This window comes from Anomalospiza imberbis, chromosome 4, assembly GCF_031753505.1.
Source record: "Anomalospiza imberbis isolate Cuckoo-Finch-1a 21T00152 chromosome 4, ASM3175350v1, whole genome shotgun sequence".
Taxonomy (NCBI): Eukaryota; Metazoa; Chordata; class Aves; order Passeriformes; family Viduidae; genus Anomalospiza; species Anomalospiza imberbis.
In genome coordinates this window covers 50,102,344-50,163,291 of record NC_089684.1, presented here as the reverse complement: position 1 = coordinate 50,163,291, position 60,948 = coordinate 50,102,344, and the positions used below count along the sequence as shown (strand labels likewise).

Sequence of the window (60,948 nt, the reverse complement as noted above, 5' to 3'; positions counted from 1 at the left end):
AGGGTTGGAGAAGGACTTTTGACAAGGCCATGGCATGATGGGACAAGCAGGAATGGCTTTAAACTGAACAGGAGTAGGTTCAGATTAGAGGCAGGGGAAGAAATTCTTTACTACGAGGGTGGTAAGGTACTGGCAGAGGTTGACCAGAGAAGCTGTGCATGCCCCATCCCTGGAAGGGATCCTGTTCCAGGCCAGGCTGGATGGGGCTCTGAGCATCCTGCTCTAGGGGAAGGTGTCCCTGCCCATGACAGGGGAGTTGTGAGGAGATGGTCTTCAGGGTCCCTTCCAACCCAAACCATTCTGTGGTTTTGTGAAACTAGCTAGCCTGCAGCTAAGTATCATTCCAGTCAGGATAACCTCAGTAGTTAAAGTTCAGAGTGCCTTTCTTAAGAAATGCTTGTTGACTTTGAGCTATTTAAGGAACTGAGAAATGAATATTCGAGCAAGTTATCTTTAAGGTCCTTTTCAAGCCAAACTGTTCTGTGATTCCATTAATGGTATGAAATGTGGGACACATTCCTGTAGCGTATGGTTGCCACCAAGCCCTCACTACGTCTAGGAGAAAAATTACTTGTCCCAAAACGAACTCTTGGCTATTGCGTGAGGTAACTCCGTGATGTGGGAGCTGGGTTTTGCCTGCATTTGCGAGTGGCCCGGGGGATGCAGCCGGGGGAAGATGGCGTGAGGGCAATGGTGCCCTCGGTGTGAGGGGAAGCTGCGCCCGGGCCCTCACAGAGGCGCAGGACGCTTTTCTGTCCCCTAGTCAGACTGAGCCGCATTCCCTCACCAACAGAGCCCGCCCGGGCTCTCCGGGCCGCGCCTGCGCTCCCCGCGGGAGGACGGGCCGCGCCTGCGCTGCCGCCGCGGCCGGGCCGGGCCGGGCCGGGGCCGCGTTCGGCCGGGCCGCCGCCCGCCTCAGCCATGTCCGGCGGGCCGCGCCGGCTGCGCAGGTGGGAGCGGCCGCGGGGGGACGGGCAGCGGAGCGGGCAGCGCCCCGCTGGGCGGGCGGGGTGCGGCGCTGCCTGTCCCGGGGCGGCTCCGGAGGCAGGTGCCGGCTGTGCAGCCCATGGTCCTCCGGCAAACGGCCCCTTCTCCTTCGGCCTCGCCCCCCGTGCGGGGGCTCCTTCGGCCTCCTCTGTCGGTGGCGAGTGAGGGACTAGCAGATCCGGACAGGCCGTGTGGGCTCGGCGAGATGCCTCAGCCCGGCTGGGAGCGCTGGGGCTTGGTATCAGGCTCGGGTGGGCGGGCTGTGCAAAGTAAATACTAGAATGCTTCTAAAAGACATAATATTGGGTTATCATTTCCCCTTAGAAACAGTGTCGGACTTAAGGCACGTGTTGTAGTCTAGCTAAGCTGGTTTAAAAACTGTTTTCTTTCAAGTCGTTAAGCCGAGGAATTGTTTAAGGTAGTTAGGGAAGGGTTTGATCATTCATTGCGGGTTTGGAAGCGAACCATTTGTCTGGGTCTGTGATTCTGAGAGAGCTGTTTGTGCTGTTTGTGCCGTGTGGTGTTGGTAACTTGGAGCCGTCTGGGAGCAGGAAACTCCCAAAGCCAGGCAGGGTGGAGGAGGAAGGGAAAGAAAACATGGGCGGTTAAGACAAGAGTAAAACATCAAAAATTATTTCTTCTCCCGTGTTGAGCCAAGGGCAGAGACCTGGCCCGTACACAGCAGTGTGTTTGCTGTTGCTTGCACAGACAAAAACGTGTAACAGAGGCTGCAGTGCCAGATGGTTCTCTCGGGCAGGTGTGGCAGTGGATCTGCAGCTGCCCTCCTTAGCCCAGAAGCCAGGTCTGGTGTTGGTAGATGCTGTGGTTGTGTTTTGTGTAGTAAGGTGTCATTTAAAAAGTCAAAACCACCAGAACCGAGGAGGAGAAAGTAGAGAACTCAACCCTTAAGCAATCCCTGGCTGACCCACCAGTGTGCCCTGAGCACTACAGGCAGCTCCCTGTCCCTGACCTCCTTGTGGGGGCTCCACAGCTGCTTCTGGTCAAGAATTTCCTGTGTAAAAGTGTTTCCTCATAAACATTTGACCTACTTCTCCCTAGCCATTGTGTTGAAGTGTAGTTTCTGGACTTGTCTTTTCTGTGAGTTTACTACTGGACGGGGCAGTAAATAAATGCCAGATAATGTACTGCTGACAGAAGATGGACATGCCCGCATGTCCATAATTGCTGGTGGCAGTCCTCAATTAGGTTTTTCTTCCCTGCCAATTTGTTTGCAAAAAGAGTATATTTTTGATTATCAAAATATTAAGGGTTTATTTGAAAATTTAGATGTCTTAATTGCATTAGTCAGAGATATTTTCTCAGCAGTTGCACGAACACTAGTGTTAAGTATGTGTTGCCTGAGTAAGTTGGTATGAATCACATATCCATATGCCAAATCAAATGGTCCATCTTTGATTTTTATAGGCCATGTTCAGTGACTACCAGTGACTTGATTTCAGATGAAAATTCTTCTTTTCTAGTTCTGTGCAACATCCACACTGCTGGCATCAAGAGCAGGAACGTAGAAGCTGCAAATATTCCGATTCTCTGGTGTTTGAGGAATATCAGTGTGGCCATGCAGACCACTGGCTGGAGAGGTAAGGAGTAAGTGTAAATTTTTTGTTTAAATCTCCACTTTGCTGCGCTCTTCTTTAGGACTCCAAGAAAAGCTTGGACCTGTTTAGGTTGGGTGTTTTCCTCTAATAGAGTAGCACAAAGTTCTTTGGGCATTCATCATGCCTAAAGAAGACCATCCAGTTTGTCTCCTTGAAATACGTGCCACAGTATTAGCAAGTATTCAAAATGAAAGGGAGAAGGGCTATGTAGCGAAGCAGTAGTTTAAGCCCTTTGTTGCTGAAGTCTTCAGTATTAGTATAAAACTCCCATTTGCTGTGACTTTCATACTTTGCTTATGCATCTTTATGTGTAAATGTGGGCAGACCATCTTTGTCTCTTCACAGTCCACGTGGTATATTCAGCTGTACTGCAGTTTTTAGTGGGCACCTATTTTTTTCCCTGTAGTCCATTCCTGAGGACAATTTGAGATGAGATAGAATTTTATACTTGGGTAATTCTATGAATATTTTGCTTGGCTTTTGGATATTCTCAACTAAACACCCAAGATGGAGGAAGTGGTTGAGACTGGTTGAGACTTACAGTCTGATAGCAAGGGTGAAACGTGGTGGGTGCTGAGATATGTGCAGAAAACTGAACAGAATGTAAGAGGAAATGTTTTACTAAGGGTACGTGAAAACATTTTAATGTATGTGGTACATTTCTGAGCATTCCACTGTATGAAGGTGATTTTAATTCTTGATGGCATGTTTAATATTGCTTCATTAACGAATGAATGTTTTGAAGAGCTTAGGAAAGGCCTCGTATTCAGGAGTGTTTTCTATGTCTTTGGTGTGGTCATAAAAAATACTAAGAGTAGGGTATGAGTGTGAGACGTTAGTGGATGTGCCAGCAGTGTTTTGTGTTTTTCTTTGCTGAGTGGATTTGTTCCTATTCAGTGTGGAATCTTTGGCGTGTGTTAAAATGACATTGTCAGCTTCCATGGCAATTTCATCTGTTGATGTGAAACCATTTAGGGAAGGTAAGACTGTCAGCTAAATCTACTTCTGGATTACATACATGACTTGTTAAATGTTGAGGCGATAAAATTGACAGAAGAGGGCAGGCTGGAGGTGACTAAGCACTGAAACAGAGAAGGAACATGCCCATGCTTTTACTGTTGTGGAGCTGGTTTTGTCTATTATTGATGTTTCTGTTGAGTAAATGTGTTACAAGCAGCAAACATTCCTCTTGAATTCCCACTGTTTTCTAGCTCTACAACATCAGAACATTCTAGGCCTCTTTCCAGTTGCCCCAGCTGGGAGGGTAGAACTGAAGAAGGCAAGACAATGAGAGCATCGAATAAAAAAATGACAAAGTAGGTATTGATCTATTACTGCTTATTGTTTTTAGCATTGGTTTTAGCAACAACCATGTGATGATCTCTGGCTCATTCACATGCAGTAATGAAGATTTGAAACCACAGACAGGCTGTTTCACATCAAGCCTGAAGGAACCCTGAAGGAGGGAGTAGCATTGGAAAGCTTTATCTCAAAAGCTCCTTGTGTGATTGTCTGAGATTGAGATTTGATTAGCACAGCTTTCATTTCTGTGAACTAGTGAGTTAAGAGTTGTGCTCCCTGTCTATCATTAAGAATACAGGGCAGTCCTGGAATATGTGCTTGTGTAACTTCGTAGAAATCTATTCAGGTTCTTTTCAACTTCATTTTTATTTTTATTTTCAAGTTCTGTTTCAAGCAACTCTAGCAATCCAGCTGAAAGGGAAACTGATGAGGTGGTCCTGAGGAGAAGACAAAAACAGATCAATTTTGGCAAGAATACCCTTGCATATGACAGATACATTAAAGAAGTTCCAAAGTAAGTTGCCCCGTGTTGCAGATTTCAGGATGAATTCTTAGTTGTTCCTGGGGGGTGTGTGTGTGTGGAATAGCACACAACCTTGGTTCTCCTGAAATTCTTCCTGTGGTTTTTACTGCTGAGTGTGACATGGTATGATGTGGGATATATCTCTGGGTAATTGGAGTCAGCTGTGCCAGCACTTTTCCCTCTCAGCTTAGTGTTCACTCTCACCTTAGTGTCTGTGGGTGGGGAAAGGAGAAGGCCTTGAAGCTGTGCAAGCACTGTTCAGTAATGCCCAAAAGCCAGTGTGTTTATCAGCACTGTTTTAGCAATCAGTGCAAAACACAGCACTCCAGGGACTGCTGGGGAGGAAGGTAGCTCCATCCTTGGCAGACTGAGTACAATACCAAAGAAAAGAGGCTGCACTTGACTGAGGAAAAGTGAAGTAGAAGGAGCTGGAGGTTAGGATCATATTGAAGCAGTATGAGTTATGCTTCTGTCTCATCTTTGTTCATGGGCAGCAGGGCTCTGCTGTTGGCAGCTGTCAGAGTGCTGGACTGGATGAGCCTCCAGTCTGACTCAGCACATTATGGTTGGTTGTTGCTTTTGGGATTGATTTTTGGTAGCATCTTATAATAGACACATTTCAGTAAGTGTTTAAAAATACGAATGTTTTATTTATTAGACCACTGATGCTTGTGTGACCTGATGGATGAGGGATTCTTATTAAGGGAAACACTCCTTCTGCTCTGGAATAACAAATGTCACTGTGTGTTTCCAGGAGCCAGCGACTTCCAGGAGTTCACCCTACAACTCCCAACAAGTTTAAGAAGTACAGCCGTAGGTCCTGGGACCAGCAGATCAAGCTGTGGAAGATAGCACTGCATGCCTGGGATCCTCCTGCTGAAGAAACCTGGGATCTGCAGCCCGTGTATGTTACATGGGTGAATTAAGTCAGGGCTTAAGGAATTGAAGGAGGGCTCTGTCGTTCCTTTAGAGCATTCCTGACTGGGGGAAAGAAGATCAGACTTGGCAATGGGAGTCTTCTTGAATGCGTTGTTTTCCATTTGAATTCTGTTAGTCTTCAAGATATTGCAGTTATTTAGTCTCAGTTAATCTGCAGTCAGGGTATGGGGTGTTCTGGGGAGAAAGGCATTAGGTCTGCCTGCAGTAGTACATTCCCTTCCCCTTTGTATTTACACTGGTGGGCACAATGTAAGGTGACTTTTCTGGAAAGTGAGAGTTAATTTGGAGGAGAAGAGCGAATGGAATTCTCTTAGCTGTGTTACTGCGCTGTGTGAATAGTTTTACCTGTGTTGTAATTGACCTGTAGTAGAACTTGCAGTTTTTATACCATTTGGGTGTCAGATGAAGTGCTAATTCTTACTGCAGCTGAACTGTTTTCTGTTTGGAGCAGTAAGACAGATGGGTAGTTTTTTAAAGCTTTTTTTTTTTTTTTTGTGCTGTATTTAGTAGTACTGAACCTTCAGGGAGTTCCCAGGAATGGTTCTGCAAAGATGAGGATTTTCCTGGCTCCTTTGTGTTTGACGAAAAGCAGACAAGAAACGAGTGTGGAGACGAATGCAGACAGACTGCCCACAGACCTGAGAGGTATGAGAGCAAACTTCTGTGCTTAACTTAGGGAAAGAATTCAGTACATGTCAGTGCTGTCAGGTTTTTGTAGGAAATGTTTAGTGTGGAAGGGCAGTCCATACTCAGCTTTGGAGTTTGACACTTCTGCTGTTGAATGTGATCCCTCAGTGGTACAGAGCACAGAATATGGAAAAATTGCCAGCATTGCTGAATGACATGATTTAACAGAAGGAAATGCAGTGTTTTTTCAGCTTCTCAGTTTATACAGCAGAGTAGTGAGGCTGCTTTGACCATTGCTGGCATGTTGTGAAAGTAGGGGTGCTTTTTCAGAAGCAGGAGTCCCCATCCTTCATAGCGTTGTGCCTGTCTGCAGCACAGCAGGGAGGCTGACTGTGACATGCATTTCCCTGTGGAGTGAAATATCTTGTCCTGGGGGGATGTGTGTGAAGCTCAAAATGGTTTTGCTTCTAAACTGTGAGCGATTTGCTCCGTGTTCCTGTGTGTGACTGAAGAATCATACCCCAAAAGAAAACTTCCTCAGCAGCATATGCTGCTACTTAGCAGAACACGGATAAACGTTTAAACATAGATAAAAAATGTTACGTGTGTAAAATCTATTTTTGTAGTTCCTGTTCTCCCAATTCTTCTCCAGTATGGAAACGCAGAAGAAGAAACAATTCTGACTCCTCTGTGGTTTCAGAGAGCAAAAACCCTTATCTGCAGATGTACCACACACTGGAAAGGTATGAAATGATTCTCCACGTGATGTGGGAATTCATTGATACTTTGCACTGATTTTTGGAACATGACTGGTATTTTCCCCTCCCTTTGTTAATAGCTTTAATTTGATCTAAATGTGTGCAATTTAATGAGGAAGGGAAATCATGTCAGAATAATTGTGCTGTGTGAGAGCAAATATTTACAGTGCTCCGTTGCAAAGTGTCAGAAGACACCGCACAGGTTGTATTTTGAGTGTAGATTTAGGCAGCACTAAAGGTTTTGACAGTTTAATAGATGCTTCACACTAACCTTAGTAAAAATGTTCATGCAGGTATGGTTTCTTCTCTCTGCTTAGCCCCCCTTCTGAAAAATGAAGAGGAACTGTGTTAGCACAGTGCGTGGATTCAGACTTGTTCATTTTCTTTCCAGCCTTACTGACTCAGGACATCAGGACGCTTTTTCAAAGTGCTCAGGGTGGGAAGCCTTTGGTGAAAAAGATGAAGTAATGACAGTACAACAAAGTATAGAAATAACAAGGTAAATACCCCAGTGATTATGTTGTTATTTCTGTTTGTTGCTTATGCTGTCAAGGTGTCCTTTTCTTTTTCATCTTTTCCTTCACTGGTTGCTACTATGTTGTTTTTTTTTTTTTGCCTTCTTACATTTCCTCCAGCACGTGGTTTGTTTGGTTGTTATTTCTGTTCTTTGAGTTTACTTGGCTTTTCCAGTCTGACTCTCCATCTGTTGCTTTCTGCTGCCTCGACCACCCCAGGTAATGCTGGGAAATGATGAGTCCCTTTCACACTCTCTCTTGTGGAAAGAATTGGAAGTTTGCCTCTCACTTGCTCAGCCTAAGAGCTGGAAGCTTCCTCTCTGTCTCCCTGTAGATTAAGTTGTTTTGTAGTGACAACAAACGGGCAAAAGAACAAAACAAATAGAAAACAAAAAACCCCTTAGGTAATGCAAGTGACCAAAATATTTGCTGAAAGAATTTTCTTTTTTATTATTGTGTGTGAATCACTAATATTTATTTATTTTTGCATTTCTAGCTGTGTGTATGCTTTTGCACAACACTGATTTGGTTGGCAATGTTGTAATCTGTAATTTATTATATAAATATGATGTCATAAAACCAAAGCCAGTCTGTGGGTGGACTTTGTCCGTACAAATACCCCATATGAATGTATCATGTATTGCCCAAATTTCCCAGCATGCTGTGACTCCACAGGTCTTTCTCAAAACATAGCTCATGGCTATATTATTTACTTCCAAAGTTTGTAATGTTTCAGAGCATATTGGGAAAACATGTTACCTGTTGTTTTTTTAGGTTAACTTAATTTGTCAACCCAAAAAACATTTTTTTTTCCAAGCAGAAGATATTTTTAATCAATTATTTGAGTACAGTTTTTCTATCATGAGGTTTGGCATAGCTTGAACCCAAGATACCAAGTTATCATGGGATCTCTTCAGTATGAGTATTTTTATTGTATCTGTGTAAACTGGACTAAATTGACCAGAGAAGTTGTGGCTGCCCCATTCTTGGACGTGCTAAAGGGATTGAACAGGACTTTGAGCAGCCAGTTCTAGTGGAAGGTGTCCCTTCCCTTAGCAGAGGGTTGGAACTGGGTGATCTTGAAGGTCCCTTCCAACTCAAACCTTTCTCTGATACTGTAAAACTTGCTTGACTGCAGCTAAGCACCATTCCATTCAGGACAAAGCTCAGTAAGACTGAGGTTCTCAGTGCCATTTTTAAAGAAGTGTTTGTGGACTTGGAGCTGTTGAAGGAGTTGAGATATAAATACTCAAGCTCTTACATGGATTACAAGACATTTTCTTCCAAAGACTTACTGCAGGATTTCTCATTTGTGGTTTTTGGGGTTGATGGGTTTTTTTGCTAGATAGCTTGACTGTTTAAAATGAACAGTGTTATTTGGATGGCCCTTAGGCAAAAGGCTTAATGAATACATGCATTTAACCTTAAAAGCCTCTGAAGAGTTTAATAAAAATACAGTCAATTCTTTGTAAGACTTCTGGTTTTAATTTTAAAGTTATTTTTACCAGGTAAAACTTTATATGGGTGGAAATCAGTCTGGCTTATCTGTATGCAGTGTCTTACCTGAGAACATGGGAATAAATGCAAATAGGGCTTAAATTCTCCTGAAGGTGTACATGGTAAGTCTTCCTTGGATGGATTTTCCTGCTACAGCCTGAATGCAGAGGGTTGCATAAATGGAAGAAGGTGTGTATGAAATCCCTATAAGAACCTCAGGGGGAAAAAAGCCTCCAAATACTTTTCACAACTACCAGATGGGAAGGGGTGACACTGGATGTCATGAAATCAGCAGGGGCAATGACTAAAAATTTGTTCTTCCAAGGAAGCACTGGCATGTACCAATAGTATGTCCTATACAAAACTTTTATCTAATTGTGTGCGTAACACAGCTCACTATTTAAAATTTGTATAAAAATTTATTAAGCCATAAATGGGATAAAATCCAGTGCTGGGGTACATGGCTATTTGCCAAAAGCACACCTTTAACTTAAACCAAGTTCTCTATATTCTGTTACATTACAGGTGGTACATGCATTTTCATAGGAGTTTATACGTATTCAAATATTGTTTTGACTTTAGATGTTCTTTTGCTTGGTTTTAACCTTTGCCTTGTCTTCATCTTGTAGATTAAACTAATGTATGTTATTTCTTCTCGTGGTTCCATCCTGTTGTATTTTCACTGCATGATAATGAGATTTAATAAATTCATCCTTCTTTTGGTGCTCTGATTTCTGTATATGTTATCTTGTCTTTTTGATAAGATAGACCCCAAATGTGGGGGTCTTGTCTTTTTGATAAGATAGACCCCAAATGAAAATCACCTAATTATTTTAAACCATTTTCTAAGTTAGTTACATGAAAAATCACTTCAGCATTTCACAGTCTCTATTATGCCGTGGTCTAAAATAGTATATATTACACTACTTTTATAAAAGCTATACAGTGCATATATAAACTGACAGATTATACTATATCAAAAGCAGTAATTACAAATTGTAATATATCAGGATTTTTGTGATCAATAATACCTTGCAAAACAAAAGTTAATACCTAAATGCAGAAGCCAATAACTGTATTTATTGTTTATAACTCACACATACAGAAACACCATGTATTTACAGTGCAGAGGCTGCAGTGCCAGGTGGTTCTCTCGGGCAGGTGTGGCAGTGGATCTGCAGCTGCCCTCCTTAGCCCAGAAGCCAGGTCTGGTGTTGGTAGATGCTGTGGTTGTGTTTTGTGTAGTAAGGTGTCATTTAAAAAGTCAAAACCACCAGAACCGAGGAGGAGAAAGTAGAGAACTCAACCCTTAAGCAATCCCTGGCTGACCCACCAGTGTGCCCTGAGCACTACAGGCAGCTCCCTGTCCCTGACCTCCTTGTAGGGGCTCCACAGCTGCTTCTGGTCAAGAATTTCCTGTGTAAAAGTGTTTCCACATAAACATTTGACCTACTTCTCCCTAGCCATTGTGTTGAAGTGTAGTTTCTGGACTTGTCTTTTCTGTGAGTTTACTACTGGACGGAGCAGTAAATAAATGCCAGATAATGTACTGCTGACAGAAGATGGACATGCCCGCATGTCCATAATTGCTGGTGGCAGTCCTCAATTAGGTTTTTCTTCCCTGCCAATTTGTTTGCAAAAAGAGTATATTTTTGATTATCAAAATATTAAGGGTTTATTTGAAAATTTAGATGTCTTAATTGCATTAGTCAGAGATATTTTCTCAGCAGTTGCACTAACACTAGTGTTAAATATGTGTTGCCTGAGTAAGTTGGTATGAATCACATATCCATATGCCAAATCAAATGGTCCATCTTTGATTTTTATAGGCCATGTTCAGTGACTACCAGTGACTTGATTTCAGATGAAAATTCTTCTTTTCTAGTTCTGTGCAACATCCACACTGCTGGCATCAAGAGCAGGAACGTAGAAGCTGCAAATATTCCGATTCTCTGGTGTTTGAGGAATATCAGTGTGGCCATGCAGACCACTGGCTGGAGAGGTAAGGAGTAAGTGTAAATTTTTTGTTTAAATCTCCACTTTGCTGTGCTCTTCTTTAGGACTCCAGGAAAAGCTTGGACCTGTTTAGGTTGGGTGTTTTCCTCTAATAGAGTAGCACAAAGTTCTTTGGGCATTCATCATGCCTAAAGAAGACCATCCAGTTTGTCTCCTTGAAATACGTGCCACAGTATTAGCAAGTATTCAAAATGAAAGGGAGAAGGGCTATGTAGCGAAGCAGTAGTTTAAGCCCTTTGTTGCTGAAGTCTTCAGTATTAGTATAAAACTCCCATTTGCTGTGACTTTCATACTTTGCTTATGCATCTTTATGTGTAAATGTGGGCAGACCATCTTTGTCTCTTCACAGTCCACGTGGTATATTCAGCTGTACTGCAGTTTTTAGTGGGCACCTATTTTTTTCCCTGTAGTCCATTCCTGAGGACAATTTGAGATGAGATAGAATTTTATACTTGGGTAATTCTATGAATATTTTGCTTGGCTTTTGGATATTCTCAACTAAACACCCAAGATGGAGGAAGTGGTTGAGACTGGTTGAGACTTACAGTCTGATAGCAAGGGTGAAACGTGGTGGGTGCTGAGATATGTGCAGAAAACTGAACAGAATGTAAGAGGAAATGTTTTACTAAGGGTACGTGAAAACATTTTAATGTATGTGGTACATTTCTGAGCATTCCACTGTATGAAGGTGATTTTAATTCTTGATGGCATGTTTAATATTGCTTCATTAAGGAATGAATGTTTTGAAGAGCTTAGGAAAGGCCTTGTATTCAGGAGTGTTTTCTATGTCTTTGGTGTGGTCATAAAAAATACTAAGAGTAGGGTATGAGTGTGAGACGTTAGTGGATGTGCCAGCAGTGTTTTGTGTTTTTCTTTGCTGAGTGGATTTGTTCCTATTCAGTGTGGAATCTTTGGCGTGTGTTAAAATGACATTGTCAGCTTTCATGGCAATTTCATCTGTTGATGTGAAACCATTTAGGGAAGGTAAGACTGTCAGCTAAATCTACTTCTGGATTACATACATGACTTGTTAAATGTTGAGGCGATAAAATTGACAGAAGAGGGCAGGCTGGAGGTGACTAAGCACTGAAACAGAGAAGGAACATGCCCATGCTTTTACTGTTGTGGAGCTGGTTTTGTCTATTATTGATGTTTCTGTTGAGTAAATGTGTTACAAGCAGCAAACATTCCTCTTGAATTCCCACTGTTTTCTAGCTCTACAACATCAGAACATTCTAGGCCTCTTTCCAGTTGCCCCAGCTGGGAGGGTAGAACTGAAGAAGGCAAGACAATGAGAGCATCGAATAAAAAAATGACAAAGTAGGTATTGATCTATTACTGCTTATTGTTTTTAGCATTGGTTTTAGCAACAACCATGTGATGATCTCTGGCTCATTCACATGCAGTAATGAAGATTTGAAACCACAGACAGGCTGTTTCACATCAAGCCTGAAGGAACCCTGAAGGAGGGAGTAGCATTGGAAAGCTTTATCTCAAAAGCTCCTTGTGTGATTGTCTGAGATTGAGATTTGATTAGCACAGCTTTCATTTCTGTGAACTAGTGAGTTAAGAGTTGTGCTCCCTGTCTATCATTAAGAATACAGGGCAGTCCTGGAATATGTGCTTGTGTAACTTCGTAGAAATCTATTCAGGTTCTTTTCAACTTCATTTTTATTTTTATTTTCAAGTTCTGTTTCAAGCAACTCTAGCAATCCAGCTGAAAGGGAAACTGATGAGGTGGTCCTGAGGAGAAGACAAAAACAGATCAATTTTGGCAAGAATACCCTTGCATATGACAGATACATTAAAGAAGTTCCAAAGTAAGTTGCCCCGTGTTGCAGATTTCAGGATGAATTCTTAGTTGTTCCTGGGGGGTGTGTGTGTGTGGAATAGCACACAACCTTGGTTCTCCTGAAATTCTTCCTGTGGTTTTTACTGCTGAGTGTGACATGGTATGATGTGGGATATATCTCTGGGTAATTGGAGTCAGCTGTGCCAGCACTTTTCCCTCTCAGCTTAGTGTTCACTCTCACCTTAGTGTCTGTGGGTGGGGAAAGGAGAAGGCCTTGAAGCTGTGCAAGCACTGTTCAGTAATGCCCAAAAGCCAGTGTGTTTGTCAGCACTGTTTTAGCAATCAGTGCAAAACACAGCACTCCAGGGACTGCTGGGGAGGAAGGTAGCTCCATCCTTGGCAGACTGAGTACAATACCAAAGAAAAGAGGCTGCACTTGACTGAGGAAAAGTGAAGTAGAAGGAGCTGGAGGTTAGGATCATATTGAAGCAGTATGAGTTATGCTTCTGTCTCATCTTTGTTCATGGGCAGCAGGGCTCTGCTGTTGGCAGCTGTCAGAGTGCTGGACTGGATGAGCCTCCAGTCTGACTCAGCACATTATGGTTGGTTGTTGCTTTTGGGATTGATTTTTGGTAGCATCTTATAATAGACACATTTCAGTAAGTGTTTAAAAATACGAATGTTTTATTTATTAGACCACTGATGCTTGTGTGACCTGATGGATGAGGGATTCTTATTAAGGGAAACACTCCTTCTGCTCTGGAATAACAAATGTCACTGTGTGTTTCCAGGAGCCAGCGACTTCCAGGAGTTCACCCTACAACTCCCAACAAGTTTAAGAAGTACAGCCGTAGGTCCTGGGACCAGCAGATCAAGCTGTGGAAGATAGCACTGCATGCCTGGGATCCTCCTGCTGAAGAAACCTGGGATCTGCAGCCCGTGTATGTTACATGGGTGAATTAAGTCAGGGCTTAAGGAATTGAAGGAGGGCTCTGTCGTTCCTTTAGAGCATTCCTGACTGGGGGAAAGAAGATCAGACTTGGCAATGGGAGTCTTCTTGAATGCGTTGTTTTCCATTTGAATTCTGTTAGTCTTCAAGATATTGCAGTTATTTAGTCTCAGTTAATCTGCAGTCAGGGTATGGGGTGTTCTGGGGAGAAAGGCATTAGGTCTGCCTGCAGTAGTACATTCCCTTCCCCTTTGTATTTACACTGGTGGGCACAATGTAAGGTGACTTTTCTGGAAAGTGAGAGTTAATTTGGAGGAGAAGAGCGAATGGAATTCTCTTAGCTGTGTTACTGCGCTGTGTGAATAGTTTTACCTGTGTTGTAATTGACCTGTAGTAGAACTTGCAGTTTTTATACCATTTGGGTGTCAGATGAAGTGCTAATTCTTACTGCAGCTGAACTGTTTTCTGTTTGGAGCAGTAAGACAGATGGGTAGTTTTTTAAAGCTTTTTTTTTTTTTTGTGCTGTATTTAGTAGTACTGAACCTTCAGGGAGTTCCCAGGAATGGTTCTGCAAAGATGAGGATTTTCCTGGCTCCTTTGTGTTTGACGAAAAGCAGACAAGAAACGAGTGTGGAGATGAATGCAGACAGACTGCCCACAGACCTGAGAGGTATGAGAGCAAACTTCTGTGCTTAACTTAGGGAAAGAATTCAGTACATGTCAGTGCTGTCAGGTTTTTGTAGGAAATGTTTAGTGTGGAAGGGCAGTCCATACTCAGCTTTGGAGTTTGACACTTCTGCTGTTGAATGTGATCCCTCAGTGGTACAGAGCACAGAATATGGAAAAATTGCCAGCATTGCTGAATGACATGATTTAACAGAAGGAAATGCAGTGTTTTTTCAGCTTCTCAGTTTATACAGCAGAGTAGTGAGGCTGCTTTGACCATTGCTGGCATGTTGTGAAAGTAGGGGTGCTTTTTCAGAAGCAGGAGTCCCCATCCTTCATAGCGTTGTGCCTGTCTGCAGCACAGCAGGGAGGCTGACTGTGACATGCATTTCCCTGTGGAGTGAAATATCTTGTCCTGGGGGGATGTGTGTGAAGCTCAAAATGGTTTTGCTTCTAAACTGTGAGCGATTTGCTCCGTGTTCCTGTGTGTGACTGAAGAATCATACCCCAAAAGAAAACTTCCTCAGCAGCATATGCTGCTACTTAGCAGAACACGGATAAACGTTTAAACATAGATAAAAAATGTTACGTGTGTAAAATCTATTTTTGTAGTTCCTGTTCTCCCAATTCTTCTCCAGTATGGAAACGCAGAAGAAGAAACAATTCTGACTCCTCTGTGGCTTCAGAGAGCAAAAACCCTTATCTGCAGATGTACCACACACTGGAAAGGTATGAAATGATTCTCCACGTGATGTGGGAATTCATTGATACTTTGCACTGATTTTTGGAACATGACTGGTATTTTCCCCTCCCTTTGTTAATAGCTTTAATTTGATCTAAATGTGTGCAATTTAATGAGGAAGGGAAATCATGTCAGAATAATTGTGCTGTGTGAGAGCAAATATTTACAGTGCTCCGTTGCAAAGTGTCAGAAGACACCGCACAGGTTGTATTTTGAGTGTAGATTTAGGCAGCACTAAAGGTTTTGACAGTTTAGTAGATGCTTCACACTAACCTTAGTAAAAATGTTCATGCAGGTATGGTTTCTTCTCTCTGCTTAGCCCCCCTTCTGAAAAATGAAGAGGAACTGTGTTAGCACAGTGCGTGGATTCAGACTTGTTCATTTTCTTTCCAGCCTTACTGACTCAGGACATCAGGACGCTTTTTCAAAGTGCTCAGGGTGGGAAGCCTTTGGTGAAAAAGATGAAGTAATGACAGTACAACAAAGTATAGAAATAACAAGGTAAATACCCCAGTGATTATGTTGTTATTTCTGTTTGTTGCTTATGCTGTCAAGGTGTCCTTTTCTTTTTCATCTTTTCCTTCACTGGTTGCTACTATGTTTTTTTTTTTGGTTTTTTTTTTTTGCCTTCTTACATTTCCTCCAGCACGTGGTTTGTTTGGTTGTTATTTCTGTTCTTTGAGTTTACTTGGCTTTTTCCAGTCTGACTCTCCATCTGTTGCTTTCTGCTGCCTCGACCATCCCAGGTAATGCTGGGAAATGATGAGTCCCTTTCACACTCTGTCTTGTGGAAAGAATTGGAAGTTTGCCTCTCGCTTGCTCAGCCTAAGAGCTGGAAGCTTCCTCTCTGTCTCCCTCCAGATTGTTTTGTAGTGATGACCCTGATAGTTGTTTCTTTTTATGCAGTGACTCAATTCTGCCCAGTTGTTCTTCAGGATGGAACAATCCAAAACAGAAGAAATCCAGCTGCTTTCTGCCTGACAGCAAGACTTGCAGAGATACAGACTTCAAGCTGGAGAGGTATCAAATGCAGCTCATCAGTTGGGGTTTGAGAGGCATTTTTGCATAATATTTTAGTAGCTTTGTTGCTTTCTTGCTGTAATTCATTCCAAGCATTTATTATAAATATTTGATTTTAGCTTTTTTTTGACTATTTATCTTAGGAATGTCTTGATCAGTATTTATATGTTGTGTGGTAAATTCTGGCCTTATGTTTTCCTGTTATAGTCTGTGTTAATGTAAATGGATTGTAGCTGTATTTAGTATTTAAAGTTGCCATAATAAAGCCATTTAATCCTTGGTTTTTGGTTTCTTTATTTGTAGCCTTAAACTTTGTAGCAGTTTATTGGATGGACATCAGTCAGAATACCCTGTCAGAGGATGGGAAAGTGCAAATGCTGAAGATACAATACTGTAGAAAAAAATCTAAATACCAAGGTGAGTTTGTGCTGACTGCTTACTTGATCTGTTCTGTTTCAGTCGCCCATCCACAGTATCATTCTACAGATTGAACTGTTCAGTTCAGGCAGATCATTTTTTCTTTTATTTTATTAGTGTTTTATCCCATCAATAGCACCTTTTCTGTCTCTTAATATTTTTGTGATGAAATAACAACTTGGCATTTGCAGCGGTAGATTTTAGTGAAAATTTTCTCTTGGACTGTAGATTCCTGTGGTGCATTAATAGGGTGGGTGGTAATCTGGGTTAAACAGATTTTATTAGAAGTTAATATTTGTGTAATTAGGTTGTCTTTGATCTACATTTGATGCAGGCTATTAAACATGGACTAGGATATAAATGTCTGTTAATCAGTGATCTTTGAAAATTTTGCCTTATAAAACTCATTAAGAATATGGCCAAAATTAGTTTTACACTTAGATTTTGGATTATAGAAATGTGAGGAAAAGGTATCTAGGGCTTTTAAAAAATATGCTAATGACATTTTTCTTTTGACTTTATTGTTTTTCAATTTAAATTCTTGGAGCATGAATAAGATTTAACATGCTTTCACTTGCTAAAGTGCTAATTCAATATTTGAAAATATCTAGTCTCTCCTTGTATATAGAAGTATTGAAGAAGCAATTTCTCCTGTGATGGAAAAAGACTTGAAGAATAGGGATGTAGTCTGAGATCAGCAGATCAAGTCTTGGAAAACTGGTGCTGTCGTGTAGGATCTGCACTGAAAGAGGAAGAGATTTGCAGTCGGCATACATGCAATCAACATAAGGTGAAATTATTCAGGTAAAAGAAGCATCTCTACATCACAGTTAATAGCCTTTCTGGTTTCCACATAGTTGATATTTAGCTTTTTTTGCAGTGGTCTTTGTTGTAAATAAGGCTGTATTAAGGAGTGTATGTATTCATTGGGTTTGTAATCAAATGTTGTAAGTGAAAAAAGGGCTCTGTTAGATGTAGAATATATAAAGTGAATACCTTCTCTGTGGAGCAATACATCGGTTTTCTGGGATGGAAAGATCAGTATTTAGAGAAACACTGCCTTTAACCTTGGCTTTTAGGTGTGATGAGCTCTAATTCTCAAGCATCAGGAACTTTATCTGTGGAAGTTTAATCTTGCTTGAAAACTAGATAGTGGTTTACATGGTAGAATTCCACACTACCTTCCCTTTTGCTAAAAGAAACATTCACATTTATTCCTGTTTAAGACAGAAATTATCTGGTTGATTTCTAGGGAAAAACCTTAGCCAATAGGATACTTAAGATATGTCAGAAATTTGTTAATTAGAATTGAGATAAAAGTGTGTTTTATGAATTAATAATGACATTTAGGTGAAAATGATGCAAGGGGTTGGTAAAAATAGGCTCAACTTCTTCCTTTTCTCTCTGACAAATACTTCAGGAATGTAGGGCATCTCAAAATGTTCATACTAGCTGTAATACTTTCTTTAGTATGGACAGTATGAGTTTCTCCTTTATACTCTGCTATAAGCTCACCATATGCAGTGCTCTCTTTCATTTACTACTACTGTAACACTACAGCTTAAAAGAGGAAAATGTTTTGCTGTAAAGGCCTGGATATAGCACGTTTATAAAATGCTGTTACCTGCTTTTTTGTTTAGGTTTCTCCAGATCTTTATAAGGATAGATTGTTTTCTGCAAGCTGTGCCTCAAGTGTAAAACTCCAGATTTTGTGAAGCCTGTGCTGCAATGACAATGGATGTTCCTTAAAGCTTTTGTGAGGACGTTTTTGTTCTGCCTGCATTGGCAGGTGACATGTGCATTATTTTTCAAAGGCTGCTTCAGGTGATGGATCCTGCCATTCCCTCTGGAGGTCTTGTTCCTCGAGGTGTGCTGATGTTTTACCAGTGAATTGGTCCAGTGTCAAATCAGACTGAAATCCACCCCCTCCAACCAAGGAACCTCCTCTGCTCCACTGGACCAGAACTGGACATCCAGCCTGAAGAACTGCATCAAAAGAATGTAGATAATTTCAGCCTTCCTCCAGTCATTAAAGACAAGCTGTTCATAACTTTTGGGTTGGGTGATCACCCTTTTGGCCTATTTATTGTTCTCTGAGATGTATTAAGGTGGCATTTGCGTAAGCCAGGTGAGAGAAGAGAAAGGAAAGGTATATGGTTTATCAAAATCAGATGCTTTCCTTGAAGGGGTTGAGTGACTGTTAGAACAGAAGCACAGCTTAAATACCTGGATTTTGCTTTTATGTGTGTTGCAGCCTGACCCAAAGAGCCAGTCTACAGTTAGAGTAGGAGAGGATGCATTCAGTGCCTGCTGTTCCTACAACTGTTGGAGACAAATAGCAGTATTTGCAGGTGTGGAGCTGCTCTTGTCCAGGCTAAGGGTTGTGATGGTGTTGGGACAGGCTCTCCTTTTTTTATTCTGCTAGCACTGTGTGCAGAAGTTTGAAGCGAGAGCCGTGGCTACAGTGGCTTGGACTAAATTCACGTGCCAGTTACAAGAATTTTACAATTCTTGTGTAGCATGTACTGGGATACCAGTGGCTGCTAGAGCTGGGAGTTGTTTCTGCAGTTTGGTTTTCCTTTCCCTTGCTATGGGGCTGGCAGTACCCAGGGCCAAGAGCCCATTGTGCTGCTGATTTTGAAGTAAGCTGCTTTCTCAGAAACTACTCTCCCTCCCGAAATGTTATTTCCAGGCATGCTCAGGCATTTTTCCCAACACAAGGGTGTATCAGTCACACACCACAGAGCACGGAGCATGTGTGTACAAGGGACACATCTGTACAGCACTTTTCCAAGAGGTAATATTTAGAACCTTGTTGTTCCAGTGTGCATGTTTCCCTGTGATTTATGATGCTTGTAAATAAAGGGAATGTGTTACATTTTTGGCAATTTGCCTTTATACAGAAGAATTAAAGACTTGAACTTTAAAAATCCTTGTTAGTCTGTTTTTGCAGTTGTGTTGTCAGTTTGATTATAAAAGGAATATCTGGGTTCAGTAGTTCTTTCTTGTTTGTTTTAGGGTGTTTGCTTGGTTTGGGTAGTGATTTTGGATTTTTAGTCCTTGCTAAAAGGGGAAAAGAGGAGTCTTCAGAGATTAAAATTAGACTCTTGAAGGCAGTTTACAATTCTGGTTTTGTCCAGCCCCTCAGTTTTAATGCATTTGAACTTAGTGGGAGGGAGCAGCTGAAGTCCCAGCACCCATTCTGCTGTGGAAATGGGTCCTGCTGGAGAAGGTGGAACTGCTAGGTGAGAGTAATAGGCTGTTGAGAAATATTTAAACTCATTTTAAGTATTTTATGAGAATTAAGAGCCCTTAAGCTCTTGCCTATGATGGACAGAGCCTGCAATGGATTTAGGGACACTTCCATAGGATTTTGCAATTCAGCAGTCCTTAAAAGATCTTTGTATTTCTTGGTTGAAGGTATTAGACTAGACATAGCATAACCAGTCTGCCTGTGGCAGTTGAATTTTGGGCAGATTTATTCCCTAATCCAGATTCTGGGTGCTTGAACAAGCTATGTTAGCATAAGGGAAGGAATGAAACAGCAGATGAAGTTTGAGGTCTGCTAAAGTAATGTCATGTAGTGCTGCCACTGGATGTGGAATCATCCTGTGTTCTAATTAGTAACCTCGTTAGTCTAAATAGAGCAGTCAAAACTGAAATGCTGCCTGTCCATGCACTTGTTTACCTACCCAAGGCTGTCTGACACAGTTTGCAACTGAGGTAAGCGAAGCAGAAGTCTGGCACTCCACCCCCAGTTTTTCCTTAATTTTACCCAACTTAATTAAATCTCTGCATAAATCTGTGCTCAGTTTATAATTAAACCAAAATATACCCTGAACTTCAGCAGACAGGTTTCAATTTCTCCCTAGAAATGACGAGTTGGCATGCTTCCACTGGGAGAATCTCCTTATGTGCTTGTGGGAACCATCCTTCACAGCCAGTTCTGAAATGCCACGGGTTGTATGTACTTTATTTTGTTTCTAGAACTCCTTTGAGGTCACATCTGAGGATATCTCCTCCCCTTAAGTTCCCACTATGGTGTGAAACTGCTTTTCTGAAGGACTTTAGTTGCTGACTAGGACAGAAAGATGTGGTGCAGCTGTAATCCCTGAGCTATGTCCCAGCAGATAGTTCTGGATAAACTGAATTTAATTTGCAGATAGTGTTGTGCTAAAAGCACAGTGTGGCTTCCAGGCTGTAGCTGTTCTGTTTGCCTTGCTTGGGTGTGTTCAGGTAAACATGCTGGTCTAGCTTGTCAGAGCCAGGCTGAAGGGAAGGAAGGGGAGTTTGTGCATGTTTTGAATCTGCTGTATTTCAAGCATGACCTTGGTTCAAGAACACAGTTCTGTTTTCCATAGAAGTGTGCGGGAAAGGAGAGGTGCCAGCAGAGCAGACTTTTCTGCAGGAATGTGGATGTTCATGCAGATGCCACACAGAAGATGTGTGAGTTTGTACAAAATTTAACACGGTAAGGCCAGGCAACAGGAATGGAATTTTCAAAGTAAATCAAAACCAAACACCACCTGTTACTGTGTGCTCAGAAAGTTTCTCCAAAACCATTGCTGCACTTTGATAGTTGCTTTAGTGTTTTAAGCTGATTAGAAAAACCCACCAAACAATTTTTTGTTTGCTGCTTCTGCCGTCTGTTTTACCAGATGTGGTACCTGGGGACGTGGTTTAGTGATGGACTTAGCAGTGCCTCGTTAATCGTGGTTGTACTTGGTGATCGTAGAGGACTCTTCCACCTTAATGAACCTGTTTTTGTAAGGCTTTTTCAACCTTTGTAATCCTGCAGTTGTAAGGCCAGAAGAAAACCATCTCTCTGGAGTGTCCCACCAGTCTTCAGGCTGCAAATGTATTATTGTTCAAATCTGTTTGTGTTCTGCTGGAGTTCTTCAGGTTGTTTCTAAATTTCTGTTCTAAAATGTGAGTGTATGCCCAACAGCAGGACCAACGGGATCTTACTGTGCATGCATGTCAAGTAAAAACCCCAGAAAGGTCCAGGAACCAAGGCATATCCACCTCGTGTCATTACCCAGCCTTCTTCACTATGGATACGGAATTTAAAGACATGTCACTGTGAAATATATGTGGTAACGGCCTGGCGTGGGGTTTGAACTGGCCCTTGAACTACCCTGTGCGCTTCATCGACTGTACAGCCTTCATATTTAAATCGCGGGGATTTCTGTTTTTCTTTTTGCTTGGGCTGGATCTTTCCCTGTTGTTTCACGTGAGTGCCGCCGCCACCGCGCGCCAAAACCGCGCGCCGCCGCGCTCGATTCTCCCGCCAACACGCCCCGGGGGCGGGGCCGGGCGGAGCGGGCTGAGCCATTACCCTGGCGGGGGGGTGGGGGACGTGTGTGAGCGTGTAAGGGCGCGGGGCGGCCGCGGCGCTTTCCCGCTCGCCCCCCCCCCGCACCTGTCCCCGTGGAGGCGCCCCGCGGGGAGGCGGAGCGGGCGCGTCGCTTAGCGCCGGCGGGAGATGCGAAGGGGCTGAGCGGGAAGGCGGCCGCGCTCCCTCGGCTCTGCCTCACCGCCCGCCTCAGCTGCCCTCGCCCGCCTCAGCTGCCCTCGCCCGCCTCAGCTGCCTCACCGCCCGCCTCAGCTGCCCTCGCCCGCCTCAGCTGCCCTCGCCTGCCAGTCCCTCATCGCCCGGCCATCCTTCACCGGCCGCCTCAGCTCCCCGCGCCCGCCTCTGCCTCCAGGCCTCCCTCCCGAGGATACCCCGCGCCATGTCCTTCCGCCAGAGGAGCCCGCACGGCAGCACGAAGAGCAGGTAGGGCCGCTGGGCTGAGGCGGGGGTGGCGGCGGCGCCGGGCCTCGTCGCCCCCTGCTCCCCGGCCCTCGCTGCCCGGCGTCCCGCGGCCCAGTTCTCTGAGGGGGTGGGGGGGCGCGGGGCCCCCTCAGAGGGCCCGCAGCGAGTGGCGTCGCCCCGGTGCGTTGCTGGGAGGGAAATGGGTGAAGAAGCGCGGTCTCTGGAGGAGGTTAAAGCCCTAAAGCCCACCCGGGTGCTCGCGTGTCGCTGTGTTTGTCCCAGCCCGCAGCACCCCCCGCGCTGGGCCCAGGCGCGGAAGCGCGGCGCCGATGGGAGGCGGCGGAGGCAGAACGAGCCCGAATCCCCCGCGTTCGAGGAGAACAAGCCCAGGCCTGAGGACAGCCGGCTGGACAGGTGAGCAGTGGTGACAATGGCAGCGACGTCCTGCTCTTTTGTTCACCAGGAGCTGTTGTACTGACCCTTCTACTCAGTTTTCCAAGCCCTGCCTGTTTATCAATCCCTCATCAGCCATAAATAGCTGGTCTTAAAGCAGGGAAAAGGATCGAGTGCGGTGCTGTTATCTTAAGAGTCAGCATTTTTTATTCTTACCTGTAGAAATATGTCCTTGGTAATTTATGTCCTATTTCGTGCTGATTTACTGCCATTTGTCGAGGAGTAGTACTGTACAGGCCCATTTCTAAATAGGGGCTGTGCAAACAGTTGTGGTAAAATTGAAGCAAATTACAAAAATTCAGTTCTTAGAAATAATCTATTTTCTGTTTCTGAAGGGAGTAGAGAGAAATTGTGTTATATTTCAGCACATTTGTGGAGGGATCCAGTTTTGAGGTCACCCCATAATGCTGCCTTCTGTGTTTGCTAGCACAGCTGGACTTAAGTATCTTATTTGATATCACATTGACAGTCTGAGCTGTTCATGCCACGGTCTCTTTATCTTTAATCACTTCGATCTGTGATGGGAGATGTCCCCACAGCCCAGTTGATTGAATCAAGGTTTCTTGAAAACGGGGTAGGTTGTGCCCACCCATTTTCCTTTGCTGACAGTCAGCAGGGAACACGTTGGTCAGTGGCTCAAGTTACACTATCCAGAGCAGCTTAAACTAATTCCAGGAAGCATGGTTGAACAGCAGCACAAGGATGAAACTTTGCTAATAGTTCCAACGTAAATAAGCAACACTTCTGTGTGTCTCCCAGTATTGAATTGTGCAGACATACTTCCTGGTTTCAGTTTGGATTGAGCTCTGACTGAAATAGCTCTCTTCCTCTGCCAAAACTACTTTTTGTTCATGCCAATCCGACCATGTCAAATTAAAATTCTCAAAACTAAAAAGGATCAGGATAGAGACTGGGTCATCTTGATAACCACAGCACAGGTACAGAATCAAGCAAGTGTTGAGGAAAAAACTCAGGAGCTGGGACCAGTTGGGATTCTGCTGTTTGTTCTCTGCCACAGGAGAGCAATAACTGAACATGGCCTGTATTTTCTGCAAGTCTAGAAATAGGTATAAGCAAAAGTTAAAAATCCTTGGAGCTTGAACAGATGTTTGCAGAGGGACCTGTACTGTTTGATATGGATTTTTAATTTTGCCAAGTTGGTAACTGGGTTTCATCTAAAAATAACTTTTAGTTTGAATTTAACAAAACTTTCAAAGTTGTGCAAACAAATTTGGGAGCAGGGAGGGAGTTGGAGCTGTTTTTGGTGCAGATGGATCTAATTCCCTGACTCCAAGGGACATGTTTGCACAGAATCCTGGAAAGTCTCCAGAGCATTTCCAGATCTGCTGGAAAAACTCTGCTTTGTAGGATACAGTTTTGAGTTTTACTTAGGGAAAATTGGTCATCGGGAAGACAGGCAGGGGAAACACTGAATAATCTGAATGCAGGCAGCAGTCGGTGGTTGGGAAGGGATATGAGCTTATTCCCCTGCAAGGGTCTGAACCTGCTTGTGATGCTAATGGGCTGCAGCAAAGTTGTTAAACCAGTTTGCAAAGTCAGAGCAAATCTCAGCTTCCAAGCTAAAATAGGATGGTTTTGTGCCTTTGCCTTCTCTACTAGGCATATATTCACATGGAGCAACTCCTGGTGCTATCGTGTAATTTTAATTAATTAGCTTTGCAACTTAATTCTGTGCTCCAGCTTTTATCTCTTATACAGCTAATGAGTCTGCAGTCATCCAATAAATATCTGCTAAGTCATTTAGTGGAGTGAAAACAAGTAAGTAAATGAATAAAGTTGGTATTTCATGTACCATTTTCTGAAGAATATGAGCTGGAAGTTACTGAAAGCATGGGCTGGGTTATCAAGCTACAGTGGTAGGTTTCTATAGATATCTACGTCAATTTTAAGAAAACCCAACACAAACCACACAGCCTCAAGGTGGAAGTCACAGCTGATGCTTAATTTTACAGTGATAAAATTTTAATAAAACACAAGGTGTTCACAGCCATTTTGAGTACTGTAAATAATTACATTTAAGGGATCAAGCTGTGAGTGGGGGAGGTAGCCTTAATTTTTTTTTTTTTTTTCCTTTCTAGTTTTACAACACCAGAAGGTCCTGGACCCCTTTCCAGGTGTTTAGACTGGGGAACTGCAGTGGAAGAAGATGAAATGAGGACCAATGTTCACAAAGAAATCGCAAGGTACCCTATGGGTGTTTAAGATGAAGCTGTGAAAAGAAGAGAAATGGAAGTTGTCTTGTAGAATCTGTTTCAACTTCACCATTGTAGTAAAATCAGGCCAACCTTAGCCTCTTGTCTGCTGCTTTTAAATGAGCTTTGGGTTGAGTCCTGCAGGAATGTCATGGGATACTCTCTGCAGATTGGATGTGTATCCCTAAATATCTTCCTTTTGGAAGAAGCTTTTCCTGAATCTCTTAGATTAAAATACTCTCTCACTAATGACTGTTTTTTCATATCATTACTATAAGAAGTTACTTTCAGGAAAAGAAAGTCCTTGTATTTTTATTGTTTTTAAGGGAAAACTGAAACATCCATTTCATTGGAAAATGTCTTTGCAATGTCTGGGTTGCTGCTGCTTTTCTGAAAAGTTACTTTAACAGTGAGCTGTGACAGTGCAGCCTTCGTGTTCCTCTTTATGTATGTAATTTCTTAAAACGGATTTGAATTCTTACAGACACAGAAGAAAACTCCTGATAAATGAATTTTCAAGAGAAAGGAAGTCCTCCTCAGGAAGGTAGGTTAAATTTCTAGCCTAGCTGAGGATAATCTTGAAAATAGAATTTTTGTTGTACCGTGTTGTTTCTTAAAACATACAGTTTAAAATAGTTCATCTCAAGTCTGTTCCAACACCATGGTTTAGTAGTAACACCCCGAGCATTTGTTTGAGAAGTTAGAACATGTTTGTTTATTTATAGCCTTTTACAAGTGGGTTTGTTTGAGTGTCAGTGTTTTTCTAGTGGTCCTAAACCTACAATGTTTTTGTTTTTTTTTTTCTTCAGTTCCGATTCAAAGGAGTCCACGGTGACAGCAGAACTTGAGACAGACGAGGTGGTTTTGATGAGAAGACAAAAACAGATAAACTATGGAAAAAACACAATTGCATATGATAGATACATTAAAGAAGTTCCTAGGTAAGCTGCTTGACTTTCTAGAAAACTAAATGTCCACATGCAAGTCATGCCTGTTCTTTATAAGCACATTAAACTGTTAGATCACACTAACAGTCAACTGAGGTGTGGTTTAAGGTTTTATTTTAATGAGTCAGTATATAAGAAATACCTCATGCTGCTGAAATGGAAATGAAAGTTCTTTTGGATGTGCTTGTCAGTGAGAGGAAAGGAAACTGCTTTTTGCAGTCAGTTTTCTCATGAGTTAACTACAAGACAAAATGGGCTACAGTTGCTATTGAGTTTGGAGTGAAGCTTTCAGATCTATGAATGATAATTCTTTTTTATTATTATTAATTCATTTGACTTGGATTAAGAAAAACTAAGAAGTTTGTATGGAGCTGGCAAACCTTTGCTTGAGTGCTGGAATTGCACGTTGGTCTTTCCTCATAAATAATACAATCAGTTAACATTTAAAGCTAAGTTATATATGTGTGAATAAAGCACTGATAGATTTTTTCATGTCTAATATCTGAATAGATGCCATCGTATACCAGGAGTTCATCCCAGAACTCCAAACAAATTTAAGAAGTACAGCCGTAGGTCATGGGACCAGCAAATCAAACTGTGGAAAGTTGCACTGCATTCCTGGGATCCTCCAACTGAAGGAGGATGTGATCTGCAGGAAATGTATGTACTGGGTATTCAAGATGCTGTTACAGAAATTATGATGTGAAGTCTCGTGTTTAAGAAATAAACACCACCCCCAGCATAGTTCTTTTTGAGACAAGTCAGTGAGTGCTGAATGTTTTCCTTAATTATTTATCTACACTTAGTCCTGTTCAGTTTCTTCTCAGTCAAAATAATGGTGAAAACAGAGCCAGTTCTGCACTGCTCTGTAAATTAATCACCACACCATCGACATGAGCCAATTATTTCTGTGCAGTCTTCAAATTATCTGGTAGGAGCAGGGCTGGAGAGTTCTCACTAATGGCAGGTCTCCTGAATATTGAGCTTGGACCGATCCAGTGTACAGGAACCTGCCTCACTCTTCTCACTTGCTAGTCAAGAACAGCGGTATAAAATGTTTCTTCTCCAGAGAGGGAGAATTGTGAACTCATCCCAAGCTCAAAGCATGGCCACAAGTGTTCACAGCCCAAGCTCTAGAAGATGTACAGTGATGCCCTAGATATTTTCCTCTGTAGAAAGCAATACAGCTGATGAGCAACATGTGACATAAAACTGGCAGTAGAGAATGAAGGGGACAAAGATGGAACTTAATTCCTCAGCAGGCAGTTTTGTGTTAATAGTGTTTTTCCTTAATGGAATGCTGATTTTAAAACTACTGCAGAGCAATAGGATCTAAAAGAAAAGCTTCCTTTTAGCTTCCCTTTACTTGCTATCAGTGTGAGGGGAGTTGGTCCTCCAGCCAGAACCCTGCTGTGTGCATTGGTGTTGAAATACTACCTTCAGATGCTGGGGTCTAGGTCTGTGAACAATGGATATTAAATCTTCGCAAAACAGATGGATGAAAACCTCATCTGGGAAAAAAAAAATTCGTTCCTCTCCTGTAACATTTGCATTGAGGCATTGCTTGAGCACTGGGTTTTTGTCTTTGACAAGTTGCAGTATTCAGTCTGAAGACTTAAGTCAGTCCTTGGCCATTTTGGCAGTACTGAGCTGTCCTGCAGTTCTGTTTGCTCTCCCCAGTTTGCCACCACTGTCCTTGTAATCTCTGTAGGTCTCTTTGCTCTCCTCTGGCCATTTTTTTTTTCAGAACTGCACAATAAAGTGCATCTTAACACTAAAAAAATTAATTTGTTTTATGCTATATTCTTCTAAATGATTTTACAGTTGTCCTGTTGACCTTGGTGAGATGGAGACAGAATCTGTTGGAAGCAATTCTACTGAATCTCAAACAAGCTGTCAAGATAATGATGTAAGCATATCTATCATTTGCCTAACTATTTGTTAATAATTAGTTCATTGCTTAGAATTATATCTAGAGCAGCCTGAATACCTCACAGATCCCATCATCTACTTTGCTTAGGGACTGTTTGTAAAGCTGAGCAATCTTGAAGTTCAGGTATTTTCCAACTATAGCCATTATCTGTCTGAAATCTCAGGTTTAGAGAATTAGAACTTAAATGGCCATCTCAAAAATATCCCATTTTTGCCATAGCCTAAAAAAGAAAATTTATCTGTTAATGTACAGTTGAAATACTACTTTAGATTGCCATATCTAATATTAAAGTAGGGTGGAATTTCCTTGTCACACAGAAGTAGGCTCCTTTTATTTCCAGAAAGCACTTGTTACAGCTGAGCATTAAAGATCTAGGAATGCTTTTCTTACTGGATTTAGTTTTCCAATATTAAATCTGTATAATGTTTCCATGTTTGCATATATAGGTCCTTGGAACACTTGCAAGGTATCTTCAAATGTGGTTGGATGGGCAGAAGCCTACATCTCTTTAATATTAAGACTAGCATTGAGTTTTTATGGCCTTTAAAGCATTTGTAAGCCTTTGTTATAGGGTGGTCTAAAGGAATTACAGAAGTAAATTGAATTACCTGTACTAATAACCTTTACTTAACTAGTAATTAATTGCCTTTCCTTTCCAGGATACCTGTTCTGGCACTCCCACCAAAGTTAGACATGTTGACTATCAAGCAGAAGGAGAATTTGACTTGGAAGTGTGTTTGAGTGAGCCACTGAAAGAATTTGATACTGTGAGTTAAATAGTCTTGTGCAACCTGTTTAGAGAAAGTTTCTTTTAAATTTGAAAGGTTACCTTGATCCATAACCTGTTAATAGTAAGAAAACTTAAGCAAAGTTGAAGACTGTTCTCAAATCTCTGATTGGTCTAGATAGTCTCCAGACCAGACTTATGTAAAATTGCAATTAAGTTGTGTGACTTCTTGTTACCTTTTAATTTATGTATATCAGATTTTTTTATAAAACCTTTCAGTAGTAAAACTAGCCAATGGCAGTGCTATCCTCTAGTAATTATAAATAGCACAGCAAGATCTTACCAATTTCCCCCAACTCCCTCCCCCACTCTGAACATGATTTCAGTTGTTCCCCCTGCAGATCAAGAGCCAAGTAGGGGGATTTTTTTAGGTTACCTTACTTTTATATATGGCTCTTGTATCACACCTGACCTGAAGTAATGCACGTGGGACTGAACCATGTAGCTGATTAGTACTAGTAAGCCCATCTACTGCAGTTACTGCAACTACCTTACCTTAAAAAACCACTTTTTTTTGCTAAAATGTTTCAGAAACAATTGGAAGTTTAATACCCTCAAGAAATTGGAGGTCGACATAGTAAAGTCTATGCAATAATTTTGGGATTTTTTTAGAAGTAGAAGCCTTAATTTGAAATTTGTAAATAGTCATCAGTCATTTATTAATGCAGTCAAGAAAACGATGTCTAGGGAAAGTGCTTGATTCTTTCAGTTTTCTGGTTTTAAATGTAAAACTGTTGTAAATGTTACCAACTGTACAGATTTTCTGCTGAGAGCAGTTCGTGTTTCTATTGCTTTTGTGTGGGATGTTGCTGGAAAATAAACAGAACTGCCTTTACTTTTACATGTGACTCTTCATTTCCTGCTAGCAGTGCTCTGTGGATAATGAAATGCAGGGAAATGCTGAAAGCCAAGTGTCTGGTATTGGTACTAAGCCAGGATATATCTGTTAGCACCATCCTCTGACTTTGAGGAGACCTTAAAATCTATTTACATGGCCACCAGAGTGAATTTGAGACAATTTCGTGTAGTAGATGTCCATTAGCTGGTTGCCAAGTTCTGTTCTGTAGGAAAAACTGCTAGGAGAGCTGGATGAACACTTCAGTCTTCTTTACTAACAGGACGTCTTGTACAGTCACCTCACCTGGTTTGATCTCTTAAAATGGAATTGCTGGGTGTTGATGTTACACCCCTTAAACCCATCAACTCAAGGGAGCATCTCAGCTAGTAATATTGCTTACAGCTGTCTGATTTGTTAGGCACTTGTGAAATCAGCTAACTTGATCTGATGGGGAAACTTCCAAGAGGAAGCAGTGGCATTGGGATAAGGTTGGTGCTAAGCTCTGATGTTAAGGAGACAACCTTCCTAACACGTATTTTTTCCAGAGAAGGCAACAAAATGGTAGTTGCCTTCTACCTGGACTCTGCACCCTCTGTCCCTCCCAGATTGCTTTTCTCACTTCACATTTTCTGGCTACACTGTTCCTGGTTGTTCTTAAGTATTTTTGGTGTGTCAGTCTGTATCTATCTGAGTACCAGAACTGCCAGTGGAATTGGTTTCTTTAAAAGACGTTTTTCTATCCTGCTGTAGCTACCCAAACAGGTTGGATCAGTGGGATATTCAGGAGATTCTTTAGAGGCTTCTGAGGGGTAAGGTTACTTACACCTGGTTTTGAAATAAGGAAGCACATGGGTTGGGACAATCTCTCGAGCACAAATGCAGGCTGGGGGATGAACAGATTGGAGAGCAGCCCTGAGGGGAAGCACTTGAGGATGTTGGTGGGTGGATGAGAAATTGAAGTGACTCAGCCATGTGCACTCACAGCTCAGAAAGCCAGCTGTGTCCTGGGCTGCACCAATAGCAGCGTGGCCACCAGGGCAAGGATGGGGACTGCCCCTGTGTGAGACCTCACCTGGAGTGCTGCACCCCAGCATCTGGGGTGGAATGTGTGAAAAACATTGCGAAGAACACTAATCCCTGTGTTCAGGCAAGATGCACTCCTCTGTTATAATGGAGCACACAACCAATAATTCTTTGGCAAATGTCTTGAGATGCTTTTAAATTTCTGCAGAGTAACTTCTCAGTGGTTAGTCCATAATGTGGCATATAATTTGAGATTAATCCACCTAACCTGCTACTACTCAGACAAGGTTCTCAGCACAGGCCTTGGGATATGACCCTCCTGCATTGCCTGTGCCCTCCTGTACATGACCCTGCCCTGCTGAGATGGGTGTTGCCTCTCACTGTGCTCACTCTGTTCCATCTCTGCTATATTCTGTCACAATTCAGTGTGCTCTGTCACTTCTGCTTCAGACTGTAAGATTCTATGTCACTGTTTTTTGGTTTTTTTTTTTTGCTAGTTTATCCCTTGTTTTCCTGTGGTGTGCTCCAGCTTGCTTACAGATATCTTAATTCTTTCGATCTCACTAAAAGCAATCTGAGATGCTGTTCAACTTTCACTTCTGTGCAGCATACTCACCCAGGAACCAGGTGGGTATGATCCAGGCTAGAAATGTAGCTGGTCTGTGTTCAGTAGCTGTTTGTGAAACAGGCTCAGATTTGTTACTTTTTCCTGAAGGAGCTGGCTATCCACAGCAATGTTTTCACTACAACAATTCCCCTTTGTCTCAGTTACTTAGACCGCTTAGTTTTTATAGTTGGTATTTAAAGAGAGCACTCGGTTTGGATGTTTTTTCCATAGGTCCTGAACACCAAATTGCAACAAACAGTTTTTTGCAATAGAATTAAGCCCTCTAGTGGTTAAGTGTGGGCTAACCCCATCCATTTAGGGCAGTACCTGGTAATAGAGGAATCTTATGGAAAAACAATGTCCATATGTTCAGTTGTGCATAGTTGCATGCAGTGGAGTTTGCTTCAGATGGAGAACAACCAAGTACTGCTGTCAAATTTTAGCCTTATTAAGTTAAATTCCTCTAAAAATAAAACTGAGCAGGTTGTTCTGTAGGCAGCAAAACCTGTCAACCCTGCTTTTTATAGACCTGTGCCTTCTGGTTTGTGTTTCTCTTGCTCCCTTCACACCAAGCCCTGTCCCCTTTCAGCATCCTCATGCCATGCCTGGCTGACAGCAGTCGTGGCTGTGGCTAATTTAAAGCTCCATCTGTTTTGGCTGGGCCATTGGTACCTGTGTGTGGGTAGGGTAGCAAGCAGAACATTAAAGAGCTGAGCTGTCCCAGCTTGTCCTTCACTTGGGTATTAATTGGGCCTTCCTTCATCACTGAGCTGTTGTCACATAAACCATAAGGGAATATACTTACCTTTCTGTTCAGTACCTGGACAGCCAGTTCAAAAATTAGAAGTGACAGGACAGAGACTTTGGAAAAGACTTGCCAGTACAATTTAATGCTCTAAGGAAGACAAGCTAGAACCAGCTTTCTTCCATGAATCCATTTTTAAGTCCAAAATACCATTCAAACAACTTTTTGTTCATGCGAGTATTTGCTGGAGTTATTTTCAGGATTATCTGTTTTATTGTGTTCCTAGTGTAAATAAGAGCATATGGAGAGCAGCAACTGTGTTTGCCTGAGGATGGATCTGTAAGGAAAACTGGGGGATCAGGCACTTCTTTATCAAAACTGGACTAGTAAAAGACCCCTTTTAAAAGAATATTGACCTTACTAGAAGTTCTTGCTCTTCTGTATTTTTTTATGGTTTCTCGTAATGTGAGAAGATTGGTTTCTAGCTGTTGAATACTAAGCTTGAGTGCTTCCTGACAACTAGGGATAAATTTACCAAAATATTATATAAATAGTTAAGAGATTGAAGTTACTTTGTGAAGTGTCAAAATCCATTTCACTTTCAAGGAAAACTGTAGTTAGAATGTAATATATATGCTTTAGTTAGAGAAAGTGTTAATGCTGAGCAGAATGTACTCCAGTTGTGCACTGTTTAGTTTTGTGGCATCGGGGTAATACCTAAATGCAAAACATGCAAGGAACCAAGATTTAGCAACTGCCACTGCTGGCCCCCACTGTACTTTTTGATTTCCAGTCCTGTTCACTCTGAGCTTGTCACTTACCTCTTGGATTGTGTTCAAGTACAAGAGAAAACTAATTTATCCAAAAAATGCTGATTCATACAACTCAAGAAATAACTTCACTTTGAGTGGAAGTTTGGAACGTGTTTTGTGGGTTAAAGTGGGGCCCAGCTGTCTGTGTTGGGACCTTTCTATCTGTCCAAGTGTATTGAGAAAGTTTCTGGGAGGTACAGGAGTGGCTCTAATTATTAGCAAAAACAACGTTCCCTTTTGTGTTTCTTTAGAAGGGGGCTATTCCAGTTCTGCTGAGAAATACTTTGTTTTCAGAAATATGAGTGCCATATAGAGATGAAGATTTGGGCCTGCTCTTTCATTCCACTTTCATGTGCTGGAATCAAAGATACTTTGGAACACTGCAGAGGGCAGTAAAAGTGCATGTTTAATTACAGGCACACAAAAGGGAGCTCTGAGTTGCTTTACATTTGTTGTAAATGCCAGGAATCTAATTATACTTACTGATTCTGACCTCAGGAGCAACCCATAGTCCCAATAAAGCCCCTTCAAGTCTGTCATCTTTCACTGTTCTTTCCATTTCCAGTTTCACTTGATCTTAAGCCCATTATTACAAAGAACGGAAGATAATAGTAACTTAACAGCAGACAGAAGAAAAATGGACTTCAGGGGGGAGAAAAAGTCCTCCTGTCAGACAGTACGAGCCTGCTTGCATTTAAAATCCGTAGTGATCTACAGTGGAAGTACCTGAAAATGCTTATTTAAGTTGTTTGAGCTTCACTTTTGTGAAGAACAGAAAACTATTTTTTCCAGAGAGGTTGAGATTTCCCAGGGAAAATTAATTTCAGGATTTTATCCACAGCTGTCTAGTTTCAGAATATTCCTGGACATTGAATCCATATTCCTTGACATGTGTTAGAAAGTGTTTGTCTTGTACACCTACCAAGCCCTCACTGCTCTGAAAGTATTGCTGCCTGAGCTAAAATTGCACCTTGTAGTTAGAGTGTTGGATGTGAAATCATAGCAGGGAATTAGCAGCAACTGAAAGCAGTGTGTTGGTGAGGCTACCACATGTGTGCACAGAGGAAAAGAACATCAGAAAAAGAGAGAGTCAGTCCCTCCTGGAGCCTGCTCATAGCCTGAGCCGCTGAATGTTGAATTGCAAGGACATGGCAAAGCTAGAATTGATAGGTATATCAGGAATAAAATGTCCTTTTGGTGGGCCCCTGCACTAGAGCACTTATCTTGAAATAAAAAAAGACAAAAAATTAAGCCAACCAGGCTTATCTGGAAGCAGACTGATGCCTCAATATGCTGCTAGAATTTCTGGAACAATGTACTCCAATGATAAGCCTGGTAAGAAATGTGCAGTATTGATTAACAAATAATGGCCTGATGGTGCTTAGAAGAATTTTTTTACTAAGTCTAGTGACCTGTCAATTTATCAAAATAATAAATTATTATTTTTCTGACATTGAGAAAAAAACTCCTTCCTCTCATTCTTACTGGAGAGACTAAACTGGCAGCAACAATCTTAATGCTAGACTATGTGTAAGGCACAGAGGTGAGACTTAACCTGATCCTTAATCTATTTTTAATGGATTCTGAGCATTCCTTAGAATACTTGTAAAGAAACATTCTGATTTGGTCATGTTGTCCTCCCAATAGTAAATTTAGATAAATCAATTACTGGAATTTAAAAATATTTATATCTATATATATAGTATATAGATATAGATATATGTAATATTTTTTAAATCTTCTGAATTGACAAAAGTGCTTCCAGTATGAGTGAATCCCATTATTTCTCTGAATTATAATAATGCCATAGAGACCTAGTGCAGTTTTACTCTTGGGAACTAAAGGGCTGGATGGATGGAACTGCAGGTTTTGCTAATCATAATCCAGTCTGGTTGAAGTAGTTATGTTCAAGCAGATGCTGAGCTCCTCAGAAAGTGTCTACAACTGGGCAGGGACAACCTTCTCATGGTGTAAAAATATCTACAGACAAAACTTCTGTTTTTAATGAAAAAAGCAAAACTTTTTTCAGGAAAAAAAGGAAAATTGGAGGAAATTGGATTCAGATCCTTGATGTGCCTTTTGTGGGAAGGCAGCTAAACCAGGGACTCACTTCCCTGCAGGCTCTTAGCTGGGGACCAGGGTCTCCTCCTGGGCAGAAACTATTCCCAAAGAACCTACCTGTAAAACTATCACAAAGTCTGTGTTTTTACATCAGTTAATAAGTTGTTTCTGCTAAGATATTCCCTCAGAAAAACACCACAGCAAATCTGAGATGAATTTTCAAGCGCTAATTTGAAGAGGTGAAGTAGATTTGGGTAGTGTGGAAGAAGATACACTTGGTCTGCCAGCACAAATCTGTTTCACTGGATCCACAGTTAGAATTTGGGCTGCTTGCTGGAATTCAGCATAAAGTTGTTTTTTTGTTTTTATTATATTAATGCAGTATTTTAAGAAGTTATGAAAACTTGTGTCTCTGAGAACACCAAGAAAATGGGACATCTTTCATTGAAGAAGGTGGTTTTTCTTGCTTTCATATCCTTTCTTGGTTTGGCTGTGATGCATTCATAAGGGAACAATACCAGCAACTTTGGAAAAATGTGTTTTACAAATTAAAATGGGTATTGATGAGAGGGAAAAGTCCACATTCTTGCTGGTCAAATAAATATGTCTGACTATTAACAACAAAGTAGAGCCCCTGCATGAACTTTGTTCTAAATCAACTAATAATATATTAAAGCTGAAGTATTTTGCTTTCAGCATCTTGCTGCTGTGAGTTCTGCTTTTCATGAGGATGCACATGAAAAAGGGATGATCCCTTTAAGAGTTTGATAGGTTAAGTCACGAAATTCATATCTCACACACCAGGCAAAAAAATATGCCAGCAACTGCTGGGAAAATGACAACTGCAGTGTCTGATCACTTGTCAAATGAATGAGGCTTTTCTCTCCTTTTGGTGAGAATTTATTTGCAGGGGTTGGTGAGCTGAGAAAATAAGATTCCTGACCTAATGGTCACCCCCATTGGTATCTCATTGTGGAAAATACTCTCTGCTGCAGTCCATTCAAGTGATTGGCAATGACAGCTTGGATGGATATTGTCAGTTGACAGGGCTTTGCACACTCTCTGTTTTAAAAATGATGCGAAAGATCCCTTCCCCAGCATGCCATGCCACAAGTTGGGTTTATGAATGAATGGATGAATGCATGCTTCTCTCCTGTCATCTGCAACAAAAAAAAAAAAAAAAATTCCCATCCCTGAAATGATATGCTAAGTAAATTCACACACATGCATTTAACACGCAAACGGTGCCCGAAGGCAAGCTGAACAAGCCCTTCCAAACACTGGGGCTGTATTTTTTTTGTAGTCATTAGGAATTTCATGGAAAATGTGAAACTGCCCATTTGATATGGAAAATCTCCATGAAAAATGTGAAATTCCAGTGTTTCCAGCGAGGTTTTGCTGACAGCTCATGCATGGAGAATAGCCTGAAAGACATGCATGCAATTAAGGGATCCACATAGGCAAGCTGGAGAGAACAACGCAGGCAGTGGGGGATGTGGCCTTTGCTAGGGCCAGCTGGTGTCTGCTCCTGGACTCTCTGAGGGCACCAGACCATTGAGAGAAGTGGGGCGAAAGGGGAAAAAAGAAACACAGAAGCTTCAGAGAAAATGAACCAAGTCTCTCGGAGAAAATCCCGGAGCTCCTAGGTAACACTGTCCCTCCCTTCGCCCCCCCGCCTCGGGATGCTCTGAGATGCAGCTCGGCGTGTGACACAAGTTTCTTGTTTCCACACACGTGGGAGTAATCATGCAAATAACAGAGGTGCTGGGGAGCTCAGCCCGGGAGCCAGGTGCTGGGCAGGGAAGATGAGGCTGAATGGTTTGGGAGGGAGAGCGTCCAGCTTGTGCTCCGTAATCATGTCAGGCCTGTCAGGCCGCTGCTTGTCTGCGGTTGAGTTGTGTCTGCATCTTCTTCTTTCTTTGCTCTTCCTGAATGGTTTAGCCCTTCTAATGCCTTTTCCTGGTCTTAAAAATTGAGAGCCAGGCATGGGTTAATTTTACCTCGGTGTTTTAATAAGGATCCTCATTGGTGCATCACTTCACCAAGGTGTCCCTGCCCAGTTGTAGACACTTTCTGAGGAGCTCAGCATCTGCTTGAACATAACTACTTCAACCAGACTGGATTATGATTAGCAAAACCTGCAGTTCCATCCATCCAGCCCTTTAGTTCCCAAGAGTAAAACTGCACTAGGTCTCTATGGCATTATTATAATTCAGAGAAATAATGGGATTCACTCTTACTGGAAGCACTTTTGTCAACAATTCAGAAGATTCAAAAAATACCACGTGCACCACAATGCACACACATGATAGATCACGTGTACAATTTATAGACCTTACAAATTAGCTTATCTAACAAGGATACCCCAATGGGAGGAGGATGAATGGCATGATATTTTCCCATTCAAGGAATTCCCCCCCTGGATGGGCCAAATCTCTAGTTTACAGGATATGTTCTAGAGAGGACCTTGGTTTCCCAAGATAGTGTGGGGTTTTCCAGCCTCCTATTATGAGGCCTTTAGGATGTTTGGTCTCCTGGCGTAGCAAAATACTCTTACCAGACTTAAGGAATTACAAGTATGCATACTAAGAATACTGAGGATACATAAAAGTTATATTAAAGGTATATAATATATAAAAGGAAAATAGAACATCTTGGCATCACTTTCAGGAAAGGCTCAGCTGCACTAGTTATTCTGGAAGAGGGATTGAAAAACCTTCATGGATGTTGTTGAATGTGGAGGGTAAAACAGAATTCCAACCCTGCCTGCCCCCCCCCCCCACCCTCCTCCCCGCTGCTGCAATAAAACCAGAACCAAAACAGAACACTGCAGGTGCTGACTCCTTGCCTTGTCTGTGGTCATTTATCTGCTGTCCAGTGACACCAGCCCAGTGCTGCAGCACTGTGTCACCTTAGCTCCTGATTTAACTAAGGTTAGAGGGAAATGTCTGGATGGTTTGCGAGCTGGGGGCTGCAGGGGCAAGGAAGGCAAGGCTGGAGTGCAGGAGCTGCTTTGCAGCATGTTCTGTTCTGAAAACATCCCCTGTGAAGTCACTTAGTGCCATTGCTCCTGTCTGACAGGGACAGTGTTTGACAGAACAGGTTGGGAGGTCCCTGCTCCATGCAAAAGCCTGGGGTAGAGGTGTTGCAGTCATCAGGGATCTGCGCTCCTGGAGGAGCCGCATGGCTCGGGAGCAGGGCTGCGTTACCCACCTGCACTGCCACAGCTCCTGATGCTGCTGGATCGCCCTGAGCTGCCTCTGCTCCGTGCTCCTTGTGCCCTGGAGGCCAGGACTCATGGCACCATGTAAAGGAGCCTACAAGCACCTCAAGGAATTGGGAATGAACCAGGAAGCCGCTTGGCTTGCAAAGGATCCCAATGCCCCAACTCATCATTCTCATCTGGGTGCTATTCCACTGTTTTCTCTCAGAGCAAATCGGGTTCATCTGTGCTGTTCTGTTTGCACTGGTTAGGAAATGTTTCTGGTATGCCATGTTTGGGAGAGAAGGTGGGAGATGGGGTCATAAGAAGGGGGAAAATGAAGCATCAGTTGTTGTGTGGGAATTTAGAACCGAGGTCTGCTGTGCAGGCAGGAGAGATTGACCTGAGAAAAGCCTGGCCATGGAAATATGATTTCTAATTAATAGAGGACAGGAAAACTATGCAGCTTCTGAAATATAGCAAAATCATCTCAGTTGCCCTTTCACAGCTGCACTATCAAAGGAATTACATTTAAATGTTCTGTTTGGACTTTTTCCCCTTTCTCCCTCCCCTCCCAAATCCCTGAGCTCTCACTCCCACGTGCACAGAATATATAAACCATGCAGCAAGGGTATGAGGGTCCTGGTGCATGAGTTTTGCAATTGCAGAGAGGAAGGTAAGAAGCTTTTGCTGTACTCCAGGTCACTGGTCTTGCAATTGGAACAAATTGTTAACTCATTGATTTAACCAACTTTTTCCAGAAAAACTTGGGCATCCTGTGCAGCAGCAGTGCTTTGTTTGTAGGTCTGTTGGCTTTACCAGCAGTCTGCAGTCCAGGGGAAATGGAAACAAAGAGGGGCTTCTTGTTAGACCCCTGCTGGCTGAGGCTGCAGCACAGCTTATGGCCTTGCTCTGGTTTTTGGGGAGTCATCTGCTTCCATCTCTTCTGGTTCTTAGCTCTGTGTTCTTTTAAAAAATGTGTCTTGTGTGGCCTGAGGACAGTGATGTGAGAGGGGAGAGCACTCTGCAACATGAGGACAGGAATTACAAGTCCTACCAGGTGTTTCTAGTAAAAGAGAATTATGTGCAATGGAGAAGATGCTGGCTGCTGGAAAGGTCCTTGGGGAAGAAAGTAAATCCAGACATCCCCTTGTCACAGCAGGATCCCAATAAACACTCCTGCCCTGTGATACTGCCAGTTTGCAAGTGATGTAACGTGGCACGTCTGGAGGCTCATGCATTGCCTAGCAGGGAGCAGCATGCCTTTATTAATGTCACATTCCTCACATTTTGGAAGGTGAGCATTTGTTTGATCACCATGGACATGCAGGGCTGTGGTTAACTGTGGAATTGGCTCAAATTGTAGGTATTGTCAGGGATCTGACATATAAAAGCTGTGGAGTAAGGTGGTGGCTTAAATAGGAGTCAGCTGGGCCTTTATCCAGGGTTTGGCTGTGGATTAGTGCATCTCATCAGCTGAGTGTTTTATACTGATAAACAACTCAGTGCTATTTTGTACTTTTTTCTCATTTTGCTTGCAGAAGACAAACTATCTTTAAAAGGCAAAAAACCCAGCTCCATAGCTCCGTAATATTACTTAAATACCTGATTTCTCCTCTTCCATGCAGAAAAAGCAGAATTGTACCAAGCAGGGCCAAACAATGAAAAAGAAGTGTATTTCCCTTCATCACTTACATGTGCACAACTGGAATAGCCCCACACAACACCAGCCTGGTGTAAAGGCTCTTTCACTGTGTAGATAAAAATAATTGTTCACAGAACAAGTCACGTTCTGTGACAGAGCCTAGATTTTTCTATTAAAACCACACTTTTGCTGTTGCTGCAATAGCAACAGCCACAAATAGATCTATCCAGAACCAGTTGCACCAGCCAAGCCTCTTCCCCTTGATTAGTGGGCAGAATGTGGGTGAAATGATAAGGAGTGCATGGCAAATTGAAATAAAAATGATGCATTGTTCTGTATTTCTGAGGATTCACTTTCTGCATATGTGCTCTTCGTGCCATCATCTTTTCAGGGGAAAAATATTCTCATTCCCTGAAAATGCTGGTGGTCACTCAACCGTGGTGAATGTACTTGAATCTTAAGATTTATGATCACAATCCTGTTATCTGCAGTGTCGGGATGATTATCCCAGCAGTCCTGCAGGATCAACCTAAAAATTGTTGGACAAGAAAATTATTTGTCAGAAATTACACCAAGAAGATGATTGGTTCTGAATTTGAAACAGACATAGTTATTTGCAGCTGCTCTGGCTGCCCCCCTCTCATCTTTCCTCTGCTGCCCAAACAAGATGAGGTTCTTATTTTGTCAGCACGTGACTGGAAGAAACTTTTTATATTCTCACTTATTTTCTTTATTTTACAGCTGTGAGTATGCAATAGCTTCACCATATATTAAATACAAATGAAATATATTTTATCTTCTGTGTCCAAGAATTTAATCAATTGTATTGGGGTGAGCATATTTAATACATTAATGAAATACAGAGGGGTCTCTTGTGACTAGAAATCTGAAGTGCCTCTTTGCCATGCAAAGCTTACCACTGCCTGAGTTCTGATCTTTAACCAAACAAAAGACAAGCCCAGTGACAACTACACTGCCTGTGTCAGTATAATTTCTTAAAGCCTCTGTCAACTTTCTGCAGCACTTTCTCAGAAAATAAAATCTGGTCTTCAGACCAATGGAGTATGAAAAACTGTGATTTTCCTGGCAATAGGAGAATCACTTTTATACTTTTAAAAGTAATTTCATTAAGATTCCTTCTCTAAGCACTCTCTACCTGCAACTATGCCTAGACATGAAACTAGAAATCAGCTTAACATCTGTACAAATTTGACCAAGGCAGCAAGTTCTACAGACTTCAAGAACTGAAAGATACTCAAATCCCAATGCTTTTTAGATAACTGGTCTGATATGAGATCTGCAGTAAATGGAAACCCCCCCACTGACTTCAGGTGGCTCCCAGATTAGGTGTTTGGGAAGTCACAAACACCACCTGTGACACAGAAGTAATTCAAGTGATGCTATGCCAAGTTTCCTGCCTCTGTCTGACTTCTCATTCTAGGCTATAGCAATGTGTTAACTGTGCTGGACTGCTTTTCTGGTCGACTTACTGAGTGTGGTTTCTGAACATAGGGATTCACCAGGCCCATCTGGGGGCTGAGATTTGAATCCTTGCATCTATGGTTGTCATCTGATTGACTTTAGCATCTCCCATGAACATCCAGGGGCGAGGTGAGGGGCTGTGATGCACCTCACAGCAATTGTCAGCAGACTTCTGGGAAGCTCTGTGAGATCTACGGGCACTTGCTCCTTCATCCTTCACCTTGGGTTGTCAAAGAAGTGCAGCAGAGCAGATTCCTCCTCTGGCCATGTTGCACAGACATTCAGGACTGTGCTGTGCTGAAGGTCAGAGCCACTTGAAAACTGTTTACATAAAGTCACAACCCAACAGAATTTACAACCTGTTATTTGCTCTTTCATTCTTATGGTCTTCACCGACCCTTCTAATCTGGCTATAATTTACAGCCACATCTGTTTAGGGGAGTGAGGTGGAAGAGGTGAGTCAAATTCAACAGCTGCAACAAGGTCTAAGTAATGCCCAACATCATTTAAGGCTGGAGGAGACCTCAAGACAGCCACATGGGTCTGCTATTTTTGTGCCACCACTTGTAGCTGTCAGATCAGTGAGGGCCAGGCTGAGAGCATGAAGGCAGCACATAGCCAGTGTCCTGCCTGTGCTGGCTGCTGGAACAGAAAACAAGGACAGCGCTACATGCTGAGATTTCTCTGGTACACTATCCCACTTTCCAGCTATCCATGACTTAAAGGCCTCCTGAGTTAGACATCATGCTTTTGTGCTTCGTGGCATGCTTTCCTCCTGGAAATTTATTTTTCATGTCTTTGAACCCATGAAAGCTTCAGCATGATAATTGATAAAAGATCCTTGGATGAAAAGAACCATAGTGATATAAAAACAGATCTTGCAGGATTTCTCCAGTATGATGAAAAATTAATTCATGTAAACAACACAAATGTTTTTCCTAGAATATGTGTATATATATAGAAATCAAAACAAATCCAAAAATATTCAAGTATTGGTAAAATCTATACACCTCTTGCAAAATCATTCCTCTGCTTTTCTCTTCCCTGAAATAATGAGGATTTTGTTATATTTATGCTGCCCCTACATGGTTCAAGGGGTTTTGGCTATATTAATAGTGACTCTGCCTCTCTTCCTGCCTCGAGCACTGGCAGTGTTGGAAATTTAGGAGCTGTGGCTGCTGCTAGAGGTATAGGTACCATGGTGTGGTGCTACAGGTGTAGCTTTGAAGTGCCAGAACCAGCCAGCAGCCACCTACACCCTGACTCCCAGTGCTTACCACAGCAGGGGAAAGCCAAGTGATATCATCAGCACCCACAAAACTTCCAGTGACTTCCCAAGCCTAGGACCCACTCAGCAAGGAGGTGGATGCTAAGAATCTTTCTGTAGGCTTCCGGTGTCCCGCTTGCACTTTCCTGATGGAAAACCTTCTCTGTTGCCCCATGGAATTGTACTGCACTAACTGGCACCATTTTGCAGACACACAGGTCTCTCAGTATTTTCTTTTTGCCTTCTCTCTTCAGGAACAGTGAACAACTGGGTAATAGCCAGGTGAATTTACCAGCTGTGTGACTCTGGAACATCAGGAAAGCTGGCTTCAGAAAAGAAATTTCTGCTGTATTTTACTTGAATAAAGCAGATAAAATGACAGGGACTTAAAGCCAACAGATCAAACCTTCACTCTACTGAGAAGACAGATAGCTTCTACATTAGATGAGGTTGTTTGGTGTCTTGTATGGTTTAGTTTTGATTACCTCCATGGATGGAGATACCACCATCTCTCTGGCCTCCTCTGGTTTAACTGCTCTCATCATTAAGTAACTTCTTAATATTGACTGGAATTTTGCTGATGGAGATTGGATCTGCTGCCTCTCATCCTCTCCCTAGGCACACGTGAGAGGAGTCTGGCCCCATGTCCTTTGTAGTCCTCACAAAGACTGACAACAGGTGATTTAGTCCTTTTTGCTCACTGAAAAGAGGGCAGAACCGTGAAGCAAAAATGTTCCAGTCCCATCCCTCCCCTCTTTTCTTTTTGGGCTTGTTTTCATTGTATAGTGATTTTCTCTGTGACTTTGGGGTGGTGCTCCATTCAATTCTTTCATTTTTTGGCTCCTGCTGACATTGCAGTTTTTTTGCAGCTTTACCTGGCTTCTTATACAGCCCCTGTTAACCACGGTGTGAAAGCACTAGTGTGGCTTTATTACCACCTGCAGGGACACTGGCCAAAAAGTGCAGACCTGCAGCAGAGCCCCTGGGTTGGGTGAGAGGTGTGACACGCCTACAACACAGCCCAGCTCAAGGCTCGTGGCCCTGGGTGTATGTTGGAGGCTCATGACGATTTTTTCTTGGTGGTTCCAATCTCTGCTGAATGTCTGAGCTTGTCCCTGCAGGGAGTGAGCAGCAGAGCTCTGCCAGTGAGAACTGCCTGGCATGATTTGCATTGCTCTGTTCCGTGTGTTCTGTAAAACCAGAGCAAACCTGTCCACGGGCGCTCCTTACTTTGGTTTAGTTTCTCACCAGATTAAAGCAAACCGATAGGAGCCCTGGGTTTAACACGGGAGCATCCCTCCCTCTGCTCCGGGGTTTGTATTAGTTTAATGAATTGGTTTAAATTAACATCTACTTGAATGGGTGCAGCTCTTTCATGTAGATGCGGCCTGAGGCTACGAGATAAACAAGAGATGAGGTGAGAAGACCTTTAAATTATTCACAGCCCAACAGAAACGCTTATGAATGGATTGAGAGCTATTTTTGTCTTTATTCTCCTACCTTTTAAAAGATATCATAAAATGGCTGGAACAACTCTTAGCAGAAAGCCAGGGCCAGGGAGTGGGTGGAGAAGAATGTCAGAAGGTTATGGGTGCAACTTTTGGAGCTTGTACCTATGAGTGCCTCATCCCAAACAAAGCCAGAGGAGCTGCCAGAGAGCTACACATGTGCAGCACATGAATGGGTAAAAAGAGGAAACGCAGGGAAAGGCTGCAGGGCTGAATCCCAATCCCATTTAAAGTCAGTGGCAGAGCTCCACTGACTAAGACTGGCCCTCAGCCCTGATTTCATTTGTGCTGAGGGTTTGCTTGTGCAATTGTTACTCTGTGCTGATGAGCAATAATTGCCACAGGAAGGGAAAAGTGAAGAGGAGGCAGCACAAAAGCCATGGAATCTGTCCTGACCCTGCCTGGACTCGGCACTTCACTGCATGGTTTCTCTCTGCACATGGCTGCAGGGGAGCAGCCTCCCTTTGCCAATGCCACATCAAAGTGCAGTGCGTGGTGCAGATTTCAGCATCCCGGGGTTGCAGACAGTAACAGCCTGAGCTGCCTGTGAAATGAGCTGGGATATGGGACCGCAGCAGGACAAAGGCCCACGTTCCTTCTGGAGATGTCTGGGGAAATGTAAAACCTAATCAGTCATACAGGAGGATTCAGGAAACTTTTGCTGTAACGAATGTGACAGTGTGGCAGTCACATGTGGGTTTTACATATCAGTGCTTGCCCAAGAAGGTGGTTGACATCATCCCAGGGGTGTAACAGCTGCCCTTGTCAGGGGTCAGATGTAGTCTGGCGATCAGGGATGATTCTCCTGGATGAGATTGTCCTCTCTCTAGTGTCCTCTAACTCCAGCATCTAGCTGGGTGTCTGCATCGAGGGTCTTTGTCCATCTCTGGCTGTGCTGGGCCACAGGCACAAAATCCATGGCCTGGGAGGCAGCGCAGGACAACAGCAGCTGTTTCCCACTTAGCTCCATCCCCTGTGTGGAGGAGCTGGCAAGCTCCCATCTTTTATGAATGCCTGAGACTGCACAACTTCTAATCTTGGATATCTGGTGCATTTTCTTCTCCATATCTTCCCTTCCTCCCTCCAGCCAGCCAGCCTTAACATCTGGAGCCGAGTTGGGAAGATTACCAGCGTGCAAAAGCTTGAGATTGCTCTAAACCAGACCAGTGAGCAGGCTGTCCTGTCCTGGTGCTTCCCCTTTTCTCAGAAAAACATCTCATCTAGTGTTTGCTGCAAACAGTAGGTAGCTATTTTTGGTCTCTAATGGGACTCCTCATCCAGCCTTTACTTTCAAACTGGAATGAAAATATCAGTATTGCTTTAATTTGCATTAATAGTCTTAGCAGCTGAAAGATTGGGCAGAACTTCTGCAAATGTAAGTTCAAAGTGTGTTTTATTCTTCAGATAAACACCCAAGCCAGGTTTTTCTCATGTTCTCTCTCACTCTCATTTCAAGCATTGAAAATATAATCAATATTTAATAAATAAAATAGAAAATATAATTAAAAACTGACTCTATTAAATCTACAACCTTCTGATTTACTCAGAAGAGATCCGCCCACTAAACCAAATTAATCTTTGCATTTTGTATCACGCAGGTTAACAGCTAATACTAACCAGCTGTACAGAAGTGTGACAGAGTTTAAAAATTTAAGTTTTTACATAGGAATTACCTAAAATCTTTACAGTCTGGTATCTATTTTCTCTGTTTCTGTGGTATAACTGTCCTAGAACACTTCAGACTCCCAGGCCTGGTGTTTCAGAGCTTCTGACTGTGAGGATGCTGCACTTGGTTTATTTGGTTTACTTGGCAGTATAAAGGATGTAGAGGAGTGGAGAAAAGACCTGTTGATTATATTTCTGGGTAAATAAGAGGGCAGGGCAAAAGGGATGTTTAAGAGGGTAGAAAAAAGAGACAGAATGGGCTTCCAGCAGCCATGGAGGGCAGAGCAAGGAGAAGGATGACAGTCATTTGGAAAACTGCAAGCTGGAGAAACAGTGAGGAACTGGATTCAGCTCCTGGGCATCCTTGCAGAGGCTGGCAGCTTTTTAAAAAATGGGAAGCATGCTTTCCTCATTGACTGTTTTTCACTTCCGCCTCCTCCTGCTCTTGTGCAATAGGAATTGTTTTTCACTGAATGCACTGGCCAAAAGTAAGGACTCTTCCTAGATGGATTGTTTTAAATTTTGTGATTTGGATCTTTCTTACTCTTCTTACTCTTAAGGTGTATAACCTAGTAAGGTTGGCCCACTCAGTTAGTGAAATTGTCCTTTTATTATATACAGCAGAGCATTTTCAGAGAAACTTCAACAATTCCTAGTTATAAGAAAACCCCCTAGAGCTCAGTTTGCCAAGGTGTACTTAGCTTCCATTTGTTCTCCGATGTGTTGTTTCCCTCTTTGTGCACCTCTTTCAAACCTGAGCTAATCTATCAAAGGCTCATCTGTGTCTCTGTCCAGTCTCTGTCCATTCCAGTGGCCCGTGTTGCCTTTGGTCAGATGAGATCTCATTTTCCTCTGCAGTAGTTGGAAAATGCAAATCAAAACAGGAGGACCAGAACTCCTGTGGTCTCTTGCTTTGATTGAAGTCTGAGTGTTTTTGCAGCTTTTATTCCTTTACACACTTTATTTTTTCTTGCCTGGTTACAGCTGAGGAGCAAAGGCAATGCAATGCCCGAGTGTATGCAAAGGAACTGGTGTGACAGAGATAAAGGTTACAATCCATCTCTAGACCAATCCATCTCTGGATGGATGAGGAACATCCCTCACACAGAAAACACACAAGGCATTAGTATGCTAATGGCTCTCTGTCATTTAGTAGCAGCATTATAATTTTTTTGTTTACTTTTCTGTTCATCCAAGACTACTTTTGTACCATTAGCCATTCTTATCCATCTTCTAACCTCCCTGTTCTCTCTGCCTCAACAAACAGAAGAGACCAAGCCTTACACTGTGTTTTTTAGTGTTTCAGACTTTGCCCCCTGGTAAGTCCTAGGAGGTGAAAATGTTCCTTTCCATGGTGACAGCTATGTTGCTAAATACAACAGAGCAGATGTTGTTCTCAGCCCCAAAGAAAAGTGGCACAGCCAGATCTGTACAGAAGGTCCGTGGTGCTGTGGTTTCCTCTGGGCCCATGTGTGGCCTTTAGGCCTAAGATACAAAGTGTCCAAAAATCACTGCCTGTGCTGTGCATCCCACCCAGATGGCTTTTCACGGTATGGAACTGCAGGTGCGTGTTTGGTGAGCCCTGGTGTGCAGCATGAGGAGGGGCCAGACATCTCTGAGGATAAAAAGCCTGCTCAGCCAGTGCTGGAGGAGCATGGAGGGAGCCAGAGCAGGCTCTGTGCTATCCATACTGCTTTTTAGGAATGCCTGCTATTCCCCAAGCCATGCCAGGCATTCCCTGGGAAGGTACTGATGGGCACAGGGCACAGCTTCATGATGAAAAGCACTGCCAGTTTGGCAGGGTGCACAGTTAATAGTCCAGAGCTTAAGTTTTATTTGGTTCTGGAATTAAACACACTTGATCTATCTTCAGCAGAGATGATAGTCATTTTCAGTGTTGTGATTTTGGGTTGTTTTCACCACGTGTAATGTTTTGTTAGTGGTACAGACTGACCCAGAGCACACAGCAAAACTGCTCATCACAGGTATTGTGACATTTCTGTGGTCAGCCTGTGATGAAAGAGAGGTTTGATGAAGGGATTTTTTTCAGGCTTGCTAAACACCTCCAGCTGCTTAAAAAACCTGCTGAAGTTGTTGTGGAGAATGGCAGTTCTGAGGACTGGGCCTGAAGAAATTATTGCTAAGCATTTTGCTGTGCAAGGGAAGAAAAAGGGAGGGGATGGGGAAAAGGTTTGTCATTCAAACACAGAATAGCCTCACCTTAAATCTTTAAATCTGCATCAATTATAATGCCTTGTTCACTTGCAAATTTCACTTTAAGATAAAGAATCATGGCTGGTTTGTTTGCCATTCCTATAGCCAGAGACAAGCTTCACTTACTCCCCTTTTATTTTCAATGACTAAGACTGAAAAAGCTAAATTACATTTCCTTCCCCCTATGGAAACCTGATGAACCAGTGTGAACCTGCACCTGAGAAGCCCCAGGAACGTCGAGGATTTGGCCAAACAAATTGGACAGTTGGATGCTTAATTGCGTTCCGGGCACAAAGCCTGCCTGAATGTGCGTCTTTTACGAAGTGCGTGGGAGGCCAGCACAAAAAAATTAGACCCTAAAAAGGTGCCAGAAGGAGGGGAGCGGTGCAAAAGCCTTGCAGTGCCTGTCTCTGCTGTGCTGGAGAGCAGCGCCAAGCTACCCATGTCAGAAGCCCTCTGAAAATTGAACCCTGAGCGTCAGCCCAGAGCTCATAAGAAACACATGAAGATTTGCTGCAGGTGCTGGTAGAGACCTGGATGAACAGTTATTTATGGAGCTGATAATAAGACTGCTGCCAGGAGCAAAAGCAGAGGCAGACCTTAGGGAAAGAGAACCAGAATGGATGTGAGGGGACAAGCAGAGCACAGGCAGAGCAGTATGAATAGCTGAAGTGTGCTGGGAGCATATACACCCTGCAGTGGGCATGATCCTCCAGTAAAAGGATTCACCCAGAGATGGAGGTGCAAACTGAATTTTGGTCTAGACAGGGAAGTGAAGAACAAGGACTCGCTGGCATAATCGGATGAGTTCAGGAAGTAGAAATTTTGTCAGATAAAAAGGCCATGATTTTTCAATTTGCTAAAGGATTAAATTAGCAGTGTATCATCCACTCCAGGCCTGTGTTCGCACTTTCCCAGGCTTTGCAAAAGTAGATGGTACAGAGCCCTTTTCTGGATGGAAGCCTCCTTAGTCTGTGTATCCTTTCACGAATTGCTGTGGATTCTTGTAGCTGGAGCAAGAACTGTGCCTCCCAGACAAAACAGCCCCTTGTGTCTGCCCCCTTCTCCCACCTTGGCCACTTGGTGAAGACACATTATAGTGCTGGCACACGGATGCTTGTTCTTGCTTCAGTCATGAACAAGCATAGTGTGGTATAAACAGGCATGTTAATATTTTGAGTTTCAGGACCTTTTCAATCACCTCCTCATTATATTTCGTAGTCGTAACCCAGCTGAAGCACAAAAAGCCAGTATAGTTAGTGTCCAATATATCTTACGGTGCTCGCTCAGGATTTGTAACTCGGGGCTGTCCTTGCACTCTAAATCAGGACGTGAGTGAAGTGCATTGAATGATCCCATTAATATAAATAGCACTCAAGTTAAAAGCAGGGCTCCGTGAAAGGACTTTTGATACACTGGCTGCCGTCGCCCTCGAGTCAGCAGGTGGCATTATAGAACAATCAGGAATCCCCAAACCTCGGCCGCTGCCCGCCCGCAGCCCCAGACCTGAGCGCACGGGGGAATGAGCATGAAACCCGCCCGTTCAGCACAGCTGAAGCCGCACAATGAGCCCTTGCCAATTAGGGCCGGGGCTATTGTCTGCGAAAGGTCAAGGGCTGGCCTTGCTGAAATCTTTCAACACCGGCTCCAGCGCGATCCGGACTTAATATATTTTATACAGCTGAAAACTTGCTCGGCCCTAGGCAGGGCAGAGCCAGCCTTTCCTCTGCCCTTCCCCCGTATTCCCCAGGCCGGACATACGTGCTGGGAAACCTCAGCGAGGGAGGAACCTGGCTTTTTAATCTGCTGCCACCTCCCTCCCTGTAGGTATTGTGGAAGAATTGAGTTGTTGGAAGGGCGGTAGAAAAGGAGGTGGTTTGGCAGCGTGGGCCAAGGGGAGGGTGTTTGGGACTGGGTTTGTTTTACCATCTCCCAAGAGATTTTCTTTATAGCTCTGGTGGTACATGTTTTTACAGCTTACTACTTTTAGTATCTGTCACTTGAAAAGAATAGATGGTCTAGATACATGGGGAAAAAACCATGTGCAAGCAGCAACACGTAACCAACAAAAAGAAAACTTTCCCATGAAATACCCAAGTGATACAGATGTTGCAGGGTGCTTAAGGAACCGCGGGTTAGGGAAAGACTCAGTGCTTCTGGCTAGCTTCTGCATCCAGAGGCTGCAGATGAGAGCCTTCAAGCTCCCTTGGTTTGGATGCCAGATGATCCATCAGCCCAATGGCCGTGCCAAGACATGGCACCTTCCAGCAGCTGTAGCTGGCAAGGCTCTCTTCCCAGACTCCAAACCAGAAACTGGAACTTCACGTGTGCCTTTAGCCCCAGCGCTGTAATTAACTAACTGCTGCAGGGACGAGCATTGCTTGGGGGGCTCCTGGTGACACAGAGGTTTCAGCGTGCACAGAGGCAGAGCTGAATCGCCTCCCTCAATTCCCAGTGGAGATGAACTCCTGGTGTCACTCCTTTTGCCCCTTCATTTGGGCACAGCTCTTATTAAAGCAGATGGTGGCTTTGATTCCCAGGCCACAGTGATTCGTGACTGCGGTGTCCCCGCTGGCTCTGGGCTTGGGGGTGCAAGTGTCCCCTTGGGGGTGCAAGTTCAACCTTTAAACCCCTGCACAGGAGCTGACCTTTGTTCCCACCAGTGGCACAATTAGGGTGGGCTCAGGGTGGTCCTGGGGAGGACCTCAGCCTCCCTGCAATTGCTGGTGACAACAACCACAGGCCAGCGCTGGGCATGGCCCACATTCTTGTGTTGTCACCACTGTGCTGTGTGACTTTGTGAGGACGTTTTCCAGTGGGCATTGGCCTGGAGCCAGACCACAGCCCAAGTTACTGGTTAAACCCATGGTTTTAATGCGCTAATCCCCGAGTTTGAGCTACACGTACTGCGTGTCTGTGTGTGTGGTCTCGAAAACTCACCAGTCTACTTGCAAATTAAAAAAAACACTATAATATTTGCCCATTTGTTGCCATGGTGATGAAGGAGTGTGGGACAAAAGAAAGATATTCCGGTTGCCCCCGGGCCTGTGAACAAGCAGAATCAGAGAGTGGGTGAGAATGTGCTGTTAATTGTAACCAGAAATGCAGTAGGTCAGCCACCATCACTGCAAAGTGTTCTTCAAACCTCCTTTCAAGTCCCAAAATGACATCCTATAAAAGCTGGTGAAAGCACTGACAGCGGGACTCCCATTGTACCAGGCGAGACTTGGCCCATAAATTAAGCAAACTGAAACCCTCGCCTTGCTCCCTGCAGGTATTCGTTTTCCTCACTCTATCGATAACCTGGCAGGAGCAGATCTTGAACCAAATGTTATCTGGGCGCTGCCAGGACTTGCCGGCAGCTGGAGGGGGAAGGCAGCGCTGCCGACTGCCGGAGATAACAGGTGGAATGCAGCAGGCGCTGCTTTTGTCTGCCGTAACTTGCACTTCAAGCCCTCGGATGCTGCCGGGCCCTTTGCTGTCCCAGCCTGCAGACTTTCCTGCCAGCCTGGACAAACGCATGTGAAAGAAATCCGAGGCATTTCACAGCTTCCAGGTTCTGACAGCATTGAAAAAAATCCATAGCCCCCTATAAAACCCCTTCCCCATATGCATTTGTTGTGCTAAGGAGGTGCATTGCAGCTTCGTGGGTACAGAACGTGGGCTCAGAAATGAACTGTAATGGTTGGTTCTCGTTCTGTACGTGCACAACATTTGGCATGAAAAGTGTCTGTATCTTCTGTAAATCCCTCTTCAATTATGTGGAAGTGTTTGGTTTAATTTCAACCATGTCTGCTCCCACCAAGCTTAAAAATAAAATAACATAAAAACAGAACCACCCAAATCAGTCACAGTATCTTGGTCATGTTTATGTTATATATATATATTGTTAAATTTGTTCCTGTATAAATGGAAACCTGAAGCCCACTCTCAGCGATACCTAGTTTGTAAAGTTTCAAGAGGCTATTGGATCCATGTGTAGTTGGTTCTTCTGAGAAATTATTTTACTGTCTCGACCTACATTCTTCTATTTGCAAGAACCCAGAAGGTAATGCAACCTTCAGACCAATGCCACAACCACAAAAAAGGCAGTACCCTCGGTTCATGGTCATAAGGATGCCCAGGCACAGTATTTTTAGAGGCAGCATTACATAGCTCTTGCTTGGTAAAGTGGATTTGTCAGAAGTGAAAGAGCAGTGCGTTAAAAATGTGCCCAAATTAAATGCAGTGTTACTGACGTAGTTTTAAACACAAAGCTGGTCAATATAAAGGTCACAGGATCTGGCTTACAGTCATCAGAGATGGAAAAATACCTATCAGACAAAGCTCTACAAGGGCAGAATCTGGTCCCTCCTAAAAGAGCACTGGCTCTCATCTTTCATTGTTCTTTCTTCCATTAACTTGATCTTTGATCTCAGTTCCTGTTGGAAATATCTATAAACAGTGATGAAGTCCTAGGCCATTAACCCGATGTTTAACATAGTGAGAATATGCCTGCGCCTGCGTCTAACAGACCATCTGATAAAGAAGACAGACACAAGAACAAATAATAATTAATAATTAATATTAATAATAATAATCAGGAAAGAAGACAGCACTTTCATTTCCTGAAGGATTTTTCTGTCAGCTTTGAAGCAAATCAGGCTGCTGGAAATGTGGTTCACATTGCAGAATCATCCCCTTCAGAATTATCAGGCTCAAGCATCCAAAGCCGAGCTAATATTTTAGTTTAACGAATATGAGAGTTCAATTCAACTATATTAATTTGGTACTCAATCCACCAGCAAGTTCTTGACCTAAAAGATGGTTGGAGAACAGATATTACAGAAGATGACCTTGTAATGGGGTGTTGCAATTATTTCAGTTTAGCCTCGGTCAACACAGGGCTGAAATCCCTGAAGGCTCCAGCCCCACACAGATGACATGCTGGGAGCTCCTGGACCATGGCTAGTGCTGTGGAGAGCCTGTGTTCCCAGGGAGAGCTGCCTGGAAAGCCTTCCCAGAAACCATCCACCTTAGCCCAGGCTGATGGTGTTCAGGGAAAGCTGCAAAGTGCATTTTTAAATTCAGAAAGTCTTCCCCTGACCTAACTGATGCATAAACCCACACTGGCAGTGTTTTTCACTGAGGAAGGAAGCAAGAAAAAAAGCCAAAAGTTTTAAGTTTTTATAGCCCAGTAATTTTGTACAGCATGGTAGTCAATACATAAAGGAAAGGTGTGTGGAACCTCAGGTTTGGGAATTAAATTCTATATATTATATAGCCATGATTTATAAGTTATGACTAAGACATTATTTAGTCCAATTCACAGTCCTGAGCATTTAAAAGTTAAAGCCTATCACTGCAAAAATGAGATAGAGAAGGAGATCTGCTTTAAATGTACTCCTAATTACTGCTAGAGAGCTTTTATGAAGAACAGACTACAGCACTTCCTATTGTTTTACATTTTGTCCTGTTTTAGAGCCTCAAGAGTGATGTCATAACAGGGGGAAACTTGTCATGGGCACACATTAAATCCTGGACACAAGGAGAAGACCTTTGATAACAGATATTCAAATACATAAATGAGTAATTCAATAAGGGGAGAAAATGCTGAACTAAAGACATTTTTAGAGTTACTTACATGCATGTCTCAGAAATTTTACCTCTGTTCAGAGAGGCACATGCTGAACTGCAATCAAATTACTATGTCCAGCTCTGCAATTTCAATCATTTATCCCATTTATAGGGGTCTTTTTGTCTTGAATTAGGCAAAATGTGAGCCCAACAGGAAATTAAGCAACTAAGCAAAATCAGGAAATTCACTCAAGTGGCTTAGTCAGTGGAATGTCACTGCTATCTTCAAACTAAAACTCCAAAGAGGTTGAACTGCAGTTGGATTTATTTTCAAAGTGGCTAATGTGCTTTTAATTTGTACAAGGTTGGTAACCAGGAAAAAATACATTGCTCTCATGAAGCTTGCCTTTAATTTTTTTTACAGAAGGCCTCAGCATCCAGACATACATTATGAATTTAAAAATGTAAAAAAATCAGAACAGCTATTTTAATGACAAAGTTTGAGATGCTTGTTTTACAATAAATATCTGATGTCCTTAGAACATTAAAAAACAACTGAAACAGAAAGAATACACTCAAAGATTATACTTCTTGCTCAAAACACATATTTGATGATAGCTCTTGGAGTAGGGAGAGAGGAATTCTTTTAGCTGTTTACAGTGCCTCCCTGCATTTGGGATCTACAGATCTGTATGCAGAGTATTTTAAGTGAGTTTTCTGGGAGGACAAATGACATTTTTTGCTTCACAGAAAACGCTCCACTGCCCTGAATCCTCAAAACAATTTCTTGCTTGCAGATTACCATTATTATTTATCTACCCAAAGTACCTAGGAACTCCTGTGATGGTGCAGGTCCCTGTTGTGCTGGGCAGTGCACCAACACAGAATAAGTGTATAATCCTTGTCAAGAGGTGCCTTTTTGTAGTTTAAAAAGAAGACAGAGGTACCATGGCTGATCTTTATTATAATTCCAGTGTCCTCATTGTGTTGATCTATTGCAGTTTGAAATCAGACATTTTCTTGTGATTTTAAATAATTATTGCTGCTTACACAGCAATGTACTGCACTTGCCTTTGATTTAAACTGAGCCATGAGATGCTTCATTAGCTTCAAGAGGAAACCATGGAGCCTCACCCTGTGGGTAACAGGTTTGGAGCTGGAGGGTTTCAGTGCTGCTTTCTGAGCCCAGTACCTGTGTCACACTCCTCCTGCTCAGTTCCCTCTTTCTGGGAGTAAGTCTTTACGGGCAGCCTTTGCTGCACTTGTAGCAACTCCTCTTTGCTATTCAAATAACAGCCATAATTAAATCTTCTGCCTTTAACCAACAGTATCAGAGATGTGGGAGGAAAAAAGAATAGATTTATACTAGATATAAAGAAGAAATTTTTTATGATGACGCTGTTGAAGTGCTGGCGCAGGTTACCCAGAGGAGGATGGCCCACCCCTGGACACATTCAAGGCCAGGTGGGCTGGAGCTCTGAGCAACCTGAGCAAGTTGAAGACATCCCTGATCATTGCAGGGGGGGTTGAACTAGATGGCCTTTAGAGGTCCCTTCCAACCCAAGCCATTCTGTGCTTCTGTGATAACACACAGCCACTGTTGCGTGTCATCTGTGCCTGTCTGTGCATATCTGTACACGATGTAACAGATTTAAAACCAGTTGGGCAACTTCAACTGAATTTGGTAGAGGTTTAGAGACCTTTTGGAAAGTGCACAAAATTCATGGAAATACTCAGCTGAATAGAGAACACCCCACAAGTATTTCTGCTGAAGACAAGACCTCTTAATCAGCTCCTGTGGTCTCAGACAACAGAGAACACAGAAAAAAAGCCAAATTCGTGAGGTTTTCTCCTACTCCAAGTGCAGAAAAAAATTCAGCCAGGCCTTACATCTTAGTCAGTCAGCCTTGAAACACATTCAAAAGACACCAAGTTTCATTAAAACAGATTTTAAAATGTACTAGTTCCAGTATTATCTCCTCCCTTCTTCAGAAACATCCTACATGTCTCATAGTTCAAAACACAGAACAGTTTATATGGGTGCTTGGAGGTGATGAGGAAACCCCTCTTACTACAGGACTGATGGATGTCTCTTGCTCCCTTGTACAGGGTTGATTGGGGGTCAGGAAGACATTTCCCTCCCAGTCAGCGAAGGAGGGACATGAAGATTCATTTGTCTTTTTTTATCCCTTTCCTCTACAGCCAGCCGACTAGCTGACCTCCTGAATCAGTCAGGTCACCATAAAAAAGCCTCAGGTCATGGTGATCACTCTTGTTTTCTGCTTGTGAAACACAGGTTACTCTCCTGAGAATGAAAATGCTTTAGTTTAATTGAAACCTTTGGGCTTAATATATGAGTACCTTTGTTAAATGGAAAGGCCTGAGGTAAGTAGAGGTCACACTGGTGCAGTTCAGTGTCTGGGGGGCTCGAGAGGCAGAACAGCCTTTGCTTTAGTGAACGTTAGACAGAGGCACAACAGGCTGCAAAGGGCTTTGAATGAAAAGATGGGGACTTTGTGGTTGATACAACTAAAACAGAGCCACCAGAGTCGGGAGGAGGAGGCTCGTGTGGCTAAAGAACATGGCTAGACAGCCACTGCAGCAGCAGTGAGCGGGTGTGGATGGGATGAGATTGTGTTAGTTGAGGGGAAAACTGAGAGAAAATGAAAAGTTCTGTTTGAGACATAGTGGGCTCGATCTCTTATGTGTCAGGGACAGGATTTCTGACAAGTTGGGATTTCAGCTGGAGCAGAGCAGGCAGTTCTGGGAGCATGAGTGGAAACATGATGTTTGAATTGCTTTTTGCATGGGAAATTATCCAGAAATATAAGATGTAAGAGAAAACCCTTCAATACTTGAATATCCCCCACGATTAGTATGCACAAATCTATGTGAAGCGTTAATGGTTAAAATCTTGGTTACATATCACTCTGCTTGGCTGAAACACAAGTAAAATTCATCCCTATATTCCTGTCTTGATTTGAGGATTAAAATAGTCCCTGCTTTATCTAACCACAGTCAATTTAGGAATGATATGCAGTGACATACAGATATTATTGGCTTGCAATCACTTTGTTCTCCAGTGAAGTTTCACATTTGAAAGATCTTTGTTTCCTGAGAGATGGTAAAAGATATTAAGGCCCGACACTGTGACACTGCCCACTGCACATCTTCTACTACTTCACAGCCAAGCTTGAGGCAGAATAAAAGAAAATAATGGCTATGCAGGTATAAACAATTCTAACACTAACAAAATATTTATCCAGTACATTTCCATAGGAAAATTAATTTGCTAATTTCTCTCGCAGATTCCTGGGTAAGTAGAAGCAGAAAAGTACCAGAACAGTAATAATTACCATCTCCTTGAAATAAAAAACAAAATGTAACAAAACAAACAAAAAACTGCCCAACAACAACAACAACAAAACAGAAAAAAACTACAAAAAACCAAAAACAACAAAACCCCCCCCAAAAAAACCCAAAATGAAGCAAAACCAACCAAAACCAGCCCAAACCAAATGAAAAAACCCCAACCTCAACTCATAAAAAATGAGAAGCAGATGAAATGGCTCACACAGAAATTCTATATTAAGGATGGTGAACCATAACAAGTGTGATATCTTGTGTAGAGTGGGCTTTAAGTAACAGGGCTGATTAACCAAATTTATTTGTTAGTTATATGCTTTCCCTATGCCTTGTATTGGAAATCACTAGAGGAGTTTGCAGGAACTCTGCAAGCCCTGTCGGGGAGGAAAAACTGCAAACCTGAGGACTCCAGCAGCAGGATGCAGGTATCTGATGCACCAGTACTGCCCCTGGCTTTTTTCAAGGAAACACAAACTGGGGAAAAGTTCTGGGCTGAGAAAAAGTTCAGTCAAGAGATGAACAAGCCATTTGGAAAAGCAGACCAGTGTTGGAAAGTCTACGAAGGAAGTGCTGTATACAGCAAAAAGAACAAGGCACTTGGAAATGTATGTAGGAAGGACTAGAAACTGGAGGAGGCAGAAGATGCTTTAGCTGAACTCGTAGTGGTTTAGAGTTCCCAGGAGTGGGGCTGTTCCTCAGGGACTGCAGTGATAAGCTGAACAATGCTGTACTGGCTCAGCACATGGAGCTTGCTTGGCCCTTTTTGAAAGCTGGTGGCTAATTCATACCCTGAAAAAGGAAGTATATCCTGGCCAGCTGGCTCAGTTTAAGAAGCAGGCAAGTGTGTAGCTGGAATAACAGGTAATGGAGGTGAAAGGCTGGGTGTAGGAAAAGTCAGCTGTGTGCAGGGGGCATGGGATGGAGTCACCCACCCATGAAATCTAATAAAAACTGATCTGGTCATGATTAACTCAACATTTTCAAAATGCTTTTAAGAGTTCACAAGGAACATAATATTGAGCCAGCTCGTAGTGGTATGTGAGAGACCCCCTAACTCTAATATTCCAGGATGTCAGCCCTCTGCTTGTTTCAGATTTTGATGCTGAACACTGCTCTGCTTCTCTTATTATTTATTTAGCATTCTTATTGCTAAATAAGAATGCTAAATATTTATTATTTATATATAAATATATAAATTTTATTATTTATTTATTTATAGCTTATTTATTTAGCATTCTTATTGCTTTATCTCATTTATAGCAAGCTTGTGAAATGTAAGTAAGGAAAATTACCTTATACAATAACTTCATCTGTGTGAGCAGTCTGGGCAAGGTCTACATTAAACCCACCAACTGATACATACAAGTAGTGGCAGAACTTCCTCTTGTGCCCAGAATCTGTGAAACCACTCAACAGAGAGAATGGAGAAGTGTGAAAAGCAGCTTTGATGGGGCTCAGCCATGCTCAAACATCCCCTCAAAACAGGAAGAACACCACAGTGAACTCAACAGCCAGGCAGAGTCTCCTGTACCTGCTCTGTGTCAGACTCCAGAGTCAGTCCAGTGTCTTTCTTCACCCCCTGTGTGGGGACTCCCTGGGCTGGGAGATGGAATCCACACTGCCCTCTGGCTCCTCAGGGGGAGTGCAAAGTGGCCCTGAGGAAAACAGGATCAATGAAGGATGTTGTTGGATCTGGACTCTTTCTGACAGGCCTTCATAAATGTGTCTTTTAAAACAGAGGCCTCTTTGCCACTAAACATATTTTATGGGGAAGCAGATGAATGGCCAACAGTGATTGCTGCAAGAAGAGAAATAGCATGATTTGGGGTAAATTTACCTGAGACTTGCTATTCCAACTGAGACCTGCTATCCCAACCTGCTTGTCTTGCTTCTGTAATTCACTGTTGAAAGAACATCGTATGCAGTAAATACACTAAGTTTTGGTGTACTAATGTTGACATAATCAGTGTCCACAGCAAAACACTTTGCAATCAGTTTGAAACAGTGTTGGAAATGCTCATCTGACCTTTATGAGCAGTTGGGCATGCTACAGAGCATCTCAACTATTTTTGCACTCTACGACCTTCCATTAAATAGCTGCTGGGCTCCTTGTCTACAAACAGTATGAAAATAATAACAAAAAAAGAACTGAGTTGCACAGTCTCCTCTGCTTCCCTTCCTGATTTTAGGTGGTAATTTGCCTAGATAGGCAGCAGCTTCCTTGTAACACACACCCAGAGCACTCAGGTCTGTGTGTTGTTTTTGCCCAAGAGGCAATGCTATCACTCATGTCACTCATGTCTATCTGCCATGCTCTAAGGAGGGGAAAACATTCCCTTTCTTGAATACCTGGATGCGGAGATAGGAGTTTAGAGGAGCTGCTATTCATTTCTTTATGGCACATGGAGCTCAAGATGGACCAAACTCATCCTGTAGTGAAGACTTCCATATTCTTAATGCAGCAGTTTATGTGCATAAAATAATGCTCAGAAGAACATCTTCATGCCATCCATTGGTTCCCTAGGTGAAAACTGCCTCCTGAGGTTCATTCTGATTGCACCTACTTCAGCTTGTGCTTTATTGTAAAGACAGCTTTGTGTCTCTCTTTAGTTTGTTTTCTTTCCCCTCTGTACTTTTTTTATTTTTAATTTAGAAACCTGCCTACATTCGTGTCTCACTGTTTTGCTGGAAACAGATGGCCCTTCCTGAAGACACACAGTTGAGTTAACAGACACGGACCACTTTACCATGTGGTAGCATGTTTGTAATTAGATATTTAAAGTGCTAGACAATTACTATCGAACCTTGTCACGAGGGAAATTTAGGTCTGTGTTTACCAAGATCTGAATTATAAACTGGATCCCTGCCAGGGCTTTACTCTTGGGTATAAAATGAAAGAAGGCTCTGGTTGAATACTGAGTGACATTGATTAGAGCTACCACCTGCCCTGTCTCAGACATGATCACTCACTCCTCTCTCCCACCCCATCCTATAGTTTTTGTTGACATTGTGTGTGGTTTCCCCATCTCATAAATTTTGGGATCATAGGAGTACCACCTCTGTAACATCTCTAGTTAAAGGCTCATCTTCCCATATGGTTTTGGACTACAGAGAGGTAAAAGCAGTTACACCCCAAAAGAAGCCAGTATAGAGCCATTGTCTCATTGGGAAAAAATGAGATAAAGTTGGAGAGGAGAATGGAGAGTGATAAATCAGGGGAGAAACTACAGGGGAGCATTACAGAAGAAGAGAAAGAAGTTCAGGGATTTATCTAATGCATAAGACAGTTTAACTCCTGCAAAGTTTTGCCCTAGATGGGAATACCCAGCCTGTGGAAGCTGAGAGCAGCAGCACTGGCTGCTGGGGAAGTGCAGCTGTGCCCCTTTCACGTGCCTCCCCCAACGCTGCAGCCACGGCTGTAACTGAGCAGTTGCAATCAAGAAACTTCAATTTCAAATCCACGGAGTTCCCTCTGCTTTTACCCTGCTTGAAACAGAAACAGAACAGGAGTCTGTAGGAAAGTATCATGGAAACACAAAATGATTGCAAACTATGGAAATGGTTAAAGTTGTAAGTAAAGGAAAACCAGTTTTACCTCAAAATCTCACATTTTTAAAGTATTCCACTGGAGCTGCTCTACTCCAGTGGAATACTTATAATGGTTGTGAAAGACAAATTATATAATGACTTCATTTAAAAACAAACAAACAAAATTGTTAATTCTAAATTTGGATATGGATTTAGCAACTAAATGCTTCAGGGATAACTTGTTTTCAATGGGGAATTCTGTGAACAAAAACTGATTACAGGATGGAGCCAAATCCCTGCCAAGGATACAAACAGGATCATGGAAGCAGATGAACTACAATTTCCCATGCACCAGAATCCACAATTGGGCCAGGAGCAAAATGAGCACAATCACAAAGCATTTCAAGAGCCAGGACTGAGCAATGGGAGAAAGCTGTGCACTTTCTTCTCTGTACCTGTAATCGCTTGCAAGATCTTTCTGAAGAGAGGTATGTGTTGATCTTCCAGAAAACTAGAACACTGATTTAAATATTCATTGTATAATCAGGGGAAGGAATCTTGGAAAACTATGTGAAAAAAGTACTGTGGGGTTGTACAGAGTACAAAAGAGAGGAGGAGAGTGATGAAGACCAGCAGTAAAACCTGGTAAAGTTGTTTAAAATAAAATTTGGTTTAATTTATTGGTTTCTTAAGGCTCAAATTTGAAAGCAAGTTAGCCAAAGTAAGCACTTCCCAGGAAGCCAGTTTTGGTTTGGACTCTTCATTGCGACATTAACGTGGATATCTCTTGCAGCACTGTCCTGTAATTCAGCAAAATCTCCCAAGGAAATAAGTTAAATTCAGCTGAAAAACTGGTGGGTCGAAGGAAAGGGGAGTGAAATACAGCTCCATGTCAAACACAGAAGAACAGGTTGCAGAAGGCTGAAACAACAGATGGTTGTCACAAGGACAAGAGGAGCCTGATAACAGTTA

At 42.7% G+C, this 60,948-nt stretch overlaps 2 protein-coding genes across 2 annotated transcripts; both read left to right on the top strand.

Annotated features, from left to right (window-relative positions):
• Positions 1–307: 307 nt before the first annotated feature.
• LOC137472921 (uncharacterized) lies at positions 308–19,298 on the top strand. Its single transcript, XM_068188463.1, has 19 exons — positions 308–605; positions 2,469–2,585; positions 3,815–3,919; positions 4,300–4,419; positions 5,183–5,332; positions 5,875–6,012; positions 6,621–6,737; positions 7,144–7,251; positions 10,650–10,766; positions 11,996–12,100; positions 12,481–12,600; positions 13,364–13,513; positions 14,054–14,191; positions 14,800–14,916; positions 15,323–15,430; positions 15,836–15,949; positions 16,253–16,366; positions 16,995–17,170; positions 18,007–19,298. Exons 1-17 carry the CDS (start codon positions 529–531, stop codon positions 16,344–16,346), a joined length of 1,995 nt encoding a protein of 664 aa, XP_068044564.1. The 5' UTR covers positions 308–528; the 3' UTR covers positions 16,347–16,366; positions 16,995–17,170; positions 18,007–19,298.
• Positions 19,299–21,987: 2,689 nt separating this feature from the next.
• LOC137472920 (histone RNA hairpin-binding protein-like) lies at positions 21,988–29,298 on the top strand. The gene is made up of 8 exons (XM_068188462.1): positions 21,988–22,145; positions 22,407–22,538; positions 24,677–24,781; positions 25,275–25,334; positions 25,600–25,731; positions 26,248–26,397; positions 27,562–27,646; positions 28,330–29,298. The coding sequence occupies exons 1-8, from the start codon at positions 22,102–22,104 to the stop codon at positions 28,444–28,446; spliced, it is 825 nt and encodes a 274-aa protein (XP_068044563.1). The 5' UTR covers positions 21,988–22,101; the 3' UTR covers positions 28,447–29,298.
• The last annotated feature ends 31,650 nt before the right edge of the window (positions 29,299–60,948 follow it).

Coding starts and splice junctions, on each gene's coding strand:
- LOC137472921 (XM_068188463.1), top strand. CDS start 529: ATGGTTGCCACCAAGCCCTCACTACGTCTAGGAGAAAAATTACTTGTC. Junction 606..2,468: donor ACTCTTGGCTATTGCGTGAG/GTAACTCCGTGA, acceptor CTTCTTTTCTAG/TTCTGTGCAACATCCACACT. Junction 12,101..12,480: donor TCGAATAAAAAAATGACAAA/GTAGGTATTGAT, acceptor TTCTGTTTCAAG/CAACTCTAGCAATCCAGCTG.
- LOC137472920 (XM_068188462.1), top strand. CDS start 22,102: ATGTCCTTCCGCCAGAGGAGCCCGCACGGCAGCACGAAGAGCAG. Junction 24,782..25,274: donor GTTCACAAAGAAATCGCAAG/GTACCCTATGGG, acceptor GAATTCTTACAG/ACACAGAAGAAAACTCCTGA. Junction 26,398..27,561: donor GGATGTGATCTGCAGGAAAT/GTATGTACTGGG, acceptor ATGATTTTACAG/TTGTCCTGTTGACCTTGGTG.